Here is a 72,089-nt window from a genome sequence, read left to right on the forward strand (position 1 = left end):
TTAGGATACAAAGGGAGTATATTTACTTGGAAGAAAGGCAATAACCCTGCAACTTTTATCCGTGAACGCTTGGATAGGTTCCTTGGTGATGTTCAATGGCACTCTTGCTTCCGGTATTCTGAAGTTCGGCATTTTCCTATTTACCGCTCCGACCATGCTCCAATTATGCTTTCTGCCAGCAACTATTATGAGCGTGGGAGGAGCTCAAAGTTGTTTAAATTTGAAGCTCTTTGGCTATCAAACGAGGAGTGTGAAAAGGTTGTGAAAGAGGCTTGGGTGGAGATGCCGAGTAATAATGTGGCTGCTAAACTTACTGGTTGTGCTGGAAAACTTACCAAGTGGGCAGCAAAGTGTTTTGGGGATGTGAAAAAAAGAATTAAAAAAACAGAAGAAAAATTAAAGCACGCCCAAAACCGTGTACCTGATGCAAGTATGTTGAGTGAGTGTGCTTCTCTGTCGTCAGAATTGGATGATCTTCATAGACTAGAAGAGTCGTATTGGCATACTCGAGCAAGGGAAAACGAATTGAAGGATGGTGACAAAAATACGACATACTTCCATCAAAGAGCTAGCTCTAGGAGATGCATTAATAGGATCAAGGGGCTGTTTGATGATGATGATGTTTGGCGTGAGCAAAAGGAGGAGATAGAGGGGGTCGTGTCAAACTATTTTAGCAAGCTCTTTTCGTCTGAGGCTCCGGGTGGTTTCGAAGATGCAATGGAGGGTGTAGAGAGAATGGTCTCTGATGATATGAATATTGCTCTGAATGCAACTCCGACAAAGGAAGAAATTAAAGAGGCTTTGTTTCAAATGCACCCGAATAAGGCTCCGGGCCCTGATGGTATGCATGCTTTGTTTTTTCAAAAATTTTGGCATATTGTTGGGAAAGATATTGTTGCTTTTGTCCATAGTTGGTGGAATGGTACTGCTACTCTCTCTGAGATTAATAAAACATGTGTGGTTTTAATTCCGAAATGCGATAATCCAAAACGCTTGACGGAATTTAGACCAATTAGTTGTTGCAATGTGTTGTACAAAATTATCTCGAAGACTATGGCTAATAAATTGAAACCTTTCTTGGGTGAAATTATATCTGTTAACCAGAGTGCTTTTATTCCAAAGAGATTAATAACAGATAATGCCTTAGTTGCTTTTGAGATTTTTCATGCGATGAAGAACAAGAGTGGTGGTAAAGATGGTTCGATTGCGTTGAAATTGGACATGAGCAAAGCCTATGATAGTGTCGAGTGGGTGTTTTTGGAAAGGATGATGTACAAGCTCGGTTTTTGTGATAATTGGGTTCGTCGAATAATGGATTTCTTGTCGAGTGTCTCTTTTGCTTTCAAGATAAATGGTGAAATTTCGGGTTCGATCTCCCCGTCTAGGGGCCTTAGACAAGGTCACCCTATTTCCCCCTATTTATTTCTCATTGTGGCGGATGCTTTTTCTACTTTGTTGTCTAAAGCTGCTAGAGATAATTTGATTCATGGTGTTAAAATTTGTAATGGGGCTCCAAGGGTGTCCCATTTGTTTTTTGCCGATGATAGCATACTCTTTGCTAAATTCACTGTTAGAGAATGCTCTGTGATAGCTAATATTATTAGCAAATATGAGAGAGCATCTGGGAAAAGTGTCAATCTTAATAAAACAGATGTTGTGTTTAGCAAAGGTGTGGAACAAGATCGTAGACATGAAATTGTGAATGTATTGGGTGTGAGAGAGGTGGAAAAGCATGAGAAATACTTAGGTCTGCCGACAATTATTGGGAAATCGAAAAAAGCCATTTTTTCTAGTATTAAGGAGAGAATTTGGATGCGTATTCAACGATGGGAAGAGAAACTATTATCGAGACTGGGGAAGGAAGTATTGATTAAAGTCGTTGCTCAAGCCATCCCGACATACATGATGAGTATTTTCAAAATTCCAGGTGGTCTTATGGACGAAATTCATTCCCTCTTTGCAAGATTTTGGTAGGGCTCGAAGGGTACGGCTAGAAAGATGCATTGGCAAAAATGAGAGACCTTATGTGTGCCAAAGTCAAGGGGTGGGCTTGGTTTCCGTGATCTCAAAGTGTTCAATCAAGCTCTACTTGCAAAACAGATGTGGCGACTCCATAGCAACCAAAAATCATTTCTACACTCTATTCTCAAGGCTTGGTATTTTAAGAATAGCACAGTCTTGGATGCATATCTGGGTTACAACCCAAGTTATTCTTGGAGGAGCTATGGGGAGCAAAGTCATTACTGCTGGAGGGTCTACGGTGGAGGGTCGGGAATGGTAATACAATTAGAGTCTGGCTGGACCCGTGGCTTCAGGGGGCTGCCAATAGTGCAGCTCCTTCTCATGGGCCTAATTTCGACCCTAATTTGCGAGTGGTTGATCTGATGAATGCTGAAAATGGGGAGTGGAATGTTGATATGATTAATAATTTATTTTCTCCTGACGAAGGTAAATTAATTCTGAAAATCCCTCTCTCAATTTCCCCCCTAGTGACTCTATGTTCTGGTGGCACACTAAAGATGGAGACTACAAGGTGAAATCTGGCTACTGGCTGGGTATGCTTGGGCATTTAAACCAGATGATTGCAGATGCTAATGACAAAGAGCATGAAGCTTGGCAGGTGGTGTGGCATCTTGATGGTCCTGCGAAGCTTAGCCATTTTGCGTGGCAAGCATGTAAGGGGAACATGGCAGTTAGAGAAGAGTTGTTCAGGCGTCACATTGCTACTGACCGGTTATGTCCTTGCTGCAGTTTGGAAGGTGAGACTGTGAATCATGTCTTGTTTGATTGCACAAAGGCTAAGGAAGTGTGGACGAGCAGCAATTTTCGAGCCTTGATTGATGAAGCTCCTGCAGGTCCTTTCATGGAGAAATTGTTGTGGTTTAACAGCAAGTTAGAAAAGCAGGAGTTGCGTATGCTACTTGCTTTGGCCTGGTCTAACTGGTATTGCAGGAACAAGTTTATCCATGAGCAAAAGTCTTTGAATGCTGTCTTTACAGCAGCAAGCTTCGCTAAGCTTGTGACAGATTATTGTTCTTATGCTAGGCGTGTCTTCGTGATGCATAAAACTCCTGATGCTCCCTTGATTTGCTCATGGACGAAACCTCCTGCTGGAGTTACAAAGATTAATGTCGATGCACACATTTCTGGTGCATATGCAGGGGTTGGAGCTGTGGCTCGTGATGAAAATGGTGGCTTAGTATGGGCTGCTGTTAAAAGGATGGAAGGGGAATGGGATGTGGAATGCGCTGAGGTTGCTGCTGTCAGTTTTGGACTCCAACAAGCTCACAGATGGGGTTATACAAACATATGGATTAAAGGGGATGCAATCAATGTGATTCGGCAGATAAACAACAACAATTCGGGTTTCTCTCCTTTATGGCTTATTTATGATGATATTAGAGCAATGTCTAAGTGTTTTACTTTCTGTTATTTCTCACATGTCAAGAGAGTAGGCAATGTGGTGGCTCATCTCGTTGCGAGATGGGATACACGCAATAGTTCGGAAATAGTTTGTATGAACTCCTTCCCCCAAAGCTTAATTACTTTGGCGGAAAATAATCTTTAATAAATAGCCTACTAACCTTGCCTAAAAAAAAAAAAAAAGAAAATTACTTCAATGGACGTCACAATGTGGCAAACGTAACTAAGGAAGGATACGATAGTTGCAAAGCACCAAGCGGATCAAAAGTGTACCAAAGTGGGCATGACGAAATCCGATTGGACTTTGGACAAAGTTACTTCATCTGTACTTCTCCTGGTCATTGTGAGAAAGGCATGAAGATTGCTATTAATGTATCTGATTCTAGTTAATTATAATTACTTCTTATGTTTGAATTTAATAATAGAATGGTTGTTATTACATAATTCAACTATTTTAATTAGCTTGTAATTAATTCAAGGATCATAATAGTTATTATTCGATATTCTTGTGATAAATTTGTCTTTAATGTATCATCAGCTAGCTTTGGACAACACAACCAACATTGACTTTTAGTCAACTCGATCTAATCTAATAGAGTAAGAAGGTTATATTTAGTGGACCCCAAATAACATCACACTTCAATTCACTAGGAAGGTTTGATGTTTTAAGAAATCGTAGGAGTAGGTGGTAAAATTCAAAAAAAAAAAAAAAAAAAAAAAAAAAAAAAACAAAACAAAAAATTGTAAGTGGTAATTGCTAAAACAACAACAATTGTAGGTGGTAATTGTTAAAAAAAAAAAAAAAATCCTTATTTTTAAACGAAAGGAAGATGATGGTAAAAGCCAAATCGAAAAAGTTAAAAATATTTTACCGTCATATAAAAGGGATGTAAACTGATATTTTACCATAAATAAAATATTTTACCATCATATAAAAGGGATGTGAACTGATATTTTACCATAAATAAAACATGATAATAATTCATTTTTTAAAATTTTACATTACCAATATTATTTACATAAAAACAAAAGAAATTAACGGTATAAGTTTAATTAAGTTACTTTACACGTTGCCATTCACGTTGATTAGGAATAGGAAAAGAGAGATTAAGACTATTTCTCTCTCTAGCTCTCTCTTTCCCAAAACCTTACCTTTCTCAAAAAAATTTCTCCGGCCATGAGGCTCGCCGGCGGGCGTGCGGCTCACCGCCCATGCCACAACGTCGGCGAGCCTCCGATCTACTTCCTTAGGGTGTTTTTTTTTTCTTTTTTCGTTTTGGTTTTTTGTCCGGTCGACCTAGCAACTTGCGCTGCTAACCCTTTTTGGCTGCCTCTTTTCCTCACCAGCCTTGTAGCCGGCCTGCCGCCGTTCTTCTTTTCCGCTTCCCCGTCGTGTCTCTGCTCCACCGCCTTGCCCGTCGTCGCGACGTTTTGTAGGAGAATGGGGAGGGAGAGTTATCTCCCTCTGAGTCCCTCGCGTAGGGCCGTTCTCAGTTTGGTGTTTCCAGCCGTCGTTGCCGCGGTTCAGGGGTTTGGGCTTCTCGGGCGAGTCTCTGCGGTTCGAGCTTTACTGTCCGGCGGTGTGTGGTTTGGGTTGGTGAATCTCGGAGTATTGGTGGTGGTGCTCGGATGGGCTGCGGGGTCGGTTGTTATGGTCACGTTCGTAGTTCTCAGTTTTAAGTTTCCTTCTGTTTTTTCTATTAGTGGTTTGTGCGGTGTTTGGGTCTCTTTTTTCTGTCTTTGTGTGTGTGGTTTATTCGGGTTTGTTATTTTTTCTTTTTGGGTGGTGTGTTTGTGTGTTATGGGGAGTGCAGATCGGTGTGCCGATCTTCTGGTGCAGGATTTGAACCGGGTTTTTAGGCTATGGGGCTTTGGTTTGATCTTCTTTTGGTTTGGGCTGAAGGGTTATGCTTCCAAGCTGAAATCCGTGTTTGAATCGGAGATTGTCTTGTCAATGGTAAAGTGTACGACACCAATTTTGAATTCAGGTCGAGGAGTACAGGATTCTGAGTCAATGAAGGTTCACGTCAGAAACTACAACTTATTGTCAGACCCCCTTACAAGAGGCTGCATAGGACATCGTTATATGAGACAAGGGTATTTCAGGAAGTCAATTTGCGCGTGCAATTGTAGTTTATTTTATTTCGAACTTGTAATTGGTTTAATTGTCTTTGTATTGTTCGATTACGATTTCTTATGTAAGTGCCGTATGGCTTATTATTATAAATTTTAATCTCCCCCCTCAAAAAAAAAAAAAAAAATTACTTTACACGTTTGTCACTTACACTTGTTTGACCATTGCTGCCTTTCAATGCATATGTACTTGTAAAAAATGATAATGGTTGAATATAATTAAAGTATTATTTGATGCAACCAATTAACAAGATTGCACAAGACTATTTTATATACTAGAGATAATATGTCATAACCCTTTTATTTTTTATGAATATAATAATGATAAGGAAAATTTCACATTGCTACCAGGGAAAGGACTTAATTCACATTTGCTATCCCTTTAATTGTTTATTTTATATTGCTACCACCTAAATCAGAGTATTTTAAAAATCACTACCACTTAACGTAATCCGTTAGGATTTCCGTTAAGTTTATTAAAAAAAAAAATAAAAACCACCTTCCCCCTCAACTGCCACCCCTTTCCTCTCCCCCTTGCCAGTGACCGGCGAACCCACCCTCCTCCTTTTTCCCCACCCCTAAGAAGCCAACACGAACCGGCGACCCACCCTCCTCCTTTTCCCCCACCCCTACGCAGCCAACGCGAACCTTACCCGTACTTGCTGCCCCGACCCCCACCCGAACCTAAACCACCCCTTTCCCCTTCCTCCCACCGGAATCCACCCCCTAGCCCCCGTTCCCCCCACCGAAATTGACCCCCTCCCCTTCCCCTATCGTTTTCAGCCTTCCCTAACCCTAAACCACCCGTCTACCACCCCAAAACGAATTTAGGGTTTCGTTTCCAGCTCGATTCAGGTTGGGGTGGGGGAAATCGGTCGTTTTCGGCTCGATTCAAGTTGGGGAAAGGGGAAATCAGCCGTTTCCGACTCGATTCCGATTGGGGTGATGTCAGGGCTGGTGTTTAAGGGTTGGGGGTGGCTATTTTGGGTGGGGGAAGGGTGGTATCGGGGCAGGTGTTTAAGGGTGGGGGCAGCGAGGAGGGGATAAGGGAAGGTGGTGGGGCTGTCACCGGCGCCAACAGGGGGTAGGGAGGTGGCTGGGTTTTAAAAAAAATCATGGTGGTCAAAGGTGGCAAACGGGGAGGAGTGAGGTGGGAGGGGTGGCAGTGAGGGTGTCCGAGGAGGGAGGGGTGGCAGTGAGGGTGTCCGAGGAGGGAGGGGTGACATTGAGGGTGGTTGATCTCACTAACGGAAATGGTAACGGAAAGTGTTAAGTGGTAGCAAAATTAAACTTATGTGATTTTGTGTGGTAGTAAATATAAAATAAAAAATTAAACCGGTAGTAAATGTAAAGCTAGGTGGTTTCGCCGGTAATAAATGTGAAATTTTCCTAATGACAAGTATTAAGGTATTTACAAGATAAACCATAGAGTAATTTAAAAAAATTAAGCAACAATTATTATCATTCATATATTTTTTGACAAAACCATGTAGACACATAAAGTACATGACATTTAAAAATTAAGAGCAATTTCACAGTGATCATACTAATAAAGTCATAACACTACGATTGTAAGTCATAATGTCTACCTTACATAAATTAAAACACAAAAGCAGAATACCTAATTATCATCTTTTTCAGAAGTTATGACCAGAATCATAATTTCCCATGCACATATCATCATCTTCACCAGCGGCCCCTTTTTATTGGTCTAGAGTTGGTGTCCGCATCTTCATCTAATTACGATAATCAACAAATTGAGGACAATTAGTTTTTTAATATTACTACCATTACTTTTTAGATGCAACAAAGAGGTATTTTTTATGAAACTTTAAAAATTCTTTTGTTGCAACTAAAAGGAGATAGTATTATTTGTATGGTATGTGAAAAAAAAAAAATTGAAACAACATTTAAGAAAGAGAAATTTGTGAAAAAAGGACCTTTTTAGAGAGGACTTTGTGAAAAATGACCTTTAAAGACAAAAGTTGTGAGAAAGGACATTATAAGTTGTGTGAAATCGTGAAGAGGGACATTAGTTGGTTTTCCGAATAATCAACGCCTAATTCTAGCATTGACTTTCACGCGCCTAGCATATGATATTGAAAAAAGACCTCCAATCACTATTTTTCCAATGTTTCCCCTCATATGCCTAGCATGAGATTGTTTGAAATTGAGGAAAATATGGGGAAAAAAGTACGAAAGGGTCTCTTTTGTAAGTGTCATGTGCTAGGAACAAGATAGTCAATGTTTGGAGTCACATGTTGACTAGCCGGAAAAACAACCACAATTCTTATTCACAACCTCATACAACTTATAAGGTCATTGCTCATAAATTTTGCCTTACAAAAGGTCCTTATTTACAAAGTCAACCTCTTAAAAGGATCTTCCTAACAAATTTTCCTGAAATAATAGATATTATCCCACATAACACATGATCATTACCTATAGTGCTGTACAAAATAGAGTAGTTTACATCTTGATAATATAATAATTGAATATAGTTAATACCTTAATTACCAAACCTAATAAAATTATCATGACAACACAAAATTGGCAATATACAAAATTACAACAGCATATAGGGTCATTACCTACCGAAAATAGTGATGCAGTTCTTCACTGCAACAATACAATTGATATGTGTGAAATTGCCTCTGTTACAGGTTATGTGTAACGATTTGACATAAAACAGAGAAAAAAAATGTCTAATCGTTGCACATAACCTTAACGGAGATAGTAAAAATAATTTAAATTCAAGAAATACCTGAAACACGATGAAGAGAGTCTATTCGAGACTTTGCTATCCCTCGGACCTCCCTCACAACATCATCAGTGAAGAACGTAGGATGCAAGCGCTTACGCTTTGTTTGGATAGCAAAGAAGGAAGGAAAAGAAGGGGAGGGAAAATGGAGGAAGGGAAGGGAAAAGAAAGGGAGGGGGAGGTGAGCTCCATTTTCCCTCCAAATCTCTCCAATTTTGGAGAGATTATGGTTATTATAGAGAAAGGGAAAATGGATCCCTCCCTCTCCTTCCCCCAATCTTTTACCCAAATAAGAGATTTTGTCCCCTCCATTTCTCTTCTCTTCTTTTCCTTCCATTTCTTCCTATCCAAACAAAGTATTAAGCATTTCTTGCACAACCAAGCTCTCCAGCATGACAGCTTCTAAAGATGACGGGTCACGGCTTCCTTGACCATTTTTTAGAGGTTTCGCTTTGTCCTTTGCTTTCGTGTACTTTAGTCTTTCCTCCTCGACATCCTTAAGTGTTTCCAAACCGTGACCCGGGGGAAATAAAGGCTCATTGAAACGAATACTTTTAATGAATGACTGAACTTCTAGAATTTTCCAAAAGTTACTTGCCTTCTTCGTTGTCTTTTAGATCTTTCTCAATTTCCCTACTTTCCTACACAAAAGGGCAAGGACATCATCCGTTTTAGTTTTTCGATCATGTATAATTTAAAAATACAATTAAATGATTAGAGGGATACATACTAACAAATTCTAGGGGGAAATTTTCTGTTTATCATTTTCGTGAATAAATCAACAATTTTTCATTATTATTGGCTCCATAATTGAATAAAATGTTGGTTTATTTACGAAAATATCATGTGAGAAACAAACAGAGAAATTGGGGTATCTCAAATTCGTATAGAACATAAACCGAAAATGGATGCAATTAATCATCATAAAACAATTAAAAAATACAATAAAGAATTCGAATTAATATAATATATATGAATTTGGTAAAAGAAAGTAAGCAATGTTTACTTACATCTGCACTATTAACCATGGTTTGGACTTTGGAGTTCAAGAGTAGCAATAGTGAAAACTGAAGACAAAAAAATTATTCGGGAAAAAAAACTGCAAAGGTGAAGGAGAACGAAGGATGTTGCAGGAACTAAATACGGAATACTATGACTTTTTTTTTAGGGAAATATACGGAATATGATTTTTTTTTTTTTTTAAATAAATACAGAATGTGATTTAAATAAAAATAATCTAATTAAAATTGATATTTTAGAATTTTTTTTTAAAAAAAATGGTATTTTAGAAGATTTCTAAAAATTTGAATAAAAGATACGGTGCCTCCCCAAAAAAAAAAAAAAAAAAAAAAAAAGAGTACGGAAAGAAAATTAAAAAAAAAAAATATTGAGATCAAGATTTTTGCTAGTAAAGCATGTAAAGGATAATCAAATCAATTCTTAGCTAATGAATCAATTATCACAAAGTTTCATAGCCACAATATAATTTATTTATTTTTATTTTTAATTCTTCTTCTCTCTCTTCTCTATCTCCCCTTTTAATTTATTCTTCTCCGATTAGCCACCCATATCACCCCTTCATCAAGCTATCTCTTCTTTCTCTCTCCTCCTTTCTCCAAAAAAGGACAACATACTTGCAAAACAAACCACCTGCAATTACAAAGGAAATACGCATGTCCTCCACCAACCCGTCGTCGTACTCTGTGAGCTCCTCACACTCCGTCGCCGGAAAACAACGTATAGGTTTTTAAGGCCAAATTCGACCCTAAAAACTCTTGATCTAGAGGTTTCATGGTCGAATTTGGCCTTTTTAGCCATATTTGAAGTGAAATTCAAAGCCATTGTTAATTTAAAGGTTGTTCGATTTGATTTTTTTTTTTAACGATTTGGTTGTGGGTTCGGTTGGACCTATGTTTGTTTGTGGCTTTGGTGTACGGCGGCGGTGGCATGGCGTATTCGGGGTAGGGCTAGTGACGTTTTGGGGTGGTGGTGGGTCAAGGGTTCATTACTAGGTCGGGGCCGGGGTAATTACTTAAGGGCTTAATAGATGGGTAGGTTAGGGGTTACTAGATAGGTTATTTAAGTGGGGTTACTTGAAAGGGTTACCAGGGGTAACTTGGGATAAAGGTTATTTAAGTGAACGGATTACTTAGGAGGTTAATTAAGTGAGGTTACTTGAAGGGTTACTGGAGGGGTTACTTAAGTGTGGTTACTCTTAAGGGGTTAATAAGTCGGAGGGGTTACTTGAGGGATTAAATTACTTGGTCCGGTCATGGGTTACTAATAAGTCGGAGGAGTTACTAAATGGGTTACTTGAGGGGTTACTAGGTCCGGGGTTATTTGGTCCGGTCAGGGGTTACTTGGTCCGGTCAGAAGTTACTTGGTTGGAGGGGTTACGTGGTTGGAAGGGTTACTAGGTTGGTGGGGTTACTTTGTCATTTGCTGATTTGGCACTTCGTCGCATGGTGCGACACTGATCAATTATTAAAACACGAAGGGAGTAATTATTGTTATCCCTTGATTTGATCAAAGATATTTGTAACGAACTCTTAGCTAATGTATCTGGATAATTGTACATTTGTACCTAGTCATTATGGGTGAGCTTGATACAAAGGTTTTGAGCATACAAATAAGAAAATTAGAGACGCATTTATTTTGTGAAACTATTGTGGTACTACTTTTTCTCAAAGTTGATTATTGATTATCTTTTATCTTTGTAATTAAGAAGTTGGACTTTGCTATTATATCATTATATGCGCAATTTATGCATGTTTTTTTTTTTTAAAAAAAAAAAATTACATGTTTTGCCCAAGATGTGTTTATGGTTTGTTGGTTTCATGGTTTGGCTCTGGATAGGTGTACAATTCTGGAGCAATCAAAGGCCACTACCTCACCCGCACAATTATGCATGTGACTTGATCATGTATTCATGTTAAATTTTGTTCACTTCACCTTAAAAAAAACATTAAGTAAAATTACCTTAAGTTCAGTAAAAATAATTTAAGATCAATAAAAATAATTTCAATTTAGTAAAATTAATATCAGTTCATAAAAAAAAAGTGAATTGAGTGGAGCTTTTATTCTTGTCTCCGGCTTATTTAACACCTTTTGTGCTTTACAAAAAAATTAATGAACCAAGTAGTACCACGATGTATTATGACTCCATACTTCCTACATCAAATTCAATATTAACTATAAAGAACATGTTCAATTATTCATAGTAACCTACAAAAGCTTAACTTGCAAAGTATTACACCCATAGATCTAGGGTTTATTAACTCATTTGTTCATTCACAAAATCAGGTGCAAACACACCTTTGTACAAACCAGATGAAATAGTAAAGTGATCGACAGATCTCAATCACAATGGGCAAATCACACACATGCGAGCGCGCACACACAAACACACACATTCAAGCATATATATAATGAGAGTACTCTCAACATCTTAAGGACAGTTTGGGTTTCGACCAGGACCACCAAACGAAAAACACTGTCCTAATTTAGGGTCTAACACAGGTATGATTTGTGCATTGTAGCACAAAGGATTAGATACCGCCATAAGCAGATTTGATCGGTCCGGAATCTGGAGTGTGTTTGAGTCATCCGCATAATACAGTGAACATACTAGGCTGGCTTTATCAGTAGTCCCTACATCAGGAAATAATCCGTAGCCCATGTCTGTTTCTGTGTGCGAACCCTTTCCTAGTGAATCGTAGATTGTTCCACCCCAATTTAACATTTCAGCTCCTTCTGGTAAGGCTGCAAACAGGGAGGCAGGCCAGTATCCTATCGGAATGTTCTGAAAACTTAGCCACCAGTTTCCTGTCTTTCGATCCTGAAATTTAATGGTTATTAGTAGAAAATCAAAGCATTATTGTGAAAGAATGGAAGTGGAGCTACAAAATTAGCAAACTACATGGTATTTAGTCCAGAGATGAATCATATAAATTTCATTCTTTTTGGGAAATTTTGTCAGAAAAACTTTTTAAACCAACTTTTTTGTTGTGACAAAAACCTAAAAATTCTACAATGTCATTCTTTAAAAATGACACCACAATTTGCAGATGTGGAAAAATATAAATGGCCTATATTTTGTATTTTTATTTTATTTTGAATTATTTTAAATGTCAACAATGTAATAAAATTGTGTTTTTTTTGAATTATTTTTAATACATGTATTTTTTTAGAAATGCATAATTATAAATCATGAAAATGTATTTTTATAATATAAATTAATTTTCAAATTTATAATTATAATTAGAAATCATCGTGATAAAAATTGTCCATCATCATCATTGTTCGATCATATAGTTCATCATTGTTCGATCTTTGTTAGTCTGCATTCATCATCATGGTTCATCATAGTTAGATCGTCATTGTTCATCAATCATATCATAGATTAGCCCCCTAATCCCAAATTCAATGTTAGTTGTTGATAAATTCGCAAATCCCAACTAAAATCGTGATAAAAATTTGAAAATAAATTGTGTGTTTGCATTTAATTTGTATTTTTGCAATTTTTGATTTTAGGTTTTCGTTCGTAAAAAAATCTCAATAACAATCTCATTTATAAGTATTTGCAAAGGACAAAATCCACTTTAAATGGTTCGAAACTATGATTTATGTGGACTCAAATTGTGCAATTTTGTCAAAGAACAAAGAGTATCAAGTTTGTAGAAGATGAAGTGGGTCGAAATTTTTTACCTACCGCAACCTCTGTTTAATCTTATAAATGTAATTAAGTTTTCTCGAAGTTGTTTCAGAGTTAGGTAATGACTTAAACAATCTTTGCCTGATAATACACAAAAAAAGGTGAATAAAAAGCTAATTAGGAATATCCCAACATTATTGCCACTAATAAAAATATTTTTTCCAAAATATAATAAGATAATTATCCCATAAATATTTTTTGCTAAAATGATATGATAAAAATTTCAAAAATATTTTTTCCAAAATATAATAAGATAGTGATCCCAAAAACATTTTTTGCTAAAATTATATGATATAAATTCCATAAATCATTTGTATTGTTATACGATTAGTGTACAAGTAGATTCCAACTACAAAATTTAAACTAATTTTTAAGGTAATGACCTAACTAAATACAGGTGATTAGCTAACCACAAACAGATTACAAAAATTGCAAAACAAGATTTCGGATCAAAGAGCAAACCCTGATTATCCATTCATCGTTTAACAAAAAATGAAAGATCTGCATTTATATTATCATAATACACGTTCCTAATGCTTTTTTCATTCTCAAAACTAATAAATAATGTGATTTTTACATTAATCAAAATCATCAATCGAACCATAAAACAAAATTTATATTCGAATTTTGAACGGAATTTTTGACGGAATTTTTGTCAGCGTTACGAATAGATTATACAAGATTACAAGAGTGGTTAGTTACTATCGTGAATGAAAAACAATGATGAATTTTTTAATTTCTAAATTTTATTTATAATTTAATTTTCGAAAATGATTTTAATAAGAAAAAAATAAATTTCAAAAAGCTATAATTATGTATTCTTTAAAAAATACATGTATTTACAATTATACATACATGTATAGTATATTTAGAGTAAAGCACAAATACGGTCCCTAAACTTTCGTATTTGTGCACTTTTAGTCCCTCATCTTTCAATTGTGCATTTTTGGTCCCTCAACCACCATATTTGGTGTTTCTAACATAAAAGTTGAGGGACCTTGCCTAGTCAGCGAAAGTTTAGGGACCTTGAGTCAACAATAATATTATTTTTTTTTTCAGATTTATTTATTTAATAAGAATCTTTATAAGTGAGGTGGCTAATGTGATGATGAAAAAAAGTTTAGGACTGAAATTAGCCACGTGGCCCAGTTGAATCAGTATAACCAAAACTTAATCCTACTTTCATAATTAACCTTAATGTGATAATATTTTTTTTTTTGTCAGATTTAAATAATTATTCCATGGCTTACAACTCCCTCATCTCCTTCAACAATGGCTCCCACCCATAAAAAAAATTAGCCAAGCTCCGACAATGGCTCCCTCTTCTCTCACAATCACCACACCACCACCACTACTTAATCGATTCGCATCCGTTCTCTTCATATCCGCCGCCTTCCACCTTGTCAGTTCGTCGCCTCCTTTTCCCCCTTTTAAAGTTGTTGCTTCATTCCCTTTTCAAGGTTTTCGATTCGTAATTTGGGTAGGGTTTGATGATTTTTTTTAACAATATGGGTGAGGTAGGTATTGGTGGTTGTGCGTTTATGATCTTTGCGATGGTAAGGTGTGCTTCAGATCTATGTGATGGTAAGGTGGGGTTTCGATTCATTGGTGGTGATGAGTTTGGGATTTTCTTCGCTAGTGGTGATGGTGACTGGTGATGTGGAGTTTTGGGTTGTTAATGGTGGTTAGTGATATGGGGGTTTCGGTTCGTTGGTGGCCTGGTGGGTGGTGACGTGGGGTTTCAAGTGGTGGTGATTTGGTGGGGTTTCAATCTTAAGGGTAGTGATGTGGGGTTTCAGATCTCGGTGGTGGTTAGACTGTGAGAGGGTGGTTACTAGGTGGGGTGTTGCTGGTGGTGCGAGTTGATCGGGTGGATTTTTGGTGGTTGTGGTGGAGTTTCATATCTAAATGGTGGTGAGAGAGTGGTGGTACAAGGAGGGTGCTGGTGGTGTTTAAAAGGTTACTAATTAAAGTTTTCTTTCTTATTTTAGTCAAAGTAAGTAATAAATATTAATATCAATAGCTAAAAAAAAGAAAAATAAATAAATAATAACTCATGATCCCTAAACTTTTGCTGATTAGGATAAGTCCCTCAACTTTTTGGTCAGAAACACCAAGAGTGGTGGTTGAGGGACCAAGAGTGCACAAATGAAAGTTGAGGGACTAAAAGTGCACAAATACGAAAGCTCAGGGACCATATTTGTGCTTTACTCAGTATATTTAGGCTTTTAAAAATAAATCAAAAATAGAGCAATCATAACATGACACATCATCATGTTATGGTATCATTTTTTGAAGAATAACACGGTAGAAACATATGACAAAAACCTTTTAAACTTTTTTTGACAACCAGAAACCAGATTGTAAATTTTTTTTTCAAGACAACCAAGACTCATACTTTGGCATTGACTTGGTCATTTCCGTCGTTGACCTCATGTGCAGGTCACATGACCTTTTTCTAAAGCATGAAAAATAAAACAATCAAATTAAATATTTATATCGTACCTGAAATATAGATACATCAATCCAATAATAACTCTCATCACCTATGGTTGAAACTGGTAATATGAAGCTACCCAGGGCGTAAGTATTATTGACTTGCACAAACCCATTATCACAATCCAAATCCCAGCAGCGAGAAGTTGTGGAATTATCTATCTGTTAAAATTAACACAATAATGATGTTTTAGTACAATAATTTAAGAAAATTTGTGCATGTACATGAGTCAAAATGTAAACATATAAATTTTCTCTATACTCGGGTGTAATTTTGTGCCTTGGCATATGGAGAGAAGAGTGTGAGAGACATAAAGTTTAACGATCCCAAAATTACAAAAACAATTAATGTATCTTCCCTACCTAATTAGTTCCTTTCTAGCAAGGCATATATTACAATTTTACACCCACTAATATATTAATTAACCGATATATATGTGAGTTGAGACAAGTCGTGTTACATTGAAGAACAAGAGGAAGTTTGACCAACTAACTTAAAATTCTTGTGGGTTACTCCACGTACACAACCTATCACTAATTTATTTTATTTTATTTTTCTGACAAATATCACTAATTGATATTAGGATGACCATAATGTCGGACTTAGCTTGTATCCCTTAAAGAACGAATATCCAATGTATAGATAGCATGTTATGTTGAAATTCAATTCTTAGTTGTGTTTCTAAGTTTTATTAGCTCACATTAGTCCATCTATATTATTGTGCATTCATAGTACTAGTAATAGGGCTTTCTAATTTATATGGTAGCAATCATAGCATTTAATTTGTAATGAAGTATGAGCATGAATATTCACTTTCCTAATACTTGTTAGTTGTTACTGAATTCCCAATGAACCATGATAATGTAATCTTACACGCGGGATGTAGGATGGACATCTTCAAGATCGAGTGAAACCTTTTAGATTACTGAAAAGAGAATTTATTACCGTAAAGTATGAGTAAAGTCTTGGTCTGAAGTCAAGATATCGCTCAGGGTAAACCTGCAAATTGAATATATATTTATAGCGGTAAATACAAGTTAATCTCCGAGATACACAAAATTTTGTAAATAAATCAGCAACTTTTTCAATAAAAGTAGGTCTCATAGTAATGATGACTAGATAAAGTTGTTGATTTATTTACCAAAATGTCATGTGAGAAACAAATTTTATTTATCCTAGAGATTAACTGGGAATATTATAGGCACATATAAAGGACATAAATAAATAACTATTTAAGTATATAATTATGAAACTAATTATAAGAATTTTCAAGTATTTGATCTACTTTGTACTTACAATCCAACCAGCCTTCAAAAAACCTAGTGGATTAAGCTGGACAACCAATGTAGAGTCACTAAAATCATCTTGCCTATATACGAAAGGATCCCATACGCTTATTTTTGCACTTCCTCCATAAAACCGCGTCCCGGGTGAAGGTTGTGCTTGTAACATCGCATACTACATAAAACAATATAGCTTAACATGCAATTACAAACTCAAAATATGGTGGCTTCATTGGCTTAGATTTTGTGTGTCGTAAACTTGCCTCAAAGTGTGGACCTTTGATGGTGTTATTAGACTGTTTTCTATTATTAGGATGCTGGTGTTGAAGTCGCCTTCTTCGGATTGGGATAGTTCCTTCGGCGCATGTGTTCTTCTGGTACCATGGCTGTATGAATTGCGGGGCCGAGTTGCCTTGGTTGATCTTTCTAAGTGATGAACTTGGATCCATCTTAAGAGTTAGGTCACATGTTACAAGAAAAAAATAATTAAGGTTTTTAGCTAATTGAAAGCTATCAAAATAAAATTTTGTACTCCACATCTCGTAAAAAAAAGAAAAAAAAAAAATACTAACTTAGGTATGGTACATATGATATAATAACATCCGACTTTGATTCATTTTTCCTTACAAAAAAAACCGACTTTATTGATTCATTCATGTAAGATTTCTCGAAAGGTAGGTCCGTAAATATCAATTTTCATTGTTACATATACACAAGGAAAATTTGTGAAGAAGGTCATTTTAAGTAAATATTTTTTTGTGACAAAAGCCCTTTTATAAAAAATGTGGCACAAAAGGTCCTTATATCATGTTTAGGTTGTAAGGAGGGTCCTTTGACCATTTCCGGCATTGACTTTTCTATTTCCCGGCTAAAAAAGTCACATCTAAGTTCGCTTTTATCTCCCTCCTCTTTTCCCTCGTTTTCCCCTTTTTTCCCCCTCTTAAACCCTAATTTCTGAAAACAATTAGCACCAAAACTTCAATTGTAATCCCATAAAATAAAAAAATTTGAAGGGTATTCAAAGTAATCCAAGGCTAATCCCCTCCACAATGAGAAAATAGGGAATAAAGGGAACTTAATAAGTCACGTGCTTTACATGTGACTTTTTTTGACAGGAAAATAAAAAAGTCAACGCCGGAAAATAATCAAAGGACCCTCCTCACAACCCAAACATGATATAAGGACCTTTTGTGCCATCTTTTTTTATAAAAGGGTCTTTGTCACAAAAAGGTATACTTAAAAGGAAACCTATTGGATTTATTTTTGATAGAATATTAAACATTCATGGGCCTAAACTCAGTAAACTGTAAGGTTATATTTTTTTTATTGAGTTGGCCATTTAATATGGTATGTCATTGTCACACAAATGTTATGGGTTCAAATTTCATCTACCCCTCCTTTTTAACAAATTTAATATGAATTAGATTGAGACTCTATAACCCCTAACCAAGTAACACCGGTCACACAGAAAAATCTCCCGAGATAGAAAAATATTATCATCTAAAAAGAAAAGTAATTCAAGGAGGAAGTTATCTACGAACAGTTTAAAATCTTTGATCTTCTTACAATTTGTAACAAATTAATAAGAAGCTTCCATAATACCTGTATCTTGTGATCCTTGAGGATAGGATGATCAAAAGCTGGTTGTTTGTGTATATGAACGCAATCCAGCACATCCCCATCTTCGTCCTGATTTATAGAACCAAAAAAAAAATTAATAAAAAAAAATTGCAACTCAAACACAAGATAGGTGAGAAATAGTAATCAGCTTAATTAGCATATCATCTCAATACCTTAATGGTTTTGACAATTCCCTTGGGATGAGCTAAATTGTAGTTACTCTCCTTAGGTTCGAGACGTTTACCTTTAACGACGACATGAGATAAATCTAACACTAACACACCCAATAAGAGAAGTAGCATCAAGTGGCATAGTCCAAGAAAACGAAGATACTCGAAAGCCATAAGTGAAAACTATTTGGTTTACTGAACCTGGATATTAAATTATTAAGTCCATTAGCTCAAAATATGGTGCTTTATACTTTTATAGTAGGGAGTTGCTGCTTTTCCACATTAAGTTGAACAAAATGGCATGGATCATTCATTAATAGAGTAGGCTTTCTTGCTTGTTGAATAAGGTCTTAGCGAGATATTGACATGGTCGCTATTAAATAATGAACAAGGATGAGTAATGAGAATCGACCATAATATCACCTGAAATTGGGAGGGAAATTAAAATTTAATCACTTGAGTCTATGGAAATATGTTAATTTTAAGCTATTCTCATTAATAGCATTGTACTTTTGACTTGGTCCCTCTTAAAGTCAAATTAAAGGAAAATTAATGATCCCCATGAAGTCAAACTAATGATCTCAGAATACAAGTAACACATATAAGTAAGTACAAGTAACTCCGCCACACCTTTTAATTTAATTTTGTTCCACCCCTAAAAACGATGATGATGAGGAAGACAACCAAATCTATTATGCATTTATCTCTAAGCATAATGAGAACATCTATAGATGATTTACTGGTCAAGCAGACCGATAATGCTAAAGAAAGTACGTACATCGTCATGGACATTGCTATTAGCTTATCCAATCACAAATTGATAGAGTATAAAAATTTATTCATTTGCTTTAATTACCAGTTTAAGTTTTTGGTTGAGATACTCATTTAACAACAATTTGTTGCAGAGAGTGAGGAATAGCTCAAGTGGTTAAAGTTTTCCTCTCGATTTTCAGATTTTCAGATGATCCTGAAACCGATTCTTATCACTCGTCCTTGTAACTCTCTTAACAAAAAATAAATAAATAAATAAAATAATAATAATAATAATAATAATAATAATAATAATAAAGTTGGCAGATATATATTTCTCGAAGGTCACTGCATTTGCGGATTCCACTTTCTCCTTAACTCCGCGTCAGGTAGCCTTATGGAAGTCCTAGCAGGGGATCACTCTTTGGCCTGGTTGCGGACGGTCCCGATATCGGGTTTGGGTCAGACTATGAATGGTAAGGCTTACCGTAGTGTTCTTTGCTACCAGTTAGGTGTTCCTTTGTTCTCCGTTTCAACACCGTGTTCTGCTTGCTCTAGGGTTTTTGACGGGGATATTTATGGGGATCATGCAGTGTCTTGTGCTGGGATGGTGGGTAAAAAACATCGGCACAATGTTGTTCGTGACACCCTTGTTGATATTTGTTTTGGGTCTGGAATCTCTGCTCGAAAGGAGGTTAACATTGGGTTGATTGGAGGAAACGACGGGGCTCTACGACCTGCAGATGTGCTGCTTTATTCCTGGGATAGAGGCCTTGATGTATGTGTTGATTTTACGGGGTCTTCACCTTTGACACAATCGGGGTTGTCTGACTTCGTTCCTGGTCGTGTTGTGTCGGCGGCGGCTCATCGGAAGCGGGACAAGTATGGGGCGCGTTGCAGGACTATTGGCTATGGTTTTCTTCCTTTCTCCTTTTCTTCGTTGGGGGAATTAGAGAAGGATGCTATTGCATTGCTGAAGCGGGTTCAGGCGTTCGCTAAGACTCAGGATATTGGTGCTCGTGCAGCTGCTCACATCTTCAGAAGGATCGGGTTCGCTATAGCTAGAGGGGTGGGGGCCCAGATTGTATCTCGGCTCCCTACCAATTTCTTGTAAATTGATTGACTCTGTAGGTTTTGTTTTTTTGATAATAATAATAATAATAATAATAATAATAATAATAAAATAAATAATAATAAAAATAATAATAATAATAATAATAAGGAAAAATTGACAAAAATAATCTCAACTTTGCTCGATTTGTCCAAAATAATCCCAACTTTAGATTATTTTTAAATAATCCGAACTTTAATGTGAATTTTCTTCTAATGATCCCAGGTGACCTAAAACCGGTTGAATGGGTAAATTTTTTTTAACAAAAAATTAACTTACACATGTCACCACGTGATTGGTCAATTATACTAATTAACTATTATTAGTTACTAAACAACACTTAATTAAGTAAATATAACAAATTATTTAAAAATAATGAAAAAAAACCACCACCACCAGCAAACCTCCCTGCCCCTACACTCCGCCCAACCCTCCGCCCCTACCCCCACCCCCGTCGAGCCCATACCCACCGATTACCCTCGCCGGAGCTTCCCCTCCCCTACCGCCTGCTTCGCCACTAAACCACCGCAACCCCACCACGAAATCCCCTTTTCCTCCCACGAAATCATCATCAACGAACTCGAAATTATACTCAAAATCATCACCATAACCATCAACATTAAGAAGCCCATTAACCATTAACAATCTTCCTCCTCTAAATCAGAACCAAACCCTTGAAAAGTATCTTCTAGACTTTCACCAAAATCAATGGCTATTTGAGTTTTAGCGGGGGGTTTTGCTATGGTGGTTTAGGGATAACAGTAGGGGAAGAGCCGGCGAGGAGAATCGTGGGTCTGGAAGCAACGAGGAAGTAGGTACCGGAGCAAGAGAGTTGGGCGAGGGACCATGAGTGGGGGCAGGGACGGTGTTTGGGCTGGTGACGGTAGTGGGTTTTTTAGTTAATTATTTTTTAATTTTTTTGTAATTTAATTTATTTATCTTTTTGGCCAATTACACTCTAACACGTGTCATTTAACTTATTATTACAAGTTAAAAAACCGGTTGGGACCATTAATAAAAAATTCACACTAAAGTTCGGATTATTAAATAATAATCCAAAGTTGGGATTATTCTTATCAATTTTTCCTAATAATAATAATAATAATAATAATAATAATAATGTCAGATTTTATCAAACTCCTTAGATTGGAGTGTATTCCATTGATTCATATATATAGGGTTACAATGTTGAGACCTAATCACCTTAGGAAATCTCAAAAGATATTTACAAAATATTCACAAACTATATCTTTCTATACAGAATAATAACTAGAATATTTATCATGTTCTAACACACCCCCGCAGTCATAGCGGGAGGAGGACGGACGCTAAGACTGGATCTGAATTCCAAAAACAGTTGTCGAGGTAGGCCCTTCGTGAAAATGTCTGCAAACTGATAACGTGACGGAATGTGCAAGACCCGTACATGCCCCAACGCCACCTTTTCTCGAACGAAATGAATATCCATTTCGATGTGCTTGGTGCGTTGGTGTTGTACGGGGTTATGAGATAAATAAATTGCACTAACATTATCACAATAAACAACAATGGCCTTACGAAGAGGACAGTGTAACTCCAAAAGAAGATTACGTAGCCAACATGCCTCGGCAACAACATTTGCGACGCCCCTGTATTCTGCTTCTGCACTTGATTTTGAGAGAGTAGGTTGACGCTTAGAAGACCAGGAAACCAGATTGTCCCCTAGAAAGCAACAATAACCCAAAGTAGACCGACGTGTGTCCGGGCATCCGCCCCAGTCTGCATCTGTATAAGTAATCAAGTGTGTAGGAGATGAAGGATATAAATGTAACCCGTGATCAATGGTACCCTGAATGTATCGCAGGATGCGTTTCAATGCATTGTAATGTGCCTCCCTGGGATCGTGCATGAATAAACAAACCTGCTGTACGACATAGGCTATATCAGGGCGAGTGAAGGTGAGGTACTGTAATGCACCTGCAAGACTGCGATAAAGTGTTGGATCATTAAAATTTAGGACCGCACTCTGCACTGAGTTTGGACTGAGTGTCCACTGGGGTTGCCGCAGGCTTGCAACTGCTCATGCCTGCGCGCTCTAAAATCTCCTGAGCATACTTTTGTTGAGATAAAATCATATATGAAGGAGTACGAGTGACAGAAATACCCAGAAAAAAATTCAACGGACCAAGATCAGTCATAGGAAACCCGGTGCGTAAGTGAGAGATGATGCGATCACGTAATAAATTTGAAGAAGTAACCAACACAATATCATCAACATATAATAACAAGTATGCCATATCATTCCCATGTCGAAAAATGAACAATGAATTGTCCATTTTTGAAATGACAAATCCCATCTGCAAAAGATAGTTAGAAAACCGCTGATACCAAGCTCGCAGAGCTTGTTTAAGACCATACAATGCCTTGCGGAGTCTGCAAACATAGCCTGGGAACTCCTTGTCAACAAACCCGGGGGGTTGATGCATGTACACACACTCATTCAAATCACCATGCAAAAAGGCATTTTTGACATCAAGTTGGTGAATTGACCACCTGCGAGCCATAGCCAAACTCAAAACAGTGCGAATAGTGGCCGGTTTAACAACCGGACTGAAGGTTTCATCACAATCAATACCTTCCACCTGAGACCTGCCATCACAAACTAAACGCGCTTTGTGTCGTTCAAGATCACCGTTAGCATTCAATTTATGTCGAAACAACCACATGCAATTGACAATGTTCACCCCCGTAGGTCTAGGAACCAATTCCCAAGTCCCCGTATCAATTAAAGCACTATATTCATCACGCATCGCAGCATTCCAATTTGGGTCGAAAAGGGCTTGTCTGTGATTTTTTGGAAGTGGGAGTGGTGACAGTTAAACCAAAATTAGGATTTGGTTTAAAGATTCCATGCTTGGAGCGGGTTTGCATTTGTGGAGAGGTTGGCAGTGGTCGAGTAGGTGTAATTGGTGTATAGACACGGAGTGGAGGTGGTGTGTAAGTGTTTGGGATGTTTGGAGGCGAAGGGACACCAGGTGAGGGTGGCAGGTGGGTTGTCGTGCCAGCAGCAGGGGAGTGCAGGGGGCTGTGGGTGAGCTGCTGCTGGGCAGCGTGGCCTGGCAGGGTACTCCACAGGCTGGCTGCGGTTTGCAGTTGTGTGTCGCGGCCTGCCTGCGGGGTGTTGTGCTGCGCTGCTTGGCCAGGCAATGTACTCCGCAGCTGGGCTGCGGTATGCAGCTGTGTGCCGCGCCCTGGCTGCGGAATAGGTTGTGTGGGTGTTGGAGCATGAGCTTCGGGATTTTGGGCCGAGCCACGAGGCATAAAATGGTGTTAGAAGTATGGAGAGGGATGATTAGAGGTAAAAAATCATAATTGGAAGAAGAAAAATTCCCTAGATTACTAAAGGGAAGAGTATTTTCGTCAAAAGTGACATGTCTCGAGATAATGATTTTTTGAGTTGCAAGATCTAGACAACGATAACCTCTATGATCGGCCAGGTATCCTAAGCTAGAACACACAAGGAGTGGAGCGAGGTGCTAATTTATGGGGAGCAGGGGCGGATAAATTAAGGCACCCAAAAACCCGAAGATGACTATAGGAAGGTACTACCCCAAAAAGAGCTTGAGCCGGAGTTATTTTATTGAGAGTTTTGGTTGGTAAAATGTTGACCATATAAGTAGCCGTTTCAAGGGTATAGTGCCAAAAGGACGGCGGAAGGAGCATGAAACAAGAGAGTTCGTTTGACATTATTAATGGTACGAATCATGCCTTCGACTTTGCCATTTTGAGATGATGTGTGAGGACAAGAGAAGCGAAAAACCAACCCATTTTTGACACAAAACAATTTAAGGGGGTCATTATCAAACTCACGACCATGATCACTCTGAAAAGACTTGATGGGTCTTCCAAATTGTGTGAGAATATATTGTCGAAAATTGAGAAATGTTTGAAAAGCTTGAGATTTGAACGAAAGAGGAATAGTCCACACATACTGAGTAAAATCATCCAAAAGTACTAAATAATATTTGTTCCCTTTGTCACTACGAATAGGTGAGGTCCACAAATCTGCATGAATTATATCAAAAGCTGAAACAGTAGTACTATTTGAGTTATGAAAAGGCAAACGAACATGCTTCCCTAATTGACAACCTACGCAAACAGTAGAGTCTTGCTCTTTATTACAATCAATAAATTTATTTTTCCTAAGAAAGCTTAAAGTGGGAGCTCCGGGGTGTCCTAGACGGTTGTGCCATATGGAAGGAGATAAGGCCGTGAGAGATGTGGCTAGACAAGTTGACGGAGATGTGGTCACTGGATAAAGATCCCCCACACTATTACATCTGGTTAGAATTTTCCCCGTTCGTAGATCCTTCACAGAAAAACTACTAGGATCAAATTCTATGGACACAGAATTGTCAGAAGTAAATTTACGAACAGAGATTAAATTTTTGATGATCTGTGGAGCTAAATAAACATCACGCAAAGCAAGGGATTTATTAGCTATACTAGAATGACCATAACCCGTAATTGGAATGCGTTGACCGTTTTCGACTTGAATATAATTATTAGTGCTTAAATTCAAAAGGGGTAAGGGATTACCGGCGTTGTTGGTCATATGTGATGTTGCACTGGAATCCATGTACCAAGATGGGTCATAATTCTGGAAGCCCATTGTTGCAAAAGCGTACCCGAGCTCGGTTGGAGTCATCCCTGCAGCATACTCCGACCCTTGAGACCCATATGATGGCTGCTGAGGCTGCTAGTATGGCGCCATGGGAGGGGTAGGCGCAGCATAGTAGGCTGTTGGTGCACGTGCTTGAGGCGGGGCAGCATAGCCAGGCCTTGGTGCTTGATGTTGCGGGTATGGATAGGGGGGCTGGCCCCATTCAGGTGCTGCTGGTGCCCATTGCGGGGGGCCTTGCTGCTGCTGCCCCCATTGCGGGGCTCCCTGCTGTTGCAGGACTTGCTGATGCTGGCCAGTGGCTCGACCACGACCCTTGCCCCTGCCCCGACCTTTGACACGGCCCCCAGTGCCACCCCCACGACCAGTGGCTTGAGGCTAGTGTTGTTGCGGTGTGGTGGTGTGTGAGGAGGCCGAGTTGTCGGATTGCGCCACAAACAAGGATGCAGATGCAATAGAATCATTAGCACGGCGTGATTCTTCAAGCATGAGACGTGATCTTGCTGTTTCAAAGGAAGGCAGAGGATCCTTTTGTTGAATCATTGCAGCCATCGTATCAAAATCAGTGCCCACGAGCCCTGACACTAACCGAATTACCAATTTTTGCTCCGACACGGGTTGATCAACATTAGCAAGTTGATCTTTGATACTCTTCAATTCACGACAATAAGAAGAAATATCCAAAAAATTGGAGAGATGCAAGCTATTAAACTGAGTTTCAAGATACACTGCCCTAGTTGTTTTGTTATCTTGAAAAATATCCTTTAATTTATCCCATATTTGTTGTGCCGTATCTCCTCTACTTAAGACACTTTCTAGCAAATCACTGGAAATAGTGCCATAAATCCAATTCTTGACAATAGAATCGAGTCTTTTCCACATATCATCGGACAAATCCGTAGGTTTCGATGTTTTTGGATCAATATGATCAAGAACATTGTAAGCATGACAATGACACTCAAATAACTCAACCCAATTCGAATAGTGAACCTTTCCACGTTCAAGGAGAAGAGGGAAGACGTTTTTGATGTTATTCACCCCGAAAGCAGGATGAAATTCAGAGGAAGAAGATGATTTGTTGTTGTTCGAGTTTTCAGCGTCTTTGGTCATGGTGGCCGGACTGTTTGGTGTCTAAGGGAAGAGGAGGTGTGGCGGCTAGGGCTTGGAATAAAATAACAGAAATAATAAAAAAAAATTAGTAAAAGATGCGGAAGCGAAGATTGGATCGTAACCTTGGCTGTGATACCATGTCAAATTTTATCAAACTCCTTAGATTGGAGTGTATTCCATTGATTCATATATATAGGGTTACAATGTTGAGACCTAATCACCTTAGGAAATCTCAAAAGATATTTACAAAATATTCACAAACTATATCCTTCTATACAGAATAATAACTAGAATATTTATCATATTCTAATAAATAATAATAAATTGTTGCACGGATATGATCATAAGTCAAACAAATGAAAATGCTCTTTCTTCATCATCAACTCATTTCATGCTGCTTTATCCTGATATCAAGGGTAAGTTTTACTGATTTTTTTACTTTGTTTACGGAGCATTTGTTAACTATATTTCTAAACTCACTTCATATATGAATAATCTTTTGTTAATTGATGCGTTATATTCAATTGCTCAAGGCAGCAAGGAATTGATTGAAGTCCTTTGAAAATGTCAAACATTCACTATTTTTATTTTTCTTTACTATCTATAAAAAGTTTGAAATACTTTCTCCGTTTCTGAATAATGGATCGGACACAGTCAAATTAACAAACATGTCAATACACATTACAAATTCAGTACAATCACACTCGTCCATGTACAAAACCACATTCATTAAGTGGCAAAAACTATGTACAGGCCCGTAGAAGAGCAAGTGCAAGGTGCCCCCTTGCACAGGGCCCCAATTTTAAAGGGGCCCAATTTTTTTTTTTAATATTCTTATTTTTGTAAAGAAAACAAAAAAAAACTGTAAACTTATAGTCTTCTTGTATCACGCTCATATTTTCCTCTCTTTATTCTAACTTCCATATTAAATTCTATAATTTTCCAAATTCCTCCATCAATACAAATTAATACTATCATAATTACATCAATGAATTTCATGTAAACTTGTATTTCCTATTTCTCCATTCAAGGATTTTTAACGGAAAAAAAATATATATACTCAGTCAAATTCAAATGGTTTTTCTTCCATAATAATGGTGATCAATTAATTTTCATTTTCTATAATTATAATATAGATGAATAGATGATTGAACAATGGGGGAAGATAACCCACCGTTTGAGAAGAATAATTATAGTTTATAATTCTTCTATGGGTTATTTATTGTATTTTACGAAATATGTTCATCATTCCTACTGAGTATTATTTCACAGCTACGGAGTAGTTGATTTTTTTTATTTTTTTTATTTTGCAACATGTAGTTAGAATTTTAATTTGTTGTTTTTTTTTTGCTTTGGTTTGGGTTAGAATGTTAGATTGGCTATTTGTTATAATCTTGATGGTTTTTACGGGCCTAGTATAATTGTAATCAGCGTATGTGACACTATTATTATAAATATAATGTTATTATTATACTTATATGGTTCGATTTCATTGTTATACGAAAGCATTTTTTATTTCGTAATGTATATATTGGAAAATTGTGCATTGCCTAAATTATAGGTAACAAATTTGTATAAATTTCACATTATTAAGGGTCTCTTTTTCAATTTGGAACAGGGCCCCCAAAATCATTGCTACGGCCCTGACTATGTATGTACTTTGTGTATAAAACCACACTATGGATAATTTGGATTAAGGCCGGAGCCACCAAATAAGAAACAAAGACCACTTTTCGTGTCTAAACTAGGGAGGAGCTGCGCATCATAACACAAGGGATTCGTCACATGTAGCCTTAGTGTTGATCGGAATGGTGAGCGACGTGTGAATGAACTATCGACGTATTCTAGGAAACAAACGAGGCTAGCTTCGTTAGTCCCTACATCAGGAAATAATCCGTTACCCATGTCTGTACTCGTGTGTTGCCCATTGCCTAGAGAGTCAAAGATTTGGCCTCCCCACGTTAATCTCTCTGCTCCTTCTGGTATGTTGGTAAAGAGGGCTGCAGGCCAAATTCTATAGCTTCTCCACCTACTCTAAGCCACCAATTTCCAGTCGTTCGATCCTGTAAATGTTATGTTATAACCAACCAATAAATCAAAGTTGAAAAACGTAATTGTACCCTAGCTCGATAATCTCTGTTTTTATTTACTTGCAACAAATAACTTGGTATGTACTTATAGAAGATATTAGACTACGAAAACTGACAATGTAATTGGAATATCAAGTAAAAGAAAGTGTTGAGTAGTTACAATTTAAGTTTTACAGCTTCATTACCTAATTCGTCTGTTACTTTTTCTAATTAGTTTCTCAAATAATGTGTCAAAAAAGGTGTGTTGCAAGTATTAAAAACTGAGATAGTATATGGATAGTCGGTGTGTGTTATGATTTCGTAACAATTCCTAGAATCATATTTAACCATAAATTATTCAAAGATAGTAAGATTATAGACGAAAATTGGTGATTAGAATTATAGTCACTATTTTTCCTATTTCGATTTAAAAAGATCGGAATTGGATTGAAAATGAATAGTACAGTTGTGTGATATATTTCTCTGAAACCATTGGTAATAAGTACTTGTCTGACTCTAGGAAGTTGTATAGAACTATACCAAGAAAATAAGTATTCGGAGAGAAAGGTGGCTTTTCGCGCCAATTGTAGAAATTGATTCCATGGCGGCACCAAGATCAACTCTTTTGTTGACTTGCACAAAGCCTTCACAATGAAGATCATAGCAACCAGTGTTTATGGAATCATCTGTCTGTTTCAATTCATAGAAAAATATTGATTCAATGAGAAGAAATTGGCAAGACTAATGCATAAGTTAAAGTAAGAAGATGAATTGAATAATCTCTAAACTCTGAAGAATGAAGGAGACTGATGTAACTAACAAATGTTGATATTGATCATGCATACTTACTGTCCAATAAATGAAAAATCTTGTTTGGAAGTCACCATATAGTCCTGGATTTACCTGCAAGAGAAATTAGATATTAGATGTTAGTAAATTTAACGAGTAACAACATATGCCTGTATCGCATGAGTGATAACTTTGATAGATACTACTCCATGCTAAATACGGGTATATGTCACACCCATCATTACGATAGATTGATAGACTCCAATTCACAAGATCAAAAGAGTTTCAATTCCAAAACTGTGTACAAGTAGTAAATAATATACAATGTATGATGGAGGAGTAGGCCCTTAACCGTATAAAATGTTTAGCTCATCTTTTATTAGTAAGAGACATTAACATGATGCTTGGGAAGATTTGGTACCTGTAAAACGTTAAGGCATACAGCAATCTTTTCTTCTCCCTTCATCTCCAAATGAGAGTTTCACTTGATACAAATATCTTATTCTTAAAGAAAGTCTCACATTTCGCTAATTCTTGTATTCACCTTAATTTACCGAAGTTCACTATTTTTTTTTTAATACAATCTTAGTAAAACAAATTTCACTATCTTTCTTAATTTAATTAAGCAACTAGATGTAAGCTCGTGCGATGCACGGTTTTAAATATTTCATTTTGTATATATTTTTTTTAATTTCTTAATATTTTTTGTTTTTATTTTCTATTCTATTATTTTAACATTAATTTAACGTAAATTATTCTTATTCAAATTTTACGTATATAGAATTTGAATATATAAATTGAAATAAATATTATCTCATTCATCGGATAGTTAGATAAAATCATTAAATCAAAATATATTTTTTAATTTCTAATTATTTGTTAAAATAATATAAATCCTAATGTAAAAATAATATAAAAGATAATTTTTGTTTTTTTTCATAATTTAAATATTAAATTACTATTTTTTGTTTTCAATTCTCAAATTTCATTTGTTAATTTTTTCTTAAATGGCGACTGAAAATTAAAATTCTAAATTAATTATAAATCTAATTTTTCATTGGTCGAAATATTACTTTTGCTTATGTGGCGTGTGATGCACAAACTTTAATATACATTTTGTATATAAATATTTTTTTGGAGATCTTTTAATTTTTTTTCTTGCATTATAAGTTTTAAAATTTTGTACGAAAGTATCATATCATCATATATTTACATAAAACCATTAACATCAAATCAAATGATAGTTTATATTTTTTAAATATCAAAATATAATTTTTAGTTTATTAAATAATATAAATCCTAATATCTAATGATAATTTTTAGTTTTGTAACAAATAAAAATGATAAAATTTAGTGTTCTTAAATAATTAAAATCCTAATAAATTACTATTCGTCATTTTTACCTACGTGGCAAAAGATTAAAATTTCATTCGCCACTTTTTTTTAGGTGGCAAGTGATTTTTTTAATTCTAAAATAAAATAAAAATCTAATTTTTGATTGGTCGAAAATATACCTTTTCTTATGTGGCGCTCTCAATGCTCTCCAAAAATGCCTAGTTTATTTATATATATTAGATTAGTGGTTCGTACACCCAGCTATACCATGCGCATGGTACACCTGAATTAAAGCAGAATGAACATCGTATATAGTTATAAAGAACATCATGAATTTATAAAAGAACATATCACTGAAATATAAAGAACAAAATAATTTCTAATAAATGATATTCAAAAAAGGTAAAAGATAATTACTAATTGAGTTTTACCAGAAATTTAAAGTCAAATAATTTAAAATTATTTAGATATGTGTCAAGAATTTCTCTTTATAAAATTATTTTCACCAAAATATAATTCAAAATTTCATTTTTAAATTTTAAAATTTCAAAATTCAAAATTTAAGAACATATTATTCAAGTGTAAAGAACATACTTAATTTATATATCTTGAAGAACATTGTTTGTAATATAAATACTCCGTAAAATATAGTTAGGACACAAAAAACATATTGATTAGACTCCAAAATATATTTGATGAAATATAAATACTCCGTAACATATAGCATGGTACACCCTAATGTATGATGAAATTTTCAATTTAACAATACTAACAATTTTAGTTTTCTGAGAGTGTGAGACAGCTCAAGTGGTTAGAGCTTCACTCTCGATTCGACGATTCTAGGAGATCCTGTGATCGATTCTCATCTCTGCCATTGTAGCTCTCTAAATACCCAAAATTTTATTTTTCTACTACTATATAGTTTTTCATCATAAACACGTGTGTAAGAGATAAAAAAAAAACTTATATTTTGAGACGAGCGATCTACTTACAATCCATCCAGCTGATAACATAGCGGTTTCACTTAGAACCACGATCAATGAAGAAGCACTGTAATCCTTTGCTCTTAATACAGCGGGATTCCAGACGCTAAGCTGGCCGCCTCCTCCATAAAACCTTGTCTCTGTTGACGGGAATGCTACCACATTGGCATACTAGATTCATACAAATAAGATTGTTATAAATAACACCGATTTAATTAAGCTAAGTGTTTTTGTCATGAATTTCTAACTTTATACTAAATTCAGAAGTTTATTTAATACTTATATATAGCTTTAATATCCTTAAACAATACACTTAATGGCACAAAATTGCAAGGTATCTTGTTTGGAAATATTAATCCATATACAATAATGCAGTCATTTTTTTCTTACTATATTAGCATAAACAAGTACCTTTCTCTCCTTTTTAAAATTTTGTTTTAATATATTTGCACTATCATAGTATCATGTACTGATATAAAGTCATTACTTATTTAATTTTTTGTTGAGGGGAGTGGATGAGAAAGAAAAATTAATGGAAGCTAACATAACGGTTGTGAGAGAAAAGTTGTGAAGGAACAGAGGGAGCTCAGTGACGGAACCAAGGAGGGCTGGGGTGGGCCATGACCTCCCCTTTGGTATAGATTATATACGAAGTATAAAAGGTTGCAAAGTATTATGGTAGTCATTATTACCTCAGCTGATTTTAGTTGGAAATGAAATATATTTTCACCTCAGGTTCAAAATCTAGTCCCAACACTTTAATTTTTTATTTTACTTTGCACTTTTATTTTTAATTTTTTTTTGCAAGACTTATGTAGTATATTAAGTTTGGCCCCAACACTTTAATTTTTTATTTTACTTTGCACTTTTATTTTTTAATTTTTTTTTTTTGCAAGACTTATGTAGTATATTAAGTTTGGCCCCCTCAATTAATAATTTATGGCTCCGCCACTGAGGGAGTTATTAAAGAGTTAGTAAGAGAATGAGTCTATTTAAGAATTGTCTAACGATGGAATGAAGACTTGCCTCATAGTGGGGACCCGTGATTGACATATTAGACCGTGTGTGTTGTAGCTGCCTTCTTTGTATTGGAACAGTTCCTTCAGAGCATTTACCATTCTTATGCCAAGGCTGTAAGAAGTCTTGTGGGAGTTTCTTCCATTCGTTTTACTTCGTGGTGATGAACTTGGATCCATCTTGAACATTGTAAAACAAGAGAGAAGATGATTAAGATTACGCGATTATCAATGTAGAGATCGAAATTTAAAATGGTGAACGAAATATATAAGAAAGGAAAGAACCTGTATTTTGTGATCCTTTAAGAGGGGATGATTCAAAGTTGGTTGTTTGTATATATCAACACAATCCACAACATCTCCATTGTTATCCTATAAAGCAAAAATATAATATAAGAATGGACAATACGGGAAAATAATTAATATCACGTCTTAGGGTTGTACATGCATGGATTTGGTACTCAAAATGACATTGTGAACAACGGATCGGGTATGAATGTATATGATACACAATAACATAAAAATTGATACATTTGATGAAAGTTCAACCTAATATATAGGCTTATACCTATAGGTATCAGTAATACTAGGTATGTTGTGCACCAAAAACTAACAGTAGGCGAGTTTACTAAATGATCGATCAGGTATCAGATTTTATCTGATTAGATGTACCGTGTCATATAAGTACAAAAAATTTAGTATCAAGGACGCGAAATGAGACATTACCTTGATGGTTCTGACAGTTTCCTCGGTAGGAGATGAATCTTTTCTCTTGACATCTTTAAGGTTTCTTCCTCTTACATAAGGTGAATTTAGCACTAATAAACTCACTAGGACAAGTAGTGTGTGAGCATAGAAATTATGGTATGCCATATAGGGAAATAATGTGTAAATTAATAGGGTAGAAGATCGAATTTTTTTTAGTTGAAAAGATATTTTTATAATCTCAACTTGGAGGTGGCTAATTGAGTAGCTTCCTAATTAATTAAAAAGCTCAAATGTTGTATTTATACATGCTTTACTCATATAATTAATCAAATTGATGAGCATGGCAAAGGCAAACGAAGTATTATTCAACGTTGCAGGCTAGGCTTATACTTTGTCTTAATTTATTTTTATTTTATTTGTTTATTTATTTTATTTTATTTTTTTTGGTATGAGAGGATACTTCTTTTTTATTTTTTATTTTTTGAGAGGATACTTTGTCTTTAATTACTTGTTCTAATACTGTACTATTTAGAAGAAATAAAGATCATACTTCCTACTAGTCAATTGAGAAAGTCATCTTACTACACTACCTCTTATTACATGGTAACAATTTCATCCTAGTGCATCGTCAAATGATTAAATTATTCATCCGTACCTCCCCTAAATTTCCGGAACTTGATTATCGTCAAAAAATTGTTTGACGTGATTTGTGTACATGAAATAGTCGTAGTTAGGGGTGTGCAGAAATGGACCTGGACCGAAAAACCAACCGGGACCGGACCGGAATTGGACCGGATCGGACCAAACCGGTTGATTCTGGTCCGGTCTTCGGTCCTCACAAATTAGGGATTCCGGGTTTCCGGTCCGGTCCGGGTAAAAACCAGAATATTTTAGATTTGGACCGGAATGTGTATTTTTGTAATTTTTTGGGTGAAAATTTTAAATTTTATGTTTAAATTTCTAAAAAATTTAGGTACAAAACTTGTAATTTATAAATTCTAGGTGTAAAATAGGAAAACACGCAAACAAAAACAAGACGTTAAAAATATATGTATATATTAACATACGAAAATGAAAAAGAAAAATAAACAATAATGTAACCGGTCCATACGGTCCCCAAAAAAACTCGATTCCGGGTTTCAGTCCGGTGCACAGCCCTAGTCGTAGCTATAACCAACCACATAAAGAATAATTTTGCAGCTTTTACTACTAACTTTCATGAGCGATATTGAATAAACTAAGGCGCGAATTAATTCCACTTTGAAGGAGGGGTGGATGAGATTCGAACCCGTGACCTTCGTGTCACGCTAGCTCCGATACCATGTTGAAAGACCAACTCAACCAAAAGCTTAAGCTGACGGTTGAGGCGAAGGAATATGTTTTATACTCTATCATAATCTACCACATACTTTCTTTCATTCTAGTTATATGTCAACAAATTAAGGGAAAATTTTATTTTAAAAAGTTGGATGATTTTACGGTTGTCATTTTAAATATAACTACCATACGTTGAACTAAGTGGCGCATTGTGATTGACTCAAATTATCCATGTAACATTTCTTATTGATTAAATTCAATGACAAAAATAACTTAGTTTTTTTCTTCTTATTTTCTAAATTCATTTATAATTTTCTATATCAATTACTCAAAATTATTTTTTTAATATCATCGAAATTAAAAATTAAAATCGGAAAATTAAAATTGTTCTTTGTTTTTTTATTCATCAATAGAATTCACAACCATTGTCAAAATTTTGTCCGTTTCGTTCATCAATTAATTTTATTTCGCTTGATCCAATTCGTTCATACGTTTGTTTCATTTCAATTTTCGATAAATAAGGTTTTATCTTCAAATTTTCAAGAACAATGAATGAATTGTGCCTTGGTTATATGAAGAATAAGCTGCATAAAATCTGTATATATGTCCTGGTCGCAGGCAATTATATTGATTTAATTAGAAAAGACAACCACCTTTTTATTACGATTATTGAATACTGTAATTACAACCATTATTATTATCATGTAACATATGATACAATTATTGTTTATGTTGCATTAATCGCAATCTTCATGCCTCTATCACAATGGCCAGGGAAAGTACAAATGTAGTAGCTTTGACCTTTGACCAATGTGATTTGGTCATGTCCACTTTTGTAAACTTTTGATCCACTTGATGCTTTGCAACTATGGTATCCTTCTTTGCTTACGACTGCCACATTGTGTTGTGCTTTGTCATAATTAAATGCTACAAAACAACATTGATTTTGTTAAAAATAAGTCATTAATATTTTTTGAGAAGTAAACAAATAATTAACTTAAATAAACTAAATTAATTTAATTCTTAATTTGTTTATACGGTATATATAAATATTACTCCATATAATAATAAAAACTCAATTGTAAATAAGTTTTTCTTACATACTAACTTAAAATTTGTTATATACCTCAGAGTGTACCCAAGCCTGCCCTTTACCATGTGCAGCTTGGGCGGCTGCACAGGGCCCAAATGTTGGAAGGCCCATTTTTAATTCATTTTCCCTTTGAGCGTATAATTGTAGTTTTGTAAAGTTGTCAAGATCTTTATTACTTTGGGAAAGCAGCATATTTGCTTCCGAAATTCTCAGCATTAATTCCATGTTCCACTCAAATCTTGGTCAACATTAATTTCATATTCTACTCAAATATTGCAATTTCCTTGAATAACGTATATTCATAATCTTCAATATATTCAATTTGAATCTTCATTTGATCCTCTTAACTCCTCCCCAAGTTAAAACTGCCAGAGATTTGATTATCTTGAAGATTTGATAATCAATATCAAATCGCAAAATTTATTTTCTACATAAATTATCCTAATTCAAGCACATCTCATCAATTACTTTCTCTTAATATTCACGTTGTTGACTTATATTCGGGGTAATTTTTTTTCATCTGATTTTCTTATTAAGATAAAGTCGGATGATTTTGGCAACACTTGTTCTGTTCGAAGGTAGAGTAGCCATGAACTGAAAGGTTTGATTCACATGATTTACCTCATAGGAATGGTAATTAGTTATTGAAAATAATTTGTTTGAATTAAAAAATAGTGCTGACTGTATATGTATACGGAGTACTGTTATAATGTTATTCAGTGAGTTTATTTGATAACAAGGAATTAGAACTCAGTAAAATGAAAAACAATCGTCAAAATGAGAACAAATATTTACGATATACCCGGGTATCTTACTAGTTTATTAAAAGGCGTTACTAATAATGTTTCTGTGTCACGTAGACCATGCTACGTCATCTACACCATCAGGGGAATCGAACACTCAACCTCTTATAAGAAAGATAATTATTTAAACATTTAAACCAACTATCAACTATGGAGTATATTATAATTTATAAACATGAAAAAAAAAACTATATAATTGATAATCATAAGGTCTAATTATTAAAAAAGAAAAAGACAATATAAATATCAAATACATATAATCACACGGAATATTAAAAAAGCAATCTGATGCAACGCTCGGGCTACACACTAGTTATTTATCAAAATGAGAATAATAGTAGATACATTAAAACCATCATTACTTTTTTAAAAAAATTTGATTAATGATAAATAGGATGATAACACAGAATATGATTAATAATATATTATATTTTTAATAAAATAAGATAAAATAGCTAGCTTTGAAAGAGGGGGAAAACTGACCTAAGACATCACCAGCTTTGAAAGACTTGCCATTAGGCCAATTTTCCACATTAAAAGACCACCCAGCAGCATCACCTACCGTGTACTCGGTGGCAAGGATTGGCTTGGTAATAGCAAGGAGGCACAATATGCCAACTCCAAGCAACAAACCTAGCTTTGCACTACCACTTCTGTGAGCCATTCCAAACAAATCAAAAATATATTTATAAACTTTAAGATGGATTTGATAGAGTAAATAAAGAATTGAGGTTTTAAAATGTTTTGGTGTGACAAGTAAGATTGAAGCACCAATATTTATAGAGGAAATTGTACACTTATATATGGTAAGGCTTTAATTATACATTTATACTGAAATAAATCACTAATATTTTGAAAGATAAATAAAATATCATAGGGGATAGGAATACTATCACACGACAAGCCATATATATATATATATATATATATATATATATATATATATATATATATATTATTTTTCTTTTTTTTTTTTCATTTTCTTTCTCCTCTCTCTTTCCTATCCTCTCCTCCAAGCTTCAAAACGTCGTTGCTGTCACCATCTTCGCTGTCATCAAAGCTCCAAACCAACCAGACCTCCGTCGTCGTCGTCTTCGTCTTCACCTTTGCCGGCGAAAGCTTCAAACGAACCTGACCTCCATCGCCGTCGTCTTCGCTTCATCTTTGCCAGCGAAATCAACCAAATCGACCTTCATCTCCGCCGTCGTCTTCATGTTTGTGGTGAATTGCAGATTTCAAGTGAGATTATGAGGAATTGCTTGAAGCTCCAAACCCTAAAATTTCCCCCAAATTTCGAAGCTCCATTTTTCGATCTAGTGAGGTGGTCGATCTAGATGCGCGGCTTGTGAGGAGGGTGAGGTGGGTCGATCTGGTGCGGTGGTTAGGTGCAGTGGTCAGGTGTGGGTTGCTGGGCGTGGTTGGTGTGGGTGGTTTTGGGATCGGAGTTGCTGGTGGTTAGGGTGGGTTTTAGGATCGGAGTGGGTATGGGTTGTTGTGTGTTGCTGGTGGTTCATTGTGTGGGTTGGTAGGCACAATTGGTGGGCGTGGTTAATGTGGGTTGCTGGTGGTTGGTGGGCGAGGTTGGTGGTTGCCGATGGTTAGGGTAGTTTTGGGGATCAGAATTGGTGGCAACATGGTTGCTGCTCGTGGTTGCTGGTGGCGTGGGTTAGTGAGTACGAGTGGTGGTGGTGGTGTGGTGAAATTTAAGGCTTTGAGGTGGTGTAGGATTAGGGGTTACTTATTTGGTTAGGAGTTACTAAGGGGGTTACTAGGTCCGGTCAGAGGTTACTAAGGGGGTTACTAGGTCTGGTTAGGGGTTACTTGGTACGATCAGGGGTTACTTGGTCCGGTTAGAGGTTACTTAAGGGGTTACTTTGGGGGTTACTTGGGGAATTAGTAGGGGTTACTTAAGTGGGGTTACTTTGGGGGTTACTTGAAGGGTTACTTTGGGGGTTACTAAAGGGGTTACTTTAGTGAGGTTACTTAGGGGGTTACTTTAGCTGGGCACCCTGCCGCACTGTGCGGCCAGCCGCACCAGAAATGCACTGGAATACTATACAAATAAATAAGGATCTTTATCCGATCCAAGAAATAATTAAGGAAATACTATTTCTTTTTTGAGTTGATTCGAAGTCATAATATTGCAAATAACTTTTTTCTATCACAAGAAAAACAATAACTAGTTTTATATAGAAATGATTATTTTTTTGGTGTATTTTGTTTGGTGTTTAGAGTTTTATATACAAATGAATAGGATATACTAGTAGAAAATATCAAAAAGGTACCCCCTAATTGCCACCGGTTCAGTCCAAACCGATGGCAAAAATGGCTTTAAAAATTGGTGGGAAGCTGAACTAGGATATAAGGCACCGGTTCACTTCAAACCGGTGGCCTTTCGGTGGCAAAAGCATAAAGGCCACCGGTTGAACCGGTGCCTTTGTGAACCGGTCCTTTAATTATTAAAAAAAAATCGCGGCCCTTTAAAATATCCCCCAACCCTAATTTCTTCTCAGCTCTCCCTCTCCTCTCCTCCTCTTTCCTTCCTGCTCCCCGATCTCCATCTCCTTTTTCTCTTTCTAGATCTCCTCCTCCTTTCTTTCATTCGAAGACCACCAACAATTCGAAGACCACCAACATGCAACACAAATCTGGGTTTTTTTTAATCGATTTTGATTTTTATTTTCGATTTCTGGGGTTTTTTTTTTTACGATTTAAATTTTTTTTGTGGGTTTTTTTTATTTCAATTATTTCGATTTATGGGCGTTTTTGATTTGTGGGTTTTTTCCATTTTCAATTTATTTTGATTTTGATTGTTTTTTTCGATTTATGGGTTGGATTTTTTGGGTTTGATTTTGGGTTTAATTAATGGATTTTTCTGGGTTCTTGCATGTATTTTTTGGGTGTTTTTTTGGGTTTGATTTTGGATTTTAATTTGATTTTTCTGGGTTTCATTAATCGATTTAAATCGATTTTCGGATTTCAATTTGATTTTTCTGGATTAACTTTCGGTTAAAATAATCATTTATTTTGGGTTAATGCATGCGTTTTTGGGGTTTTTAGTATTATTTTCGTTATTTCTAGGTTTTTTTCTAGGTTTTTTTTTTCCATTTCAATTCGATTTTAATTGGATTTTATTTCGATTTTCATTTTTTCGATTTCTGGGTTTATTTTTTTTCGATTTTGATTTTTTTTTTCGATTTTAATTTTTGGGTTTTTTTATTTCTAGTTTTTTTTTTATTTCAATTTTGATTTTTTTTTTCGATTTCTGGTTTTTTTTTCTCGATTTCAATTCGATTTTAATAGATTTGAATTTCTAGTTTTTTCTTTTTTTTTTCTAGGTTTGAATTCGTGCTTTCATTTTCTGGGTTTGAATTTCTGTTTTTTTTTTTCGAAACTTATTTATATTAATCGATTTTTTTTTTTAATTCGTGCAGGTACATTGATTTAGATCTTAAATTGAAGAGTCAAGATGCAAGAATATTGATTTAGATGTGTATGGGTTTTTTTTAATTTTATTTATATTGTAATTTTTTTTATTTACGAGTATATTGTAATTTTTTTTATTTATTTATATGTTGTAATTGATTGTATTTTTTTTATTATATATTGTAATTTTTGGATTATATTGATTGAAATTCGATTTATACTGTGATGTTCTTATTTATTTTAGTTGATTCAATTGTTAAGTGAAACACTACAAGAAAAAATTCGTCGGAACTTATGCAATATCCGTCGGAAAGAAGGTTTCCGACGGAATTCCGTCAGAACCGTTCGTCGAAAAACACTTTGTAGGAAATAGGTCATATTCTAACGGAATTTCCGTCGTAAACCTTCTTTCCGACGGAATTTACGACGGAAATAACTTCGTCGGACTTGAAATTGACCCTAACTGATGGTCCTTCGCAATATTCCGACGGAAAAACATCCGTCGCAAACTAACAATTCCGACGGAATTTTCTGTCGGAAAATATAATTTCCGATGGAATTTAATGTCGGAAAATGTAATTTCCGATGGAAAATTCCGTCGGAATTTTTTGTTTGTGAGGAAATTTTCCGTCGGAAATTATATTTTCCGACAAAAAATTCTGTTGCGAAGAACTATTCCGTCATAAGTTTTAGTTTGTGAGGAAATATTCCGTCGGAATTCTTTGTTTGCGAGGAATAATTCCGTCGGAAAGACCTTCCAGCCCGCCAGAAATTTCTGTAAAAAAAGGCATTTCCAAACCTAAATTTTGTTTATAATAAATCGACAAAAAAATGCATTTCAAAACCTGAAATTGTTGTTTTAAAATAAATTAATTACCGACCTACGAAATTATATTTATTTACAAATATATATAATAATTATGTCCTAGTACAAAAGATAGTCCATATTTTGGTATCTATACCAAACAAAAGCTATGTTAGAGTGAATCTTGATTTGCTAGACTAAAGCTAAGCTACGCAATTGCCTGGGTACCCTGGCCTGCTCTACCACTACCCGGGTCGTCCCTTGGGTCTCGATGCTGAGGATGAATGGTGGAACGTGAGTCGTTGTTGGTGAAACGACTCTTCATCTCATCCATACTCTCCTTGTATCTCCTCTCTATTTTAGCCATTCGGGAGTCAATTCACCTTTGCATCTCGGCTTCCATTTGATTTTGGAGAGCTTGCACCCTGTGTTCCATCTGGTCTTGCATCTGAGGAATGACAGACAGCGTGTATTGCTGTGAAGAACGGGAAGCTCGACCCATCCGGTTGCCATAGTAGAGCTCTGCACTTTGGCCAAGTCCTTTCACACGACCCTTCTTATTGCGTTCACCCACCGTCTCCCAGTACAACTCATTGGGACTCTTCTGAATCCCCTGACTCCTTGTTTCTTCGAGCTTCTTCTGGTAGGTTTCCTACAAAATATTGAAGATAATAAAAAAAATTGTAATAAAAAAACAACCAACAATATAAGGTAAGGTTTCTTATTCTTGATTATTCAGTTGCATATTTGGCCTATATGGCTTAAATTTTAGGTGCCTATGGATAGAAATTAAGAAAAATAAGCACAAAAGTCACTTTACGACCCTTATTCATCCAAACGCAAGCAAATTTGGCCTATATGGCTTAAACCATGCCTATTTTCTATGTTTTCAATCAAATGGACTCATTCTTTCTTCTAACATTCCAATATCAATTACTTTTAGGTGCCTATGGATAGAAATTAAGAAAAATAAGCACATATGTCAATTTACGACCGTTACTCATCATAATACATCCAAATTTGGCCTATATGGCTAAAACCATGCCTATTTTCTATGTTTTCAATCAAATGAACTCGTTCTTTCTTCTAGAATTCCAATATCAATTACTTCTAGGTGCCTATGGATAGAAATTAAGAAAAATAAGCACATATGTCAATTTACGACCTTTACTCATCCAAAATCATCCAAATTTGGCCTATATGGCTGAAACCATGCCTATTTTCTATGTTTTCAATCAAATGGACTCGTTCTTTTTTCTAAAATTCCAATATCAAATACTTTTAGGTTCCTATGGATAGTAATTAAGAAAAATAAGCACATATGTCAATTGTCGACCCTTACTCATCCAAAATCATCCAAATTTGGCCTATATGACTAAAACCATGCCTATTTTCTATGTTTTCAATCAAATGGACTCGTTCTTTCTTATAACATTCCAATATCAATTACTTTTAGGTGCCTATGGATAGAAATTAAGAGAAATAAGCACATATGTCAATTATCGACCCTTACTCATCCAAAATCATCCAAATTTGGCCTATATGGCTAAAACCATGCCTATTTTCTATGTTTTCAATCAAATGGACTTGTTCTTTCTTCTAACATTCCAATATCAAATACTTTTAGGATCCTATGGATAGAAATTAAGAAAAATAAGCACATATGTCAATTATCGACCCTTACTCATCCAAAATCATCCAAATTTGGCCTATATGGCTAAAACCATGCCTATTTTCTATTTTTCAATCAAACGAACTCATTGTTTCTTCTAACATTCCAATATCAATTACTTTTAGGTGCCTATGGATAGAAATTAAGAAAAATAATCACATATTTCAATTATCGACCCTTACTCATCCAAACTCATCCAAAATTGGCCTATATGGCTAAAACCATGCCTATTTTCTATGTTTTCAATCAAATGGACTCGTTCTTTCTTCTAGCATTCCAATATCAAATACTTTTAGGTGCCTATGGATAGAAATTAAGAAAAATAATCACATATGTCAATTGTCGACCCTTACTCATCCAAATTCATCCAAATTTGGCCTATATGGCTAAAACCATGCCTATTTTTTATGTTTTCAATCAAATGAACTCGTTCTTTCTTCTAGCATTCCAATATCAATTACTTTTAGGTTTCTATGGGTAGAAATTAAGAAAAATAAGCACAAAAGTCACTTTACGACCCTTATTCATCTAAACTCAAGCAAATAAGCATATAATGAGTTCTACTTTGCTAATTTGTCATATATCAAGTCATATAATAAGTTTTTACCGCAATCCATTTTGCTTTAGTGTTGGCAGCCACTTGGCCTTTTCCAGGCACTTTCTTGAAGTGTGTCTTCAAGAAAAGATCATGGGCATTTGGTAATTGGCCTTGGTTTTGTGCTGCCTTTATATATACATGCAGAAAATCAATGAGAACATGTTAGCCCAAAAAAATTCATTAATACACAAATGACTTAATTGTTACTGGACAGATTTTAGGAACCTTACCATCCTTTTAGCATGCTGTACAGCTGACATTGAACCTTGAAAGTAGGTCGGTTCAACGACATTTTCCATGGATCCGCCTCTTCTGTTCTTCTTGTTTTGTTCCGTTCGCTTCTTATAATCTAGATCAGTGACAACAATTCGCATCATGCGTTCGTGGACATCTTTGTTAACCAGATGAACTTCTATAAGAGGGGGGGGGGGGTGAATGGTAAACAAGAACTTATAGCAAAATTAAAGCGGAATTTTAAATGAAAGCTATAAGGAACACGAAAATGCAAGAGAGGATTTTTACGTGGAAACTTCTTGGGCCCAATCAAGAAGAAAAACCACGACCACTACGGATTTTACTAAACTCTTTCACTATAGGGCAACGACTCTGTTACAACCTATAAGGACCTCTACTTGAGTTTCTCAATAAACTCAAGTTCCCACAGTTGTTCCCTCAAACAACTGTACTCACAAGCTTCGACTCTGAAGCTCTCTCTTACACTCTTAGGCTCAACTCAAAGCCTAACTACAACAAGAGTTCACTCAACCCTTTTCCCAAAAACCCAAAATACAACTCTGTAATCTAGTGTGTTGGAAAAACTTATGCAATAGGAACTCAGACTCTAAAAGAAAGTTCAAAGATATTTCAAGAATGTTTTTCAAGTTAAGTCTGGTGAGTCGTTCAAAGTTTACAACTCTCTATTTATAGAGTACTCATAAACTCTAAACGACTTCCCACTCTCCCCACAACAGTCATATTCCCATGATCATAGGACATGAATCCATAACTGATTGTTGAGGAAAACATGGGAACGTGATGACCAAGTGATAGAAATATCTTTTAATGGTATTCCTAAGACTAAGTCACAAAAGATTAAAACGTGTAAAACTAACTTGGAGAAAAAGAAATTTTAATAAAGATAATATCTAAAATTTATTTTACAAAAATAAATAATCTTTTTACCAAAATAGATTTTATCACATCAAAATCTTTAGCTTTTCAAGAAAAAATAATTTTAATATATTTTCAAAGAGTTTAAAATATACGTTCATATTTTTTTCTTAAAAAACAAGTATGTTCCTTCTGAGTTCCAAATCACTATAAGTTCCCAACACTTACATAAATCCTAAAATAAATTTAGTCTTCATGTCTTATCTTGTTTGAAGCTCCAACTCTGTAGCTTCAATTTGCTTCGTTCCAAGTTCCCACTCAGGATCATGAATAATGAACAAAGGTTGTTCCCTTAAGGAACATGACACACACTTGTTCCCAAAGGGAACTAGATAAACCTTTGTTCCCAAAAGGAACATGATAAATATTTACTTGATTTTCTTTCGCTTGTTTTTGCCAAGTCTGTAACACAAATTCTTTTATGTTCCTTCTCGGGAACTTTATTCATCTACGCACAGGAACTTAATAAAAACATTAGTTAAGTTTGTTTGGGTCATCATCAAAACATAGAGTACAACAATATTCCCCCTTTTTGATGATGACAAACCAAATCAAACTTGAGAGAGAAATAAAAATCAAGCACAAATCAAGCACTCATAACAATACAAAAAAAAAACTATACATACTATACTACCTGAGAACTCGGAACTTTAGCGTACAAGTTTGCTTTGTCTTCCCCCTTTGGGCTTCATCAAAAGAAAAATATTGAACAAAATAGCCACACACACCACTACTTCCATAGAAATAGCCCCTTAGAAACAAAGCAAAGTATCTCCACATATTTATAGGATTAGGCAATCAAACTTTGCAAGATCAGGTAATTGCACAATAGGAAATCAAAAGCCATGTGTTCCATTAATAGCAAGCATTAAAAAAAGGCCTTCACCCAACAACTACGTAAACATAAGAAAAATAAAAAAAAAAATTTACCTAAGTTTTAAAATAATAATAAACACCATAGTTTGGAAAAAAATGGGTGGAACAAGTAGGCTATTCAAAAGTCACGGTTTGGTGATAGTTGACATGATTGCTTGATGATTTTGAGACATTTGATCTTTAAGGTTTTGTAGTTCCTGTTGTAAAGAAGCCACGGTCTTCTCAAGCTCCTGTACTTTGCCAACAAGCTGCTCATTAGATTTAATCACATTGACAAAAGAAGTCTTAAGTTCCTCTAATAATTTCTCCTTCTCTGTTTTAGAGGGACTAGACGATCCAAATGCAGCAAAACAAAAACCTTGAGAAAACGAAGAGGGAACACCAGTTGAGTGACCGACAATAGGAGGAACACTAGGTACCGAGGTCCCATATCTGTTTAGCATTTTTACATCCCATGAAACGATTGTGTTCATGAGGTCCAAGACCACAATGAAGTAGTTTCACAGCCAAAGCATTAATTTCCATCTTTTCAAAATCATCTTTATCAAATTCAGAGATAGGTTTAGGAACTACCTCGTTTTGTTCGTTGGTTGAAGTAACATTAAAGTCTCCAACTTCAATTACACACCATACCTGGTAATTCTCCGCCATAATAAAGACCTCCATTCTGTTCTTCCAATAGGAATAGAATTTCCCGCTGAACATGGGAGGTCTTTGCGTAGAGTAACCTTCTTCGAGTTTCTCGTGCGAATTCATCTTTCTCAGAGACTTAACTCTACAGGGTAGCCTGTATAATCTGAGTAACCTGCTCTGATACCACTTGTTAACCAGATGAACTTCTCTAAGAGGGGGGGTGAATTGTAGACAAGAACTTATAGCAAAATTAAAGCAGAATTTTAAATGAAAGCTATAAGGAACACGAAAATGCAAGAGAGGATTTTTACGTGGAAACTTCTTGGGCCCAATTAAGAAGAAAAACCACGACCACTACGGATTTTACTAAACTCTTTCACTATAGGGCAACGACTCTATTACAACCTATAAGGACCTCTACTTGAGACAAAATATGTTATGCAATATTACAAGTCCGAGTAGTCATTAAAAACTAAACATTCGAAGACAATAGTTAAAGGAGTAACTACATGTTCTCCTCTTCATTACTCTTATCACTACTACCACTATCATTATCACTATCATTATTACTATCACTAGTGTCATCTAAAAATACATCGATGTCCTCTTCTTCGTCACTATCACTGGAGTCAATGCTTTCTTCTTCTTCTTCTTCTTCTTCTTCTTATTCTTCTTCTTCTTCTTCTTCTTCTTCTTCTTCTTCTTCTTCTTCTTCTTCTTCTTCTTCATCGCTTGAGATAACAAAGCCATCGTCATCATCATCATCACTATCAAGTTCATAGTCTGGAATGTTAGTTGGTGGACAAAGCGTTGCATGTACTTGTGGTGAAGGAGCTTGCAAAAACTCTAAATCCACCGGAGCATCAATCATCGACCTTGCTTGAGTTCTAAATACAACCCACCATTGAACCCGATCACGTTAGGGTAAGATGCATAAGACACTTGAGACACTTGGTAAGATAAGACAAATGGATCATAATTGAGATATTTCTTAGTATGATTTACTTCGACAAGCTTGTATTGTTCATGAATGTTCATTCCTTTACCACAATCCATCCAATTGCAACTAAACAAAATAGTCTTGTACTCTTTTTCGGGATCGGTGTAGACAAGTTCAATTATGTCGTTTAAAATGCCAAAGTACTCTCCACCGTCCTCACTTGAGACACATACCCCATAATTCATCGTAGATTTGTGTTTGCCACAGGACTGTGTGTGGAAATTAAAGCCACTGACAAATATCTGGTTCCAAGTTCGAACACGCTTGAAAGGCCTCATAGACAATGCTCGAAACATATCGGAACTTGGTTTCTGTTCCCTCACCTTTAACCGTTACGAATACAAATGTCACACTAATTGAAATGAAATATATTGTATTATCAGAAGTTAATCGATATGCAATGTTCGAAAAGTATTATCACCTTGTGATGAAACCAATCAGGGAAATCACTTTCGCATTTCTCCATGACATCTTCTCGCTGCAAATATGTTCGAGTACTAAGAATGTAGTCCTCAAACTGCCTAATAGATTAATGACACATGGTTAATCATTGCAGCAATTATATTAAATTTAAGGGTTTTTCAAAAGTTTATCCAAAACATATATACCTTTCGTATTCACCAAGAATGCCGTTATTTCTTAAAACGAACAAATGAGCACGTTCGAGTTCCTTGTCATCTAAATACCGAGTTTTACCCACATTTGACACACGACCCTTATCCACCGTGAAAAGCTATGGGATTTCATCGTTGTCAGCCGTGGATTCCACATCAGCATTCACATTTCGACCTAGATCTCGTGTTTTTGTGTCAACTGAGGGCTGAAAGTAATTGGAGCAGAAGTTTGATATCTCTTCAGTGAGATAAGCGTTGCATATGGAACCTTCAACACGAGCCTTATTACCAATTTTTCGTTTCAGGTGATTGAGGAACCTGTAAATATTTTTATAACCGTAGAAGTATAAGTAACCCTAAGCAATGAAAGAGATGAAAGTAAGAGTTGAGAAAGGGCCTTTGATTTACCTTTCAAAAGGATACATCCACCGATATTGAACAGGTCCACATAATTTTCCTTCATATGGAAAACGAATTGGTAAATGCTCCATGGAGTTGAAGAAAGATGGAGGGAAAACCTTCTCAAGCTTGCACAGGATCTCAGCTATGTTTTTTTTCCAATCGCTCCATGTCGCTAACTGTAATTGTGTAGCAACATAAATCGCGAAAGAATTGGCTTATCTTTGTAATTGCATTCCATATATGGTTAGGGAGCAATTATCTCAAAGCAGTGGGCAACAACCTCTCCATGAACACGTGACAATCATGGCTTTTCATTCCATGTAACTTACCTGATTGCAAATCAACGCATCTGCTCAAATTGGAAGCGTAACCATCAGGAAACTGCAGCTGTTTGTCCCACTCACACAAAACCTTTCTCTGAGCCTTGTCAAGAGCAAATGGAGCCTTTGGCATGAATTCTTTTCCTCTATCATCCTCTTGAAGATGTAGCTGGGGCCGTTTACAGTATTTGGCAATGTCATTCCGAGCTGATGGCATGTCACAAGATAGCTTTTTCACGTCCATTATAGTGTAAATCAACTAATCAAAAAATTTCTTTTCAACGTGCATGACATCTAAGTTGTGACAAACATGCAGATATTTCCAATATGGAAGGTCCCATAGAGTGCTTTGCTTGAACCACCCTTTTTTTGCATTCTTGAGACGTTTCAGTGCCTCGGGGCCATCTATTGCTTTCGGGAGGTTTTTCGCACATTCCCAGAGTTCCTCTCCTGACATGATGTGAGGTGGTGAACCTTCTTCGACTTTGTTTTTACAAAATGCATTTTTACTATTTTGAAAAGGATGATTTGTCGGAAGGAATTGACGATGGCAATCAAACCAAGAAACCTTACCACCATGTTCGAGCCAAAATGCTTTGCTTTTCTCCATGCAATATGGACAAGCCTTCTTACCGGCTGTGGTCCAACCAGATAACATACCATAAGCCGGGAAGTCACTAACGGTCCATAGGATGGCTGCTCGAAGATTGAAATTTTGTTTTCTTGAAATATCGTAAGTATTTGCCCCAACTTCCCACAACTGTTTCAACTCGTGTATGAGCAGTTGCATGTAAAAATCCAAGTTTCCCTTAGGGTTTTTAGGACCAGGAACGAGTAACGAAAGAAACATGAACTGTCTTTTCATACACATTGACGGAAGCAAGTTATAATGGGTCAAAATGACAGGCCAACAAGAATATTGTCCCCAAACTGACCATGTGGAGCAAATCCATCCTTACATAGGCCAAGTCGAACATTACGAGTTCAGAGGCAAACTCAGGAAAGCAACTATCAAGGTGTTTCCACGCTTCACTGTCGCTAGGGTGTGCCATTGTGCCTTGAACTCGAGGATTTTTAGCATGCCATGTCATTTCCTCGAAAACGTTTTTAGTTGCAAAAAGCCTTTGCAACCTAGGTGTGATAGGGAAATAAAATAGATTATTCAAGGGCACTAAGCTACCTTTAGAAGTCTTCTTGTATCGATCGCTGCCACACACCCTACATGTAGATAATTGAGCATCATCTTTCCAAAACAACATACATCCTTTCGGGCATGCATGAATCTTTTCATGGGGCAGCTCTAACCCCTTAACAATTTTCTTGACCTCATAGAATGTCTCGGCCATGTGGTTGTTGTTAGGAATCGCTTCATTAACCAAAGAAGCAAATCCATCAACACATCTGTGCGACAAATTATACTCGCACTTTAGGCTAGTGATTTTAGAAGCCATCTCTAACACAGACAATGAACTCCCTTCGTATAACGGTTGTTCAGAAGCCCTTAACAAATCAAAAATGGCTTAGCTTATGCATTAGGCTCCTCCTCTAATGAAAGAACCGCCTCTCCAGAATGCCCTTCATCTTGAGACTGACCAAATGCATCCAAAACCATTTCACGATATTCATTTGACTTCCTTCCACGAGTTCCTGGAAACCCTTCCCCGTCACACATCCACTCATAGTAGTTAGGTAAAAAACCACTGCGATACAAATGAAGTTTAACCGTATCCGCATCCCAAAGACGTTTGTTTTTGCATTTAAAACATGGACACCTAACTTCATTCGGGTTGCTACTCTCGGGATGATCTTCCACATATTTAAGGAATTCATCTACCCCTTTCAAGAAATTAGGATTAATAGAATTCCCAACCTTCCTTTCGTACATCTAGCTACATTCTTTTCGTTTCTTGATTACAAGTTCTACACAACTAACACATATGCCATTAATCACATTAGTCACAAAGCACAATATATATTCATTATAGATCAAAGTGTTATGGAAATGCAAATGAGAAGATAAATGATTTTCAAGGGTCCTTATCACTCCAACCTAACCCATCCTTGGACGTTTAATCTCACTAGTGAATGTATGCTAGGATTTCAATTCTATGGAAAATCCGGCAGCATTTCCCTACAGTTCTCCAAGTACACGATATAGGCAATTAGAAACACCTATATATGTACCTAGAGAACATTGTAGAGAAATGACAAGCAAGGATCTTCCTTAGAATTAAAAAAAAAAGGAATACATTCACCACCTAAGTGAGAATAAACGTACAAGGACAGTCCCAACCAGGGACTATTCAAGACATACCCCTAATGTATATGCCTTGAACGGGTATCTAGGCATATGATTATGCAAATGATTTATTTAAAAATATTAAAACTAAATTAACATACAAAATATTATACAAATATATCATAATCAAACTTAACATATACAAACAAATCATAAAACCATAACATTAATATAAACAAATCAAACCAAACAAAACCAAACAAAACTAACATATCATTATATTAAATCTAGTAACATGCATTATATAAAATTAAACATAAGTAAGAAACATTATATTAAACTAAACAAAACTAAATTAGATTATAATGAACTAAAGTAATCTAACATATATCATATTAAACAAAACGAACAAAATATAACTAAAGTTTCATAATATTAAACTAATCTAATATACTTTAGTAAAACTAAACTAAATTAAACCACATTATATTAATAAAAAAAATTAACTAAACTAACGTACTTACAAAAAAGTAAACTAAACTAAACTAACATAGTTACAAAAAAAAAATTAAACTAAACTAAACTAAAACACATTATATTAGAAAAAACTTAACTAAACTAAGTTATGTTAAACAAAACCAAACCAAACTAACATACATACAAAATATTAGGGTTTATAATGTGACTAACCTCTAGATCTGCACTTCTTTTTTACAATTAAACCATCTAATTGTACAAATCCTAGAAAATATTTTTAAAAATAAATTAAACAAATAAGGGTTTATTATTAAACAAAAAAAATTAAAAAAACATGGGGGAAACTGATCTTGGCGTGGCGCCGGCGACAACAACCAGCCATGGCGAGGGAAGGGAAGAGGCCGGAGGCTGCGGTTGTGGTGGTCACGGCAAAAAAAAGTCAGATTTGAATGTAATTAAAAAAAAACAAAAAAAAAAGTGTAAACAGACCTAGACGCGGCGCCGGAGGGACGGAAAACAAGCCGCCCCTTCAACCGCCCTCTTTCTCCTTCTCCTTCTCGTCCTCTTTTTCTTTCTCCTTCTCGTCCTCTTTTTCTTTCTCCTACTCGTCCTCTTTCTCTCTTACAATGTCGGTTCCGTTTGGGTCATCGACGGCGACGGAGGGCGAAGGTTGCGTGACGGCCAGCGGCGGTGTGGTCCCCTTTTTCTCTTTCCCTCTCTCTTTCTCTCTCCTTCTCTTTCTTCTGTGCAACGACAACCCCCCCCCCCTTTTGTTTTTAGGTTAAAAATGAAATTGGGTAATTTTAAAAAAAATCCTATTATTTTCCGACGGAACTAATTTCCGTCGTAATTCCATCTTCTGACGGAATTTTCCGTCGCAAAACTATTTTCGACGAAAAATTCAGTCGGAAAAAGGAAATCACGACGGAAAATATTTCCGTAGGAAATATTACGACGGAAAATTCGTCGAAACATTAGAAATCCGGCGATAAATTGTGACGAAATATATTCCGTCGGAATTTTTGAAATTTGCGCCGGAAAAATAGGTCCGTCGGAACCTATCCGTCGGTATTTAGCCTATTTCTAGTAGTGAAAAAAGACAAAAAAAAATAAAATTAATATTTTTGGCACCAGTTAACTGGTGCCAAAAACAATGAAAAAAGAAATTTGGGCCATTTTTGGCACCGGTAATAACCACTTTTGCCACCGGTTTGAACCGGTGGCTTTTCATGCTAGTAATTGACAAACCCCCCCCCCCCCCCCCGACATTGGCACCGGTTCAAAACCGGTGGCATTGAGGGGTTTTGAAGCGGTGCCAATTTCGTTTTTTCACGTAGTGATAAGATAATGAATGCTGACAGATTATTATATACTGGTCCAAATATTACTAGAATATCATATATATATTTATAAGATAAATGTTTTTTTTTTCTGGTAAAAGTTAAGTAGCTAAATGAATTTAGAAAGAATACATACAAATTCATAATAACTTTCCAAGTTTCCATTATATATACGACATATCATATATAGATACATGCACTCTAAATTTTTTAGCCTCACCTATTTACTCAAAAGATGCATTAAACAAAAATAATAATCGTATTTTACATGCAATGACATGGGGCATAGCAGCATACATCGTCGTCCATGCCAATACTTCAATCTCTCTATATTTATGACGCTTATGTAATGCATCCTATGTTAAACGCGGGTCTGGGCCGCACCCGCAAACTAAGAGAGAGAGTCCACTTCATAAGTCCAAAGGAGGTTCCATCACAAAACCATATGGTCTGCTCCTGCATCAGGGATGATAAAAATTAATTCTGACGCAGCCATCTTCAGATCAGATTGCGTGGGGCTTGGTGGAGTTATGCAAGACGAAGTTGGGGATGTAGTTGCCTCTACTTGTCTTCAAATGGGAGGGAAGTTCGAGCCTGACATTGCTGAAGCACTAGCCATGAGACACTGCTTGCTCATTGCTATTGAATCGGGTTTCACAAAGCTTTGTGTTGAAACTGATTGCCTCAAATTGTTCAGCCATATTTCGAAAAAGACTGTCTCCTATACTGAATTTGGCATGATTGTTTATGATATCCTACAGCTAGCTAGGGGCTGTCAGGTTTGTTCCTTTTCCTTTGTTAAAAGGAGTGGTAATCGGGTAGCTCACGAATTAGCAAAACTTTGCTCTTCGTTTGATTGTATTAGAGTTTGGATGGAGGAAGTTCCTCCTAGTATTGTGAACTTTGTTTTGGCTGATTTAAGCCTTTGGAGTAGTTAATAAAATGCTCTCTGCTTGGTTGCTTGTCAAAAAAAAAAAAAAAAAAAAAAAAAAAAAACCAATGTGAGACACTTACATATGGTGACACTTGAGAGGTTTATTCTTCAACAACCTACTATTATGGAGAACAAGCATGTTATTATGATAGATTGATACGAGTATAATGCATGAATTTTATATACCACAAATATGTTTCGTGATTTATAACACACACACACAACCAATTGATGTTGTGGCTTGTTGGACTAACCTCTTTTGGTCCCGGGCATATATGCCTTGACGGACTTATGCTGTGTTCTTTTGAGCTTCTAGGTAGAGCAGAGTAAAGCGAGGGTCAGAGCATATTAAATTTCAGTAGAGCAGAGAAGATTTCAGGATAGCAGAGTAGAGCCGAGCACAGCAGAGTAAATTTCAACATTATTATTAATACTATTATTAATGTTGCTGTTGTTGTCGTCGTCGTCGTTGTTGTTAAGTGCATATACCATTGATTTAGGTGAGTGAAAACATAAATAAATGTTTACCATATTTAACATATGTTAATAATAGAAAGATATAAGATAACAATTTACTTATTTTCATTTCACAAAAATTTTAAAATGAAATGATTTAATGAGTAATAATGATTTTACTTATAAATATGTCTTAATCATATATATATTTAACCCTCATAATAATAGTATACAAAGTATTAATCGAAAACAACCTCTCTTTTTTTATTTTTAATTCTTAAATTGTATGGAAATATTTGAAAAATAACTAGTGTGCGGCCCGGGCTTTGCACCGGGTTACCACTTTGATTAAATTGTTTATTTGTGAAATATATATTGTCATCTTTTTTGACAAAATGAAATATATTATCATCGATTATGTATGGTATGCGTAAATACTAAAAATAATGTTACTAATTGATAAAGAGTATAGAAAGACAATTTTTAACACTCTATTGTTTGTGAAATGTTGATTTTATTCCTCTTATTTTTTTTTTCAAACTGCTTATCTCGTATTTCCTTTTTAATTGATGCATATCATTTATATTTATATTTATATGTATAGATTACATCAATTGTTATTGGTTAAGATGGTAAGGATGTAGATCTTGTTTCCTTGAGGTCTAGTGTTTGAAACTCATCAAAAGCTTTTTTAAATAATTAAATACTAGATGAAGCCTTTGCGATGCACGGTTTGTTTGAATTTTTAAAATTTTTTTTTTATTGTATGTGCTAAAATTTGTTATATATTTAGATAAAATTCATAATATCAAAAGATGATATTTTATATTTAATTAATTTAAACTTAAAAATTTATAATACTACTTGGCGCGTTAAAGATGATAAAATTTTTCTTACATGGAATTTGAGTTATTTAATTTTAAAACAAATTAATAATCTCTTATTTAATTGGCTACAATTAAAATTTATAATACTACTTGGCGCGTTAAGAAAATTATATATATATATACATTAGATTATTATTGATGATTATTATTATTAATTATTATTATGATTAATAAATATTAATTATTATTATATTATACTTATTATAATTATTTAAAAAATAATAAATTATTATCATCAGTACATTATTAATTATTATTGTTATTATTAATTATTATTAATTATTATTTGAAAATAAAGCAAAGCAGAACAGATTTGATCTCAGCAAAGTAGAGCATAGCAAAATAGAGCAGAGCAGAGCAGCTCTAAAGAACAGGGCCTTATGCACCATCAATGTATATGGCCGTATGGGACTATTATGGGGCTAAATAATGTTTGGTACGATCCTAGATTTGGTATTAATCTTTAAACCTTATAAAAATACAAAAGTAGCTACTATAGCTTGTGAGTAGTAACTGTTGGTGCTATTACATAGACACCCTTACTTTTAATGGATTTCCGAAATTGCCCTTTCTTTGCCAATTGCATTATGTTTGACAGTTGTTTGCCAATTATGCCCTTTATTTCTCACCGACTTTCTTATCTACTTCCTTCACGCTCTCTTTTCTGAACTCAGAAAAAAGCTAAGAAACATAGAGAGAGAAAGGATGGCTTTTCTTCTTCTTTAAATGTTCCCTTTTCCCAAGAATTTCTCAAACCCTAATTTCCCATATTTATGCAATTTTCTGTTCAGAATTATTTTTGATTTCCTTCAATTTTTCCTATTTTAATCAATGTCGCTGCTCAAAATTATTGTTCACATGGTTGATGATATCCCATTATCAACCTTAGGAAAATTCAAGCCTGAAAAACCATCAATTAACTTCCATCGAGGAGATGGTACGCCAAAATAACACGAAGAGAACTGATGACGAAGAATCAAATCGAGGGGAAGAAGAAGAAGACCAAAGGGTAAGTTTAAAGAGAAAATAGTATATGTCTGCAGTTTTAATAGGATTATTTGGATTTATTTTGGATATTTGAGAACATTCCTGCAGTTGAATAGAATTATTGATGTGATGTGGATACGATATCCGTCTCCTTTCTCTTTCTTGTTCTAATTGGTTCAATTTTCATCTCTTCTACTAGATTTAACCTTTTATATGAAAGTTTGGGTTTAGGATTGACTCCTCTAGATTGCTTTGATGTGGCCGGCATTTATAATCAAAGAGAGGATGACAAAGGTACATCAACGATTTAATTGAACACAATTGGAGTTGAGAGGCAACAGTCAGCAAAGAGCCAAAGATAAGCCCCATTGAAAGGTCACAACCACACTCCTCAGCTTTGGATTACATGTAAAAGCTCAAGTTTTCATCACTTTCTGCTCACAAACTTGGAACTCTTTGTTTCATTGGTTTACTGGTACTTTTTTTGTTCTTTTGATTTCTTTGGGTTTTCTTCTCCTAGGTACTCTTCATTTGTTTTTTCACTCAATTTTGATCATTAGATTAGTTTTGTATCATTGTATAATTTGTATGTACAGATATCAATATATCATGAGATTCTTAGTTTCCAACATTTCATCTATACTTGGCGCATATATGTACTCTGCATTATTAGAATACATGCCCAACATTTCAATAATTATTGTTTTTCATATTATTAAATGAATTAGTGTTATTACAATTTCTATTGTTAATTAAATTGTGGTTGCTGTAAGATCAACAATATTTACATACAGAGGTTAGAGGAATATTAAAAGGGGAGATTCTAGACAAAGACGGAGGAAACCATCCTTATAGAAGGAAGATTATACAAGAAATCATCTTTAATGTAATTGTGGAATATATAAATAGAACTTTCTAAAATTTGAAAAGTCATAAATATATATATATATATAATTTGACATTAAAAAACAGGTGTTGACTAAAATTTGTGAAGTCATATACTTCCTCTGTTTATTATTGCACCATAAGGGTTGGGTGCAAATATTTTGGTAGTGGAAAAAAGTAAGAGAGAGAGGTAAAAATACAAAACTGCCCATGTGACATATTAATAAACTAAAAAGTAAGTGTGAAAAAGCAAGGGTATGTTGGGTATTTGTAGTGTGAACACAAATAATTTTTTTCCTAAATAGAAAATGGTGCAATATTTGTGAAAATTCCTAAAAAGACAAGTAGTGCAATAATATATATATATATATATATATATATATATATATATATATATATATATATATATATATATATATATATATATATATATATATATATATGTAGAGAGAGAGAGAGAGAGAGAGGGCAATGTCTTAGCTAATTTGTAGCACTTTCATAATAAAATGTATATTGAAAGGCATTTATGAAAATGTTAACTAATTTGTAGGACTTTTAGAATAAAATGTTCAACCTTATAGTAGAATCGTGCTAGATTCCCAAGTAAATGTTTTTTTTAAATGTTTATACAACCATATTAATAGATAGCTTGTAAGAGAAAGAATCGAATGAGGATGGAGGGAGAAGAAAGAAAGAGAAGAAGGGAGTAGGACAAGGAGAGGGAGAGAGAGAGAGGGGGGGGGGAGGGAAGGAGTGGGAGGAGGATAGAGTGATAGAGGAAGAGTAACTATAGCCCACTACCAGGTATGAGCTCATAGTTGTCCATACCATAGTATTTTTCCCTATTTTTCCTTTCCTCTTCATCTTCTTCCTCCTTTAAACCCTTTCCCTACCTCCATGGATAGCTCCCATTGCCGGCCAAACCTTCGCCCACCACACCTCCACTTCCGACAGCAAAAATCCACCCCACCAGCCACCACCTCGGTTGAAACCCAGAAGCACTTAACCACCTCTGTTAGAAATCACCAAAACCCACCTAAAAAACATAACCCAAAAACAGAAAAGTGAGCAATGCTATGGAGTACTTCCGCCTGATTTTCATGGTCTTCAAATATAGACAAGTTCCTTGTCGGAGACACAAACTTATGGCTCTAGCCATTAAAAATGATGAGTTCTATGCTGGAAATTGCCTGAGTTCGGTCACAATTGACGACGTTAATTGTTTCTCGGTGCTTAGTTATTATTAATTTGTATACTGTTATTATTATTAATTTGTATACTGTTATAGTGTTGAATATATAGTTATTAAGAGGAGAGAGACTACTTTTTTTACAACATGATAAGTAACATACAAAATTACATTTTTTCCCCCGGTATGAGATAGAGGGTAAAGAGGGAGGAAGTGGGACAAGAGAGAGAGAGAGAGAGAGAGAGAGAAAGATATATCTAGAGAGGGGGTAAGAGAGAGAGAGAGAGAGAGACGAGCCAGCAGGAGAGGGAGAGAGGCTAGGAGAAAAAGAGAAAGATAAGGGTCGGAAGAAAAAGAATCAGAGCAATTATGAGGAAGAGGGGCAAGGAGAGTGAGATAGAGTGATAAAGAGAGAGATGAGTCAAGAAAGAGAGAAGTCTGGAGAGAAAGAGAGAGGGAGGGTACTAAACCGCTCAAACTATATAAGAAGAGTGGCTAGAAAGGAGAAAAAGGAACAAGAAGGTGAAAGAAAGTAAGGATGAATAGCAAAGGGGAATGAGATAAGACGAGGAGAAATATAAGAGAGAGGGTATATTATGAAGGAAGAAGAGAGATAAAGAAATTAGAAACAAGTCAGTGACTACCACACAAATAAGATCCGATCCCCTAATCATCTTGTTAATAACACCCCAAACCATGAAACACAATCTGAACCACGAATCTTACATATCTTTCCATTAGAGGGGGAGGGGGCACGCGTCGTGGCTCCAACAATTATAAATATAAAGTGTGTAAAGCTATTCCCTCCAACCGTATTACGGAGTATCTTATAAAATCATACATAAAATAATTTATAGATAAAAAGTCAATAAATAAACTTTAATACGTACACATATGAAATTTCTTATTTATTTTATACATTCCGTATCGATTACAAACTCTAACTACTATAATTTTCAATAGAAGAGCCACTCGAAATTTTTCTACTTTAAAAAGTTTAACAAACAAATATACGATTTTTTCATTATTTTACATTTAATTCATTTTACATATTTTTAAGTATTACATTTCCTTATTACCACTCCTTATTATCACAATTATTTTAACACAAAGCTATTCGAAACTTATTTAGGTACTCAATAAGAAATCATATTGCATTCTAAAATAATATATAAAACAATGTATAATTTTTTTTAAAAAAATCTTTAAACTATAACAAATTTGATAACTTCACTTATAACAATTGTTTTTGCATATATATTTCCCCATAAAAACTTTATCACTAATCCTAGCCTATTAATACTACAAATTCATGTGTATCATTGCAATTATAAAACTCGAACACAACCACGAATATCATAATAGCCGAACACAATCACGAATATCACAATAATCGAACACAACCACAAATTTCACTTATCTTACCGTTGGGGGAGCACGCGCATCGCACGTGCTCCAACGACTAGTTTGTTTAAAAGTTTATTGGATTTAAGGTGCCTATGCTATTCTCTTAAAATAAAGTTTCGGCTCCGATAAGTTCAAATGAATACCAATTAAGTCTAACAAAATTTTGTTGCCTGTGCTATTCTCTTAATTTGTTTTAATAAAGTTTTAATCATGCATGTAAAAAAAAATTCAGATCAAATCATCGTTTTATGTGCACTTTTTTATCGCAAAATATCTTTAATTTTGTTATGTAATTTTTTGGAAATCACATATTAATAAAATACACATTATTTCGAATCTAACAAGACCCCACTTGATATATTTTTTCTGTATAGATTATTGTATATTTAAGGTCAAAGTTTGGTCAAATCTGACATTCAGATCAGAATAGATCAGACCAGGTTTAATAAGTTCACATAAGCAAATATAAGGCAAAATAAACAGGGCACCAGTTTCAATTATTTTCAATCAGGTCTAATAAATTATTATTAGTTATATTAAATTTGAAGTGTTATGATTAAACAAACCATGTCATGCATTATACGGAGTAGCCATATTAGTTATTGCTATTGCGTTACCACAAGTAGCTAGCTAGCTAGTTTTTGTTTTAAGTAAATTAGTAAATAATATCTTCAAAAGCTTCTATCGGATGGAATTATGGGAATGATGCAACATTTTGCGTGGCATACAAGCAACTACCTACAATATTTAGGGAGCTAGCAAAATACCAAACCAATCAATATAATATTTAACCAGCTTCTTTATTCACTCACGATTTGATTGTATACACTTTTCAACAAACCAAAAACTATACTACAAAGTAACCAAATTCATGATAAATTATGAGTAAATTACACAATAAATCTTCAAAAGAGAAGCGCTAAGATCAAACATTGAAACCTAAGGACATTTGGGATTTTTACCAGGGCCACCAAACCGAAAACACAATCCTTGGTCAGGATCTGACGCTGGTAAAACTTGCAAATTGTAACACGATGGATTAGTTCCTCTTCCAACTATGTTTGATCTTTCTGGAATTCGAAGTTTGAATGATTCATCCACATATTGAAGCGAGCACACGTAACTCGCTTTGTTAGTCGTCCCTACATCAGGAAATAATCCGTTGCCCATATTTGTCTCTGTGTGCGGACCAATTCCTACTGAATCGTAGACTGATCCGCCCCATTCTAATCGTGTAGCGCCTTCTGGTAAGCCCGGGAAGAGGACTGCAGGCCAGTATCCTATTGAAGTGTCCATAATACTTAGCCACCAATTTCCTGTCTTTCGATCTTGTTATAATTGTATAAAAGTGTTCGGTAAAAAAATTGTGTCAATTCACTTTCAACTAAAAATGAAACGGAAGAAGTAAGAGCTAATTTATAATTGTCTTTAATTTAAATACTTTAAACTCTAAAGATACATAGTTAAACTCATCTATACAAGATTTAGTTGTACATTAGTACTTTAATACTACCTCTGCTTCATATTACTCGCAACAAACGAATATTTTATATCTCACAAATAATACCCCTTTATTGCGAGTAATGCGAAGCAGAGGTAGTAATTTATTTTTATTTTTTTGACGAAACATTACAGTAGTACTTTAATTTAAATGCCCATTTCGAATAAAAAAAATTATAACAAAAGTGAAGTAATAAACAGCATGTTTTTTTATACCTGAAAAATGGTTATTTTGTACACATACGAGTCACCACCTATGGTTGAAACTCGTGTTATATAGCCTCCAAGGGTAAATTTGTTGTTGACTTGCACAAATCCGTTACAATCCAAGTCCCAGCAACGAGTAGTCAAGGAATTATCTGTCTGTTAAAATATGTAAAAACTGTAAACATTAATAATACTTGTACAAAACAGCTACTAAATACTTTTCTCAAAAAAAAAAAAAAAATCCAAAAAAAACAGCTACTAAATACTAATAATGACCTCGGGCTCACACCTTCTTCAAAAAAATTCAACATAATTTTTTTTTTTTTTTTTTTAATAGCACATACAGTTGTTTTTAAGAAAATTTCACAAATATAATATTACTTCTATTATTAGAAAGTCCATCTCCTCTTATTCAGATGGAAAAAAAAAATCTTCTTTAATTTACACTTTAAATATCCAGGATACCTTTATTAACATTCCAAGCTAAGTTGTTTGTTTATATGCTAATAGAGTATAAAAATCAATTATGGACTTTAATTATCGGCTTAAACTTTTGGTTTAGACGATTCTTTAATATAGTATCAGAACCAGCGTGACACAAATGTCACAAGCTCAATTCTCATCCACCCCCAACTTTCACATTGGGTATGAGGGGTCGATGATGACGCATCCACATTTTAATTCCAAAGGATTTCATTGAGGGGGCGTGATAGAGTATATAAACCAATGGTGAGCTTTGGCCATCAGTTTAAGCTTTTTGTTAAGATGGTCATTTAATAATGATTTATTGACGTTTGTAGATAATTTACATATTTATGTGGTTCCTCCTTTATTTTACCCACGTTTTAATTTTAAGGGAGTTTTTCAAGAGATATTAAAGAGCCACATAGAAATATAGTATGTAGGACTACGGTAGAAGTATGATTTAATCAATAATGGAAAAAGAGATATGCAACCCTTATAATTAAGAAGCTAAAAGTAGAAAGAATTAATAATAAGTAAGCATTTATTATACCGATTTACTCGTAAATTGTCAATAAATTCTCAACTTAATACTAAAAAAAGGAATTAAATTCTATATACAGCCCTTAGGGCTGCATATAACATTACCCTTCTTTTATATTACAAAAATCGATTACCACATTAGAAAAGTAAACGAATCAAATTGAAGGTTTTAAATTCAAGTGTCACCTATGTATAAAAAAACCTTCTTAGTTTAATTTAATTATATAAAAAAAGTATTTTTTTAATATTAGGGATGTTATTTAAATATGAGAAAGAAATTAATATATTTTACACTAAAAAGTTCAATTAATAATCAAAGGAATATAATCACAAATTTAATAAGATGAATATCTAAAATATATTGAGATTTAAAAAATGCATACAAACCGTGCATTATTTGCACGGGCTTAGTCTAGTGAAGTATAATGGAGAATGAGTTTTCATACGGTAGAGTAAATGAAAAACCTTGTTCTATGGTCACCATATTGCTTTGGATAGACCTGTCAAAAGAATTGATGTACATTTATAAGCATATACTAATTATGGACTATCTTTCCAACATGAGTTAAGCATCTTACAGGGGACTGATCTTTCAGCAAATGTAAAAGTAGGGGACTGCAGTTTTGGAAGTTAAAAGCAGGGGACTATGCCTACAACTCCGGCCAAGGCAACCTTATACAACCGGTTTCCATGTACTTTTAGATTACATTTTTAATTTTCAATCACTGACAAGCTTTGGAAACAGAAAAAGTTTTGCAAACAAAACTCGCCGTTATACAAGTATTTAACACAGAGGCTTTTGTAGGAGAAAATTAATTTGAAGAACAATAAGCACTGAGTTTTCCAAAAATTTATGTATTTTTTTTTTTTACAATTTCTTCAAACTAGGTTTGTTAAAGGAGCCTTTGTGTGCCTTTGATTTTGATCCTACAAAAAAGGTTTAGTTGCAGTAAGTAAATTTTTTTTCCATAAATGTACTGATGAATGAGATGATTAATTATGTGATTTCTTTTTCCTAATTGATGCCAGAATAATGTCAAGTAGTAGTGCAAATCCAAGGAGGTGTAAGTGTGGGCTACTAGTGTCACGCACCAGGGCATGGACAAAAGACAACCCTGGAAGAAGGTTTCTTGCCTGTCCAGACTATGATGCAGACACTGATCGAAGGGGATGCAAATTTTTTAAGTGGGTTGACACAGAACCTCCCACATATTGGCAGACTGATGTTATTTTAGGGTTAATGGAGGAGAAGCAGCATTTGAAACAAGAGTTGATTTCAGTGAGGAAGGATTTGTATGAAGCAAACAAGTACTCCGGGAAGGTTAATGCTGACTACACTCTACTCAGGTTAAAAAGGGCTGCTAAGTTTGGGACTAAAATTCAAGTTTGTTTCAATGTTATTGTAATTGTTGTAATTTGCCTATGGCTATATGTTAGGCAATGAATGAACTAAAAAAAGAATAGGTGTAGGTTACCTTAATACTTTTGCAGTGTTTGTTTTGCCCTTGCTTGCTTCTGAAATATGTAGTAGAAGATATCAGAATATAGAATCTGAACTGATTGTACTAAATTATTTTGCAATAATGAAGTACTTGCAGTTGCTGTGTTGTAATTGTTGTTTTTTGTTGGTTTTGTTGGCTTGATTGAGGCTAATCATCACCCTGAAATGAGTACACAGTTTGCTCACCATCAAAATCTGAGTAATAAGCCCCTTGCACCCTTTGTTGCACATTATGCACAGGTCTGACTCAGTTGTTGGACCAGAAGTATGTACTCCACCATGTGCAAGTGATAAAGAGCAAAATATTAGTTACACTATTTATTTACTGCAAGATTGTAATATGCAAGAAAAGAGTTTTAAATTTACAGTTGCAACTCTTTGAAAGCCATTTGGGTAGGTGTAAATTCCTACTCCCCTCATGTGCATTGGTATGTGACTGGTTATGGTGTCCTGTTGTTGCTGTTTCTAGTTCACTTGTTGGTTTCTTGACTTGTTTATCTTGCATCCTTTTTTGTTGTTACCTTGTACACCACAAAAACTTCAAGTCATCCTTACACCTGTCTTTCTTAGCTTCCCAGATGTAACAACCTCTCCTACTTGCAGCCTTCTTTTCTTCTTTAGCCTGTGTTGCACTTTGTTCAATTTAGGGGGAAGCACAACACCATCAGAAGTTGGCCACTGCTGAGGCCCATTCAAAGGCTCTAACAAGTACTGATAAGCCTTTAAATATGTTGTCTTGGTGAAATATTGATTTACATATGCCTCGGGATTATCCCCTTTGTTCCACATTGCTACAATGACATGCTTACAGGGAATTCCACTAAGTTCCCAAGCCTTACAACTGTATGTTTTGTTGTCTAAGTTCACCAAAAACCTCTCCTGAGTTGCTCCTTGTCTAACTCCATAACAACACCCTCCATCCCAGTAACCATTCCATCCCCTAGCCCAAACCTTATTCCATTCCAATTTTTGCTGAATTCTAGGGCATAAATGGAGCTGCTTTTTCTGAATTTGATCCCTTTTCTTGTGAAGTCTTTCCATCAAACCTTCTCTAATGTCTTCTAACATTGTAATTAATGGTTTGTGTCTAGAGTTGAGGATATATGCATTGAACACCTCACTCATGTTATTATCCACACTGTCACAACATGAACTTGAACTATAAAAAGCCCTGCACCATTTCTTGTAATTTCTAGCCATCAAATCATCAGCTGCATCATTTGAGATTGCCCTAAGATTTTCAATGTTTGAAAAAAACTCATTTTCAGTACTACTTTTGGCTTTTTTCCAAAATTGTTTTCTGAGTTCTAACCCACCCCCCATCACCCCTCTAAAATTGCAATAAACATGCCTAGCACAGACCCTTGTCTCTGCTGAAGGCAACACATTTGCTACTGCTGCAAGAAGGCCCTTTTGTTAATCTGACATCACTGTATACCCAGCACCCTCAGTAGTCCCAAGGTCATCAGCAAGAAGTTCCAGAAATCAAGTCCATGTCTCATTACTCTCAACTTCAACCACTGACCAAGCTACTGGGAACATTTGATTGTTCCCATCTCTGCCACAGCAACTAAAAGTTGCCCTCCAAATGGTCCTTTTAAGAAACAACAATCTAAGGATATAAAGGGTCTGTACCCAGCCAGGAAACCCTTTTTCAAGGAGTCAAAACATATGTAAATTCTCTCAAAAACACAACCATTCAACTTCAATTTGATGGTATTTTCTCTGTTACTTCTCTTGATCTCAGCAACATACCTATAAAGTAAAGCATACTGTTCTTCATACTCTCCAACTATCAAGCTCTAACCAATCTGCCTAGCCTTGAAAGCCTTATACCTGCTCACTTTTAGACCTTTCTCCAACCAAATGGTCTCCATAATGTCATGAATTTTCATATATGGATTGACCTTAAATTTGTCCTGGAAGGTTTTTGCAATCCATTATGTTGTCACTCTTTTATTTTTTGAGGTTCTACCACATGTATGGTCACTGATATGAGTTTTGACCATGAATGATTTGCTGCTTTGATCCCATGACCCCCAAATCTTCCAAGGGCAGCCTTTATCCTTATTTGCACAGTGACAACCAATCCTTTGAGTCACATTCTTTGAGTACTTAATTTCTCTGCCAGATTCAATTGAGTGAGAGGTGATAGCTTCTATAAAGGCAACAACACTTTCAAATCTTTTACCAACATAAAAGGGAGAACTTTTCTCAAACTCTTTCCTTGTTTGTGTCTTTTTATGACTTGATTCAGGTTGCAAAAGATATCCAAAATCATCTTCATCTGATTCTTCATCTGCTGAATAATCAGTATGCTTTTCATTGTCACTCCCTTCTTCTGAGTCACTGATATATCTCCTCTTATTCTGGTCTTTAGACTCATCTACTCTCTTCAGCATCTCTACCTCATCCTCATATGATTTTTGTTTCACTTTTTCCTCATTTACTCTATTCCTTGCATTAACTAACTCAATATCATCCTCATCTGATCCTTCTGTATCATAATCAATTTCAGGATCCATATCTCTAGGTATGGATGAGAAGCTACCTAGGCCCTCCATTGTAGTTAATAACTGAACTAAAGAACCTCTTCCTAACTCATTGTTCTGACCAGTACTAATATTACCTAACTCATGCTCTGTATATACATGAATAAGTCTGAACTCAAGCAAAAGTGACAGGAAAGGATCACAACTACTGCTATCAAACCCCAAGTACCTAATACCAGTATGCATATCCTTCCTAGGGTCCAAGAAGTGAAATTTCACAATATCAGTGTACCCCAAAGAATCAACAACTTCTTTCAAGTACTTTGCATCAACATTATCAAGAATGTCATCATAGAGGTTAACTCTACCACCATTGTAGATTAGGTGTCCTGTGGTTTTTACCCATTCCCCACCATGATGAACAATCATACATGGTTTTAGATTCATGTTATTTGTGTGTCATAGAGGAATAACAATTAATCTTTTTTTATCATTTCATAGTCTACTAATGATAGTATTCAAAGCAATTAATCTAATTTATCATTTCATAGTCTACTAATGATAGTAGTAATAGCAATTACTCTAATTTATCATTTCATACACTACTAATGATGGTAGTAATATCAATGTGAAACAATCAAAAGTATGAAAATTCTGTTAAACAGGCATATGTGCATATCAAACAGCAGTGTGTACTTCAACTAACTAACTTCATTTCATAATAACATGGACCTTCGTCCATTAAACCATTCATTACATCCAAAATATTTAATAATTACATCATCATCATCATTAGTTCAACAGATTCAAAGACAACAACTAAAACAACTTAAACTTTGTCATGGCAGTGACAAGCACAAAAAGAAATACCATTGCTTGTCACAAGACTTTACTAGTTGCCATGACAAAGAAAGGATTAGAACTACCCTTAAATTTTTACAAAATTAATTAAAAAAAGCTTAAACCTAGCAGCTACCCAACCCAAAAACCAACAGCTGCACCAACAGACCCATAGCCTCAGGCTTCCTCCTCCTTGTACAGCAATGAGAAGCCGTTAAAGTACACGGTCATGTCTTTGTTGAGCCAGGCTTGAAGATCCTCCCATTGTTGTACAAGACATCCTTCAGAACCCACTCCTGGATGGCAGCCCTAGGTCCGTTGAAGAGGTAGGTGAAAGCCAAGTGCCTGAGCCTCCACCACATCCTCCATTTCTTGCAGGTCTGTTCAACAGCATCCTTCCCTTCCCAGTCCACCTTGGGGAACACATGGGTCACCAGCAAGTCCTGCTGGCTAAAAAGTGGGTGGGCATCTGCAAGCGCATCCATACCTAGGCCATTTCATACAGGAAGTGTAAGACACTAGTAACTAAGGTCTCAAGCACACACACACAAAACTGTGAAAACCTAACCACATATTTAATAATTAAACACACACAAAATAAAATAATTAGCACACATAATAAAATAAACATTTCCATGGACAAAGTCAACTACAAATCCTAACATAACATTAGATTCAACATTAACTTGAATTTTTAAACAATTTTCCATCATCAACCAATATATCCACACATGTTTTACTTGAAGAGAATGCCAAAAATATTTGTTTATACAACACAAATTCATATGACAACACCAAATACTACAAAAAACAACTTTATAACAGCTTCTTTATTAAGAAAAAACAAGATAAACAAAATCCAACAAACGCCATTAGTACAGGATCACAACAAAACTGAAATGGAAGGGAATATACCTTCAATAGAAACCAAACGTGCGACTTTTTTTCCAACTGTATCCTCAAAGCTGGTCCCACAATCCCAATACATGAGCTGAACAGAGAACAGAGAATAAAGGAATTTTTCTTTTTGTTGGAGCTTTCTGTAAATGGAAGTGTTGGCATTAAACAAGATGGAAGTACTACTTTTATAGGAAAAAGGAGACAGCTTCCAATAGAAGCTTCAAGATACCCTTCGTTTCCCGCGTTTTCTCCTACGACTGTAATTAATCACACAGCTCGAGGTGTTTGCAAATGTACAGAGGCTTTTCAATTTATTTTTTTTAATCTACTGCAAACTCCCTACAACAGGTAACAACACCGGTGATAACTTCAACAACCGGTTTCAGTCCCCTACATTTACATTTTGTAACTGCAGTCCCCTACTTTTCAATTTGTTTTCCAACATCATAAAATAAAATATGGACTAGCTATCCATAGATCTCTAACTTACAATCCAACCAGCCTCTAGAAAAGCTCCTGAACCTAATAACACAACCAATGTAGAAGCACTTGAATCATTTTGCCTAGCAACGTAAGGATCCCATATGCTTATTGTCGCGCTTCCACCATAAAATCGTGTTCCAGTGACAGGGATTAATATTGCTTGTACAACAGCAAACTATACATGATTTCACATTTGGAGTTGAAGTAGTAAGTAACATATACTTAGCAATAATGTTGTTAAACAATATAACGTAATAATTGTCTATTAGTTTCCTAGAAAACTTGCCTCATGGTGTGGCCCTTTGATTGTACCGTTAGAGTGTGTTGTAGGAGGCTGGTCTTGAAGCTGCCTTCTTCGAATGGGAACAGTGTCTTCTGAGCAGAAACTGTTCTTGTGCCAAGGTTGATGGATGAAGGCCGGTGTAGGGTTGCTTTGGTTCATCATTTTGAGAGATGAGCTAGGGTCCATTTTGATTATTTCACAATTAAGTTACAATTCTTACAAATATGATTTTCAATAAGTTTATATATAGCCGAAATCAAATTTGAAGACTTAATTTATGCTCAAATGACTTTAACAAATTGCTCAATTCAATTGACTTATCGACTCATATAAGATCTCAAATTCTCTATGCATTAAAAATTTAACCGGCATGTGACAGCTTAGCACTAAAGAAGCGGCATGTCTAACATGTTGCAGAATGAGTCGTGCTACGAGCTAACCTAGGCCGGCTTGAGCTAAAATTATTTTGGAATAGCATGGCAAGGCTACGACATGACTTGACACAATAAATCATGTTAAAATTTAGTATGCAAGCAAGCACGACACAACACATACAGTGGCATGTGGGCTTGACTTGTGCCTAGGCTGCCTCTTTTTAAACTTCATGGGAATTATGCATGGCATATTGGCATGTAGCCAGAACAATTGGCCGTGGGTCAGGCTTAGGTTCAACTTGAGTACATTTGGGATGATCTACTATCATCTTTATGTGCTTTGTTAATAATTCTCCAAACTAATTTTTCGTTACTATAAGTAGAAAAATAAAATGATATTCAACGAGGGATACCCAGTCAATTCCCCAGATAAACAAATAGGGGTATAATTGTCTTTTCAAGTACCAGTGGAGGGGTATATGCGTCTTTTCATGTACTAGTTGAGGGGTACATGTGTAATTTCCTCACCAAACAATAAAAGCAAAAAGCAAATAGTAATTGGATAGCTCACCAAAAGTACTGAATAAATGACCCTGCTTTTTCAATATATTTACAAAAATGCCATCAAATTAACAAAAATTCGTTAATCTGGCAGATTAACTTGTATCTTCCCATATTCAACTCACCGTATAACTGGTTGTACCTTAAAATGAATTTTTTTTTTTTTTTTATCTCCACCACTTATGTGCTAACAAGGTATAATAACATAAATAAAGGGATATCTTTGGTTGTGCCACGCCACTAATAAGTTATTTGCCACAAAATACGAGTAATTAATGTTGGAGTTATTCACTTATTCCCATAGTACAACTCCAAGTCTAGGTTAATTGATTTTGCTTCAAAAGATCAAAATTCAAATTTGTTTGATTGATACATGATTATGGCAATTATTTGACTTTGATCATTATATATTTCCTCCTCTCTAGCCATTTAATACATAGATGGAAGACTAATTAGTATACATGCATAATTAAAGGGCTTTTGATTGATTTCTTATGCATGGTTGCTGTGAAAGATTAATTCCCTTCTTTTGGCTTGAGCTTAGTGAAACTTTTATATAAATGAAGCTCCTCCACTTCTTTTTGGACACAAAAGATTACATACTACTCCACAATAAATTGAAGCATCCTCCACTTCACAAGGGATATACACAATTAAAAAGATATACTTCTCTTCTTTAATCCAAAAATATTACACAAAATAATTCCTTGTTTTGGGCATTGATCATTGTGTTCTCAATCTAGCTCTTTGAAGTACACTGGAGAGTTAGAGTCGTGTAACCCTGGAGGTCGATTGCTATGAGTCTGTGTGTACGAGTACGGGGCAAATTCGACTTTAGGGCAGTGATGCTATGTCACGCCACGGCATTAAATTAGATAAGTTTGTTCTATTATTAATTGCTATTAGTCATATTTCCTACAATCTAAAGTCGAATTTATTTCATTAATATGGCTAATAGTATTAAAAAAAATATATATATTTAACATATAGTTTTCGTATCTTTAATTGTTTGCTCAATCTTTTATGTTCCTAATTTGAGGCCATATCGCTAGTTGTGTTCCTTCTACATCCATATTGAGAAAATTTATTTGTTTGGTGGAAACTAAGAATTTCTGATGCTTATTTTAGTAATATATAGTTTTTCATTGAATTAAAAGGTTTACTGCTAGTTTATAATTGACATGATGGATTGATGGGGGTATTTCTTACTAATAATTGAGAGTCTCGGATTAAGAACATGAGCAGACTATCCATGTATTAGATTAATTATTGTTATGATCATTTTGTGTATCATACCTTTTAGTACTCTTAACCTTTTGTGACCCATGTATTTGGAGTATATCCCTACTTTTATATATATAAAAAGTGGGAGATTGTTCTTATGAATAGTGCACGGATTATTATACCCCTCAAAATGTTTTTTTTACCTCCTTAATTACTCCCAAGTGTAATTTTGTAATTTTTCTTAAGACCCATCAATTAATTAGAAATTAAATGAAGAATGGAATAATAGAGTTTAAATTTTTTTATATATAATTTAAAGGGGGTTATGATTTTATTACATATTTACATGACAACATTAGTCACTAGACAATGAAAGGTTGTTGCTTTATGTGGGAGTTTTTTTTTTTTTTCTAAATTTTGTGAAGGTCGAAATTAACGACTTACACATAATTGTGTTTAAGGACATTGGAACTAATGAAATTAATCTATGATTGTGTCGAAGTAGATGTACTAAAAAGAAGAAAACCAAATTGACTACGGTGAAAAGGGGAAGAAAGCAAAAAAGGATTCAAGGGAATTATTAAGGTAACTATGGGTTGCATAGGGTTAATTTACCGCAAAACCAAATTGTTAGAAGCATTTTGTCCGAGTTCATAATCTGAATATTTGTTAATTTTTTTAGTATTGTGAAATCATGTGTATTTGAATACTATAATGTATTAATGTCGCTCCATCATGTACTACTATATGATGTACCTTTTAGTTTCCAAATAGGTCAATGAGCGCAAAAGATATATTAAAATCATAAATTCCTATATAAAGTGTTAGCACGTTGTGTTTTTTCACTACTTAAATAAATAAGGGTGCAGCATGTTGTATCACATTTTCCAAGAATATTCTACAACATAAAAGACAAAAGCCTTCGGTAGTGGACGATTAACTCCATGTGAAGTGCAAACACAAGGCAAGAAAAATTAAGGCTAAGCAATAGAGAGATATTCTTATATAAGCCCATTAACTCCTTGTCAAGTGCAAACACAAGCCAAGAAAAATTAAGCCATAAGGGTTGGCCACCTTGCGCAACGCGCGCTTTAGCTGCCTAGTATATATATATATATATATATATATATATATATATATATATATATATATATATATGATTTGAACATTAAAGTTGACTCTATATCATGGATCTTTATTATGGATCTTTACTTGCAATAAATTACTCGTAACTTCCTTTTAAGTAGATAATTTTTCTAGTAGTGCTTTATTGTGGTAATGTGATATTATATTGTGTATTGTAATTTCAATATTTTTGGAGGTTGTATTTTGTGAAGTACCAAAATATTATAATATGATTGAGTAATGGAAAATGGTGAGTCAATGGAATCTTTTACAAGCGTGTAAATTTCTTCTTGAGAGCAAGTGATTGATTTGGTTTTATTTATTTCCTAATGATATAAGAAAAGTATTTTGTAAATCACATGTATATGAGTGAATGACTTGACACAGTGAAAATATTGAGAGAAATATTATCTTAGGGTCTGTTCATATTTACTTATTTTCAGTTTAGTTCAGTTCAATTCCAATAAGTTCAGTTCAGTTCAGTTCAGCTCCAACCAGTTCAGTTCAGTTCAGCTCTTAATTTCCCTCTCTCATAAAATATTCATTTCAGCTTAGTTCAGTTCAGTTCAGTTCCAATCAGTTTAGTTCAGTTCAGTTCAGCTCCAATCAGTTCATTTCAGTTCAGTTCAGTTCAGTTCATTTCAGTTCAGCTCAGTTCAGTAAATATGAACAGGCCCTTAGTTACCCACTTATAAAGTTATAATTATGTGATGTCATTTTGGGACTGCTAGCTTAATAAAGTTACATATTTCTTATTTGGGCAATTAAGTTCAAGTGTGCATCCTTTTAATTAATTGTTGTTAGTATCTATAATCCCCTCTGTATGTTCAATTATCTTTGTCGAACTAGCTTATATACATAATCAATTTATGTGAGCCTTCTAGGCGTGTGAAAGGCCTGAAAGCCAATCTACTATTTTTGTTGTATATTTT

General features: G+C 35.1%; 5 protein-coding genes across 5 annotated transcripts; all 5 read right to left on the minus strand.

Annotated features, from left to right (window-relative positions):
• Nucleotides 1-11,543: 11,543 nt before the first annotated feature.
• Nucleotides 11,544-18,809, minus strand: LOC110715659. The gene is made up of 6 exons (XM_021894245.1): nucleotides 18,605-18,809; nucleotides 18,414-18,500; nucleotides 16,825-17,260; nucleotides 16,474-16,527; nucleotides 15,537-15,689; nucleotides 11,544-12,155 (listed from the first exon to the last, which is right to left on the minus strand). Exons 3-6 carry the CDS (start codon nucleotides 16,978-16,980, stop codon nucleotides 11,766-11,768), a joined length of 753 nt encoding a protein of 250 aa, XP_021749937.1. The 5' UTR covers nucleotides 16,981-17,260; nucleotides 18,414-18,500; nucleotides 18,605-18,809; the 3' UTR covers nucleotides 11,544-11,765.
• A 6,691-nt stretch (nucleotides 18,810-25,500) lies between these two features.
• LOC110715642 lies at nucleotides 25,501-26,232 on the minus strand. The gene has a single exon (XM_021894229.1). The coding sequence runs from the start codon at nucleotides 26,230-26,232 to the stop codon at nucleotides 25,501-25,503; it is 732 nt and encodes a 243-aa protein (XP_021749921.1).
• A 1,961-nt stretch (nucleotides 26,233-28,193) lies between these two features.
• Nucleotides 28,194-33,297, minus strand: LOC110715645. The gene is made up of 7 exons (XM_021894230.1): nucleotides 33,151-33,297; nucleotides 32,710-32,796; nucleotides 32,524-32,604; nucleotides 31,418-31,579; nucleotides 29,151-29,204; nucleotides 28,842-28,991; nucleotides 28,194-28,295 (listed from the first exon to the last, which is right to left on the minus strand). Exons 1-7 carry the CDS (start codon nucleotides 33,295-33,297, stop codon nucleotides 28,194-28,196), a joined length of 783 nt encoding a protein of 260 aa, XP_021749922.1.
• A 1,879-nt stretch (nucleotides 33,298-35,176) lies between these two features.
• Nucleotides 35,177-37,219, minus strand: LOC110715673 (basic blue protein-like). The gene is made up of 2 exons (XM_021894269.1): nucleotides 36,829-37,219; nucleotides 35,177-35,376 (listed from the first exon to the last, which is right to left on the minus strand). The coding sequence occupies exons 1-2, from the start codon at nucleotides 37,007-37,009 to the stop codon at nucleotides 35,177-35,179; spliced, it is 381 nt and encodes a 126-aa protein (XP_021749961.1). The 5' UTR covers nucleotides 37,010-37,219.
• A 3,736-nt stretch (nucleotides 37,220-40,955) lies between these two features.
• Nucleotides 40,956-43,223, minus strand: LOC110715646. Its single transcript, XM_021894231.1, has 3 exons — nucleotides 43,077-43,223; nucleotides 42,856-42,972; nucleotides 40,956-41,228 (listed from the first exon to the last, which is right to left on the minus strand). The coding sequence occupies exons 1-3, from the start codon at nucleotides 43,221-43,223 to the stop codon at nucleotides 40,956-40,958; spliced, it is 537 nt and encodes a 178-aa protein (XP_021749923.1).
• Between the last annotated feature and the right edge of the window lie 28,866 nt (nucleotides 43,224-72,089).

Source organism: Chenopodium quinoa, unplaced genomic scaffold (assembly GCF_001683475.1).
Source record: "Chenopodium quinoa cultivar QQ74 unplaced genomic scaffold, ASM168347v1, whole genome shotgun sequence".
Lineage (NCBI taxonomy): Eukaryota > Viridiplantae > Streptophyta > Magnoliopsida > Caryophyllales > Amaranthaceae > Chenopodium > Chenopodium quinoa.

What these genes read in the sequence shown, in the direction of transcription:
- LOC110715659 (XM_021894245.1), bottom strand. Translation starts at nt 16,980, where the DNA reads ATGTTACAAGCACAACCTTCACCCGGGACGCGGTTTTATGGAGGAAGT. An exon ending in TTTTGAAGGCTGGTTGGATT is followed by an intron (nt 16,528 to 16,824) that starts GTAAGTACAAAG and finishes TTCAATTTGCAG; the next exon opens with GTTTACCCTGAGCGATATCT. An exon ending in TTGATGTATCTATATTTCAG is followed by an intron (nt 12,156 to 15,536) that starts GTACGATATAAA and finishes ATTAAATTTCAG; the next exon opens with GATCGAAAGACAGGAAACTG.
- LOC110715642 (XM_021894229.1), bottom strand. Translation starts at nt 26,232, where the DNA reads ATGACCAAAGACGCTGAAAACTCGAACAACAACAAATCATCTTCTTCC.
- LOC110715645 (XM_021894230.1), bottom strand. Translation starts at nt 33,297, where the DNA reads ATGGCATACCATAATTTCTATGCTCACACACTACTTGTCCTAGTGAGT. An exon ending in TAAAGGATCACAAAATACAG is followed by an intron (nt 32,605 to 32,709) that starts GTTCTTTCCTTT and finishes ACAATGTTCAAG; the next exon opens with ATGGATCCAAGTTCATCACC. An exon ending in ACAGCCTTGGCATAAGAATG is followed by an intron (nt 31,580 to 32,523) that starts GTAAATGCTCTG and finishes GTATGAATCTAG; the next exon opens with TATGCCAATGTGGTAGCATT.
- LOC110715673 (XM_021894269.1), bottom strand. Translation starts at nt 37,009, where the DNA reads ATGGCTCACAGAAGTGGTAGTGCAAAGCTAGGTTTGTTGCTTGGAGTT. An exon ending in CAAAGCTGGTGATGTCTTAG is followed by an intron (nt 35,377 to 36,828) that starts GTCAGTTTTCCC and finishes GTTGTTTTGTAG; the next exon opens with CATTTAATTATGACAAAGCA.
- LOC110715646 (XM_021894231.1), bottom strand. Translation starts at nt 43,223, where the DNA reads ATGATGCGAATTGTTGTCACTGATCTAGATTATAAGAAGCGAACGGAA. An exon ending in TACAGCATGCTAAAAGGATG is followed by an intron (nt 42,973 to 43,076) that starts GTAAGGTTCCTA and finishes GTATATATAAAG; the next exon opens with GCAGCACAAAACCAAGGCCA. An exon ending in CTAAAGCAAAATGGATTGCG is followed by an intron (nt 41,229 to 42,855) that starts GTAAAAACTTAT and finishes AATATTTTGTAG; the next exon opens with GAAACCTACCAGAAGAAGCT.